Raw genomic sequence first — 71,879 nt, forward strand, 5'->3', positions numbered from 1 at the left:
TCTTCTTCTTCTTCTTCTTCTTCTTCTTCTTCTTCTTCTTCTTCTTCTCCTTCTTCTTCACATATATCCGTAGGACCATTTACAGAGCCTTTAAATGGTTCCTTATTATAATTTTTTATCAGTTTTGCTGGGAGGAGATCCACTGTTCTGCTAGAAACACCTCCTCACAATAAAATGTTAATAGGCATATTTTTAAAGGCTGCACAATATTCCATTTTATTAATACAATCATAATGATTCATGTATCACCAACTTTATAATATGATTTATTTTTCCCCATTAGCCAATACCTTATGTGAATATTTTTGTGCTTAAAGTTTTTCCAACATTTCATATCTGTTTTTAGTTGTAGTATTACTGGGTCAAAGAATACAAGCTGTTTGGGCGCCTGGGTGGCACAGCGGTTAAGCGTCTGCCTTCGGCTCAGGGCGTGATCCCAGCGTTATGGGATCGAGCCCCACATCAGGCTTTTCCGCTATGAGCCTGCTTCTTCCTCTCCCACTCCCCCTGCTTGTGTTCCCTCTCTCTCTGGCTGTCTCTATCTCTGTCGAATAAATAAATCAAATCTTTAAAAAAAAAAAAAAGAATATAAGCTGTTTTGTTTGTTTTATGCACTGTGTCAAAATACTTTAGAGAGATGTCTATAAACACCCCCCCCAAAAATATTTTCCCTTCAGAATACTGTCACAAAATTTGTTAAGCTAAGAATTCATTGTTGGAATGTTCATTGTTATTTCAAATGAGGCAGTATTATTTTATATATTTATTCGATAAACTTTTTAATATAGGTTTGGGGATTTTCTTATTATTTTGTGTTCTTAGGAAATTGAGAATATTAATTTTTCATGTGTTATATTTCACCCACTTCGTTATTTATCTTTTGTTTTCCTTTGCAGTATTTTATGTACAGAAGTCTTCATTTTATATGTAATCAAAATTTTCAATCTTTTTTCTCTGTTTTTTATTTATTGCCTTATTTTGGGTAAACTTAGAAATTTAATAACTCCTTTTAAATAACTGTTTAATAATGAGTTCTAGGTGTTCTTTTTAGACAATAAATTCATTAATGTACTTGGAATTTACTTGATTAAAATTTGGAAATTTAATTTCTGTTTCTCTTCTTGATATCTAACTTGTCTTATTATTTAATATATGAATGCATTTCCAATATTGATCTATTTCTGAACTCTTAGAATAAACTAAATAGTCATTGATATTGGACTTTTTTATTATTTGCTTGGATTTCATTTGTTTGAACTTTATTCAGAGATTCACATCTATTTTAATTACAGATTTGGTGGCATGTTTTTAAAACTAATTTTTAGTCTCATCTGTTACCTTTATAAAATAAATCCGATAAGCATACTGATTAAATTTTGTATGCTGTAGAAAAGAGAACACAGGAGGGTTATCTCTTTCTTAAAATAGTCTATAATGTCATCTGGCTGTAATGTGATTTATATAAGTAATTCTTGGAAAATGGTTTTCTTTTTCTTTGTAATCATTAATTTATTCAGATTTTCTATTTTTCTCTCGAGTTGTTTTTGTGATGAATAGTTTCCTAATGAAAATTTCATTTTATCAACTCAGTGACTTTCACACTTTAGCTCCTTTAAATCACCTTGAGTCTGTGGGATTAGAGATTATAATTTAAAAATCAGTTCCTATGTGTCATCCTCCAGAGATTCTGATTCATAAAGTCTGAAGAGAGGACCAGAAATCCATATGTGTAATAAGCACACTCAGGGGATTAATTTGGGCTTTCAAATTTATCAGAATAACTATATTAACTTTTTATCCTTGTGTCTGTTATTATATTCCCATTATCACTGTAATTTTTGTTTGCACTTTCTTGCTGTCTACATAATTAGATTTGCCAAAAATTTATCTTTTATTCGGTTACTTGCTGAACGAAAATCTTTTAAAGTCATTTAATAGTTATCTTGACATTTGGTTTTGAGGTGAAAGATGTTGGGTTGTATCTTTGTTACTCATTCATTTCAATATCATTAATATCTGTCTTCTTTTTTTTTAACTTGGGTCTTTTCACTTGCTTTGTATAAAATTGTAAGTATATGTATGATGTTTTTACCCTCATGGTTAATTATAAAGAGCTGTAGGGTTTTTATAAACTTTGCTTTATAAATTATTATTTTATATCTTAGTTGTTAGAAAATATGAATGATATGTTTTATATTTTGGAATTGATTAAAGATATTTTTATATTCTCACATGTGATCAGGTTGTGTCACTGTCTACGTATACCAGCATCAAAAACAGGCTTGTTAATGTACCAAATTTTTAACATCAATTTAAGCATCAGATTTTTTTTTAAGTTTACTTGTGTTTTGTTTTTAATATTTCCTGATACTATAATATTTAATGGCTTTAGCATACAAATTTATGATAACATGCAACCTGGGACATAGAATTTATTAATACTCATACTGAATTGAGGAGGAGAAAAGCCATTAAATTTTACCATTGGATTTCTAACTGGGAATTTTTCTTACTTTCTTTTTATCTTAACTAAGTTCCTCTTGATCTAAACTTGATATCTCTTTGACTCCTGTTTTCCTTTTACTAGGCACCCTGTCTTTCTCACTTCTGTCACCGACAGTACATTAGTTACAGATTTTTCTCCTTATTTGCCCTACGTGTCCAAAGAACTGTCTCCTTTCTCCCTCTAATTGCAGCTCTCCAGCTATGTTCTGCATTAGAAATTGCTATCTGCACAGGACTGTAGAAAAGAACATTGTTGGAGAAGAGAGTGTATGGGAAAGTGGCTAAGTCTGAGTCAGAAGGTGATGGAACTGGGGCCAGACAAAAGACTTACTCTTCTTCCTCATTCTTTCTTCGTCCTTATTATTATTATTTTTTTTAGAGGTCAATTCATGGTTAGGTCATGGTTTCCAGTCTCTCTTTTCTTTGTTTCAAATGATACCTATCTGTGTTCCTATTATTGGAAAATTTCCCCAGATTCTAAGATTTTTTGCAAGAATGATTTTATATCATTGGTTTCTGGTGTGATTACAAGTTTTTAACATCCTTATGGGCATTTTAATTAGGAGATATTGTGTAAGATGTGGCTAGTGTGCCACGACATCAATTCATAACCTCCCCAAATGGAAATGTGTTATTATAAAATGTACTTCTTCTTGGTCTTACTCCATATTGGTTTTGGACTTACACTTGTTACTTATACTTCCAGTCTTAACAATTTTGGACTTATTCCATATTTGTTTTGGTGGGGAACTTGTCAATTGTCTATGCCAGAATATATAGAAAACTTGCTATTAATATTTAGAGGGTAGCCTTGCTGAGCACATTACTAGATCACACACACACACACTATTCACTCAAAGAAAATGAAAAACACTTCATTAATTTCTTTCTTTAATAAAATGATAGTTTTGCACTGTGTTTAAGGTTGCATTTCACGTATCAGTGAATTAAGCACAATAAATGAAATTAAACTCACTATAAATGGTTGATCCATTTTGATGGAAATGGCATTGGAGGAGCCACGTGATATAAGTGAAGTTAGCTACCCTCTCTCAATTCGTAAATTTCTATTGTGAGATAAATAGGAATCTCAACCATTTCTCACTCTTCAGCAATTGTATAAAAATTTATTTCCTTCCTTTTTAAAATAATCATAAATAAAAACAGATACTGAATATAAAAGCAAATGCGTTTTCTTAAGCCAATAGTATTTGAAAACTCAATATTTATGCATGAAATTCTACCTTTGGGAATCATCTGGACTTTTAAACTGCAGATTTTTTTTTTTAAGATTTATTTATTTATTTGAGAGAAAGAGAGTGTGAGAGTGAGAGAGAGGGAGCACGAGCAGGGGGGATGGGCAGAGGGCAAGGGAGAGGGAGAAGCAGACTCCCCGCTGAATAGGGAGCCCAGTTGCAGGCCAGGCCTATCTCAGGACCTGAGCTGAAGGCAGCTGCTTAAGGGACTGAGCCACACAGGCGTCCTGAGATTTTAGTTTCTATTAACCTCAGTCCTTTACAGATCAGGCGATTTTCCCTAGTTGTACCAAGCCTCCAATACCATCTGTTTGCATGTGCATAAAACCTTGGGTCCCTTTAATTCTACCATGACTCTCATCCTAGTTATTCCCAATCACCATACATGTAAGGCCTCCCCTAGCTCCGCTCTTAAGCTCTGTACCTTCTGCGCTGCTCACACATTCAAACTGTGCAATGATTCCACCACAGTGCTTCTCCATGCACTCCTGACCTCTTCCTGAACCCTTCCTATTCTCTTCTGCAAAACCCTTCTTTAGAATGTTACTTACACTTCCTGTATTAACCAAAAGAAGATTCTTTCTTTCAGGAGAATTTGTATTTGTTTCTTCTGAAAACTCCATATGTAGCAAAATACCGGCTGTGTTAGTTGCCATATTGGTAATTAAGTTAGTGTCTCTGATTTTTCAAATAACCCAGCCATGCAGGTATTTATGGAAAGCTTTCCAATTTAAAATGTTGCAACTAACTTAACAGGAAAAAAAAACCAAATTTATTATCCAAAGCCTACCCACAAAGTCAGGTTTGAACTTCTTTGGTTCATTACTCCTGTTCTGCAAGACTTTTTCTCCTGTAGAAGTCCAAATAGGTCTTCTGTACTCATCCTTTATCATTAGTTATTCTCACAGTTATGCCTAAACATTCACTGAAATCTTTGGGAGCAAGAGAACTTTCTTTCCCTAACTCAAGTCTACTCCAATCTCAGGTCTTCAGTGATGAACCACTCACCAGCCCAGCCTCAAAGCTCTCATGCAGCCTCACATTCGCTGTATTCCAGAACCCCAACCTGAGGCCCTTCCTTAGAACCTGCCATCACCTTTACCTGCTCCATTTCTGAACTTTCAAACTTAAATACTCCATTCTGAATATAACCTCCTGTCTTTCAAATTTGTCACCCCGTTCTCCCACTCGACTTTCACTTCTACCTCAGTGAAATCTCCTGTCCATAATTCCCCCTCACTGTTTTCTCCTCCGTTTACCTTCTTCTCTATTCATCTTTGAACATATAGCTCCCATGTGTCTTCTTTCTATTGTGTTTGGATAGGTTTCTTGGTGCCTATTCCCATCATCCTCTGTTCCCTCAGCCTAATCTTTTTACAGCGTGCTCTCCCTTAACTATTCACAAATTTATCACAAAGAAAACTTTGACCGAAGGTCGAGTGTGCGAAACTCTCAGTAGACCAGCCTCCTCTCTTTCACAGACACCCACACTTCAGCCATTTCCAAGAGAGCTTTTTTATGAGTTGTGTCTCTACATCATTCCATAAGCATCCTTCACTTCCCCTTCTAAGCTCCTGCATTATAGATACGATGGAAGAATTGTATAAGATTTGAAAACCAGAGGGGCGCCTGGGTGGCAGAGCGGTTAAGCGTCTGCCTTCAGCTCAGGGCGTGATCCCGGCGTTCTGGGATCGAGCCCCACGTCAGGCTCTTCCGCTATGAGCCTGCTTCTTCCTCTCCCACTCCTCCTGCTTGTGTTCCCTCTCTCGCTAGCTGTCTCTATCTCTGTCAAATAAATAAATAAAATCTTTAAAAAAAAAAAAGATTTGAAAACCAGAGATTTTGGCTTCAGATTCTAGACTCATGACTATGGGTGACAGTGTCATCTTCTGTTAAAATGGTATAAAAACTCCTACCTCACAGCTTTCTGTAAGATTCTCTTGTAAGAATTAAATGAGATAATGTGTGCAAAGCATCTTACACAATATCAGAACCATGGTAGGCTTTCAGAAAGAGGTAAATTTCTATCATTCCCATTCTTACCAGCACAACTCAATTATCTTCTGTTCTGGGAAGCTCTCCCTAATCCAGCTTAACTGCACTGATTTCTCCTTGCTCTGTGATATTGCTGTGTCTAATACATTATTATTGTTGAACTTGAAATAGTAATTTGAAATCTGTTAATGTAACCTTCTCCGGCCCACATTCACATAAACACTGGCCTGTAAACTGTGTATGGACAGAGACTAAATCCCTACCATAGTACATAGGAACATAGAAGGAACTAAATCTATTTTTGAAATAAATTGAATTAATTGTATCTTTAAATAATGCTCCAACATTTTTGTTTTCTCACTTTCATTCAGGTCCAATAATTAGTATTAATGTTATTCTTAATAAAGTAATTTGCTTAATGAGCATAATTACACAACACACATTGAGTCATTTCTTTTAGTTAACAGACCGAGGTCTTAGATCTTACATGCAATACTGTGAATAGCTCAAACTATCTGTCCATATTCTCCCAATTCCAGGGCTGTGTTTCTAGGACTACACTCTTTGGTTCCCAATCACACATTCAGCTCTGTGTCATAGTTACCATCCAGTTACAGAGAGGGGCTACACCACAGCACACTGAGAGTGGGTTTCTAGGTCAAGGTTAAGAGCTAGGTATAGACCAGACAAGCTCAATTTCTTATGAGCAAAATTCCTGTGGGTAAAGAGAAGGCTCTCACACCTTCCAAAATTCTCTAATACATGTATTATGCAAAGGTATTTCTTTTAAAGACCAGGCAAAGATTTTCATTTCAAAATTAGATTGCAAGATGCAAACTTTTGGGATTTCATAACCAATGTATAATAAACATAATGATATCTTAGTTGCAGAAAACATGTGATATTTTTACCTTATCTTTAATCTAACATTTAATAACCGTGGGCCTTGTACCATCCTGATCCCCATTCTTAGGGGGGCATGATTACTATATTTGGAAGATTGCATCAGTCAGCCATGGGTTGCAATTCACAATTTAGCTCCGTAAATTTTATATTTAACAGATAGTCTTCTAAATGAAATAATCTGGATGCCATTAGTATATTTCAGTCTTCCTAGGAATTTTTTTATTTCTGATTTTTCATAAATACTTTATGGGAAATCAATAAAGGCTAACACAGAGACTACTATCTTGATCTTACTTAAAATCACAGATTTGTCCTGACAATTAATACAAAGAAGAATAGCGTATTGGACATAGTTATGTGGGATAAATCTAGAGAAGAGGTAAGAAGGATGGAATATTTCCCTATTGTGCCAAGATGATACATCTTCATGGTTTTGAATAAGAAGAAAGGAGAAATGGATCATTATATTAATGAAAATCTTACAGAAATCTTATCAAATATTTCAGGGCATAAAATAATTCTGGTACCATTTAATTCCACTTATTGTAGATTCCTATATGATACTAATTGCTTAGGTCCTGCCTTTACACCTAATAAACTGATTTAAGTTATGTTCAGAGTAGATTATGCATCATGAAGAAAAATCAAATTAAGACACTTAATTTTGAATCCTGCCCTTGAGATTGACCTCTGAATCAAGGTGAATGCCCCATATTGGTCAGCAGATGGCACCATTGGGACATCGACAAGCTAGATTCATTTCTGCACACTGAGAGGCAGCAAAAAAGATCCTGGGACTGAATGGAGAGGATAAAGAATGGCTGAAATGATGATTACAACCATGTAAGAGAGGTTTGGGAAGCTTATGGTTTTCTGATGATACTATCACATATAAATCTCTTTCTAGAGAAAAGGCTTCAAATTACTATCATTTTTACCTTCAGGTGCCACTATATGCATCGTTCTGCGTGCCACAGAAGTAATTTAGGTAAGAAGAGAGAAAGTCTTGATGGGAATACAGCTGCAAAGGTTACAGGACCCCACATTGCATTTACAGAATGCAAAAGCACTATTCTGATGCTAGTGCACGTACCTGTACTAGCCCATACCTTCATTATCACCCCCCACCTTAGCTACTAAAGGAGGAAGAGAATTGGACATTTTCTTTATCATAGAAAAAGCCTTCATTTCCTTTATCAAGAAGCCCCAGGAACTGAGTTTAGCCTAGAAACTGTGTGATGATAACATGTTACCAAGTTTTCGTTTCAACGAAAGGAAAAAATAGAGGGGATTTCTTAGCTATAGGGTATTATCACCATTCCTTGATAGTAACTGTAGCAATCTACACCATTGGGTATTGTCAAGTCCCTTTCGATAAAATGATAAATGATAAAGGAAAACTTTCACAAAACTCCAGGTCTTGAGAAAATGTATAGTGCCATATTTCTGTCTTTGATTTTTATAAAATTGCCCCTGTAAGTGTTACTTTAACAATGGGAACTTTTAGGACACCCGTTTATAGTGGGGAAATTGTTCTATGTCTTCTGAAATGAAACTTCTGCTGCCTAAAATGTCTGTTTCCTATTTGGTCCCTTGGGTTGATAATTTGTTGCATTAATTTTAGTACTTAAACATGCTTGTGTTTTTCTGAAAGTATCACTACTTGAAAATTTTTTTCAGGCAGAATTGTTTTCCTCTTCTTAGTTCAAAACCTCGGGATCTTTCCAGTATAATCTGAAACTGGGCCCCATACCACATCATTATCTCAAGGCTATGTACCTTGAGGCAGCTTCTGGGAGTGGGGAAGGCAAGGCGGATGCACTTTCCAAGGACAGGGGAGGGGTGAGGAGCCTCAGATTGCCAGGTTCAGCTCAAGGTCAACCTATGGTCACATCCTCTAGATGGTCTCTCCAACACCTCTCTCCACGTATTCATAAAGGTATAATATAAACCTATTAGCCCAATATGTTTCTAATTTAAGGAAAGTCTTTGAAAGCCTTTGTCTCTTTGTAGTTAACACAAATCGTAATAGGTGGCTAGGGGCCCTATATCCCTTTCCTTTAGCTCTTGGGAGACCGTGAGTAACTGTGTAAGCAATGAAGGAGGGGTGAAACTCTGCCTTTCTCCCCACATCTTCTTAAGTGCATACCCCTGTGGGAAAGGATATCTATAATTTTCTTCCTTTCAGGCTGTCCTTCTAAATAGCTTCTATTTGAATTGCTTCATTTTTAAATGTGAGTTTCCTTTCTTTGCATTTTAGAATGCTCACTCCCAAATTTTATAACCCAAAGAAAATTTTGTAAAAGTAATAAAATTAGAGATTTCCCTTTTAACCGACTGAGTCACCCAGGCGCTCCAAGAGATTTCCCTTTTAAGATAATGCAAAACTATTCTGGAAAAAGATGTGCGACTATAGCTATGCTACATTGCCTTCCTAAACCAGGGAAGAAACTTAGGTTATACATGTGTGGATAAAATAGTCTTATGAAATAAGTGTCTCAATTGGGAGGATTAAACATGATGGTTTATGATAGTGAACAGTTAAGAAACAATATTTCCGTTAGTGGATTAAGTACATTCTGAGGCCATAACATGGATTTTTTTGGTATCTACTTTAAGAGATGGTTATCTAAATTTATTGATGTGGAAAATGTTTAGGGAATAAGAATATTAGAGTATAGAACAATAATCATCTCATTTGTTTGAATTTGTATATACGTGGGCATGCATATGTGTGTTTTGGGGGAAGATGTCCACCAAATTATCAGTGGTCCTTTTTTTTTTTTTACAATTTGTTTATTTGAGAGATAGTTCACGTGTGCACATGCACACCTGTGAGTGGGGGGAGGAGCAGAGGGAGAGAATCTTCAAGCAGACTCCTTGCTGAGCATAGGGTCTGAGGAGCTCCCATGACCCATGAGATCATGACCTGAGCAAAAATCAAGAGTCTGACACTTAACCACTGAGCCACCCAGGCACCTCTATTATCAATGATTTTTAATGGGTAGTGAGATTTTCAGTGGATAAAAAATATTTTTTCTTCGGGTTTTTCTTTATATATGGCATCATTAGCATCTTATTATTAAAAATTAGGTAGATCTTAAAAGAAAAAAACCCCACAACAATCCTCTTGAATGAATCTTCTAGTAATTTTTCTGCCTTAACATGATTGGAATCTACTGGGCCCACTGTATAAAGCTAGATGAAAGGAAAGGAAGCTCCTTGAGCTCTGAACATACTCTCAAAAATAAAAATGATAAAAGAAAAAGAAATTATCGATTTTATGTTTTCTGTTTTAAATGTGTGTGTGTGTGTGTGTGTGTGTGTGTTACATTCTGGGTGATTTTCAGAGTTAAATCTTCTGGTTCAGCAATTTATTCTCTTTCATCTGCTCTTCAGTCATATATCATACTGTTTTTTAAAATTTAATAATATTATTTTTATAATATTTCTATTGACTTCTTTTCATAACTTTTCTTGTCCTTATCTCAGAATTTCTTGTTCTTGTTTCATAATTATATTATTGCTTTAATTGCCTCTTTTATACTTCTATTTTAAATTCTTTTAGGTGCCCCATTTTAAAATTTACTATAACTTCTGATTTCTTATTTTTATTTTTTGTGTATCTCTTCGGAATACTGGTTTCCTTGAATAGTGGATGAAAACTCCAAAAACAGTTCTCAGTTGTGAGTCCCCACTGGGTGCTGATTATTTTGTGAGTGTAGCTCTGGCCTGCAGCTGGCTTGGGTTGTGCAGTTCCGGTCTGAGCCTAATTTGGACAGGGCAGCTCTGGTCCCCAGCCTCGGATGGGTGCTATGGGTGTCCTGGCTGAGCATTTTCAATTTCTTCTTCGTAGAGAATTCTTTTTACTTGTTTTCATCTGCAGTTATATATTTATTGTATTTTTCTATAATTTCTCTGTGTTTAGAAAAAGAAATCGAAGTTCTGATACATACTTACTCTTTCTTCTAGAATCAGATGCCCAAAGATTTAATTATTTACATTATAACTTCATAAGCTTTTTATATTTCTGCTTTTCCAACACCCTGTAATGATCTGTGGTAAAACCAATTAAAATGAATTAAAAGGGAGTAGTGGGTTTGGCTCACTGCAGCATAAATACACAGGAAGTTTGTGTCTTTTCATTCTTTGCCTAAAGAGAATAAAACTCAGAAGGGAAAAAGTGAAAAGTGGGAGTTGGAAATAAAAGTGGACATCAGGTTGATTCTATAGGGCTTTTAAATAATCTAAAGTAGGTGTAGAGTAAGCAATATCAGTATCCAGCAGTGGGCATGGGACAGTACTAATGAGCCAGGGGCCAGTGTGGGCCCCCGAGGGCATACTCTGGAAAACATCACAAACTGCGTTGCATCACATCACTGTGAAAATCATCTGGTGTGTGTCTCAAAGAGATAGGGGGAAACTGACCGCATGTCAAAGCAACATTCACTATTTGATGAGATTATTTCACTTTCCATCAGATTATCATTTATCTCTGAGAACTTTTTGTGCCCTGCGTGTCACTTATGATTAGGTAAATATTCATTTCTGACCATCTCTCTGGTTATTTTGTTTCTATATAGATTTTGCTACGATTATTAAGAATTCTTTGGTGATTGGCTCCTGTTGACACAGTAACCGTCCTTGACAGCATCTAATTTTTCACTCTTCCTTCAGTGGAGGCAACCTTGTTTCTTCTGAGAAGCATCGTTGAGTCTTTTGACTGGGTGGTAAGAAGAGAAAAAAGGGATGGGTAAGGGCATAGAAAGTGTAATCTTGAAGTTCTTTTGCTATATTGTAGCTCTGAGATCCTTGGGCCACGCCAGCCTGTGCATCGGCCTTCACTCTGTCTTGTTGGGTTATGTACCTAGCAAGGCAAGACTGACTCGTCCCAGTATCTTACCTCAGTTATCCCTCTGGAAGTTGTCCCCCAAGGACCTTCCACTGCTTCTAAGCTCTGTGATGGCCTCTGATCATTTCAACACCTGCAACTCTTGGGCAGAGTCCCTAGAGAGACTGTTTCTCTTTCAACTTGGATATCCGCAGAGGAGAGAGTGTAAACGAGTTGCTACCCACAGAGCTTTAAGGACTTTTTGGTTTGATGACCTCGCAGGACCAAGTTCATCTGGCTTTAAACACGGATGCAGGAGAGGAAGCATGGCCTTCCTAGTGAGAATTCACAAAATAGCCAGGCACAGCTTCCAGGCCCCACCACAGCAGGGGCCGTGCATGTACAAAACAGGCAAGGCAACGTGTGTGAACATTTCTTAGCACGAGGAAGATGGCATCTCTTGTTAGTCGTATGGACACTTGCTCTCAGTTTTCCTGCAGCTGGACCACATGAATTTTTTTTTACAATAGAGAGTCTCAATAACCAGGTTCTGGTTGCTCTGAGAAACACTGCAAAGAAGCAGGCAACCTTAGAAATATGCTTCACTTATGATCAGCTGACGTTCATTCCTTTTGTAAGTAGTGTGATCCATTTTCATCTCTGGGCCGGAAGGGGAGTTTGAAAGTCCAGCTGGGAAGCCCCCTCCTTCCAGTGGGGCAGGCCACACTTCCTCCTGTTTCTTTTCCTTATTCTTTATGATATTCCCCCACAAAGTTGAGAGCTATGCCAGACGTTTAAAGGATTTCCAAGATAGAAACCTACACTTCAATATTAGTGTTCTCATAGGACAGGGTTAATTCACTGAAGAAGGTAAGCCTTTAGGAGTCCCCTCCTTTTGGATGTTCCCAGTTCACAATATTCTTTCTGAAAATTCTTCTAACTCTGTCATCTAACTGCTCATCAAATGTCTAAAAGCCTAATTCCTACCCCACCTCCCTCACCGCACCTCCAGGAGCCCTGTCTCCCTCCAGTTTCACATATTCCTCTTTGCTTATCTTTATGTCTATAAACTACTGTGGAATCCGTGCCTGACAAGCCTCCCTTGTGAAAACATTAATTCTCAGGCTCAATGTAGTCTATTTCAATGAGAAGGAAGAAATATATGTTTTAAACTGTGACAATTTGCAAGATTGTCTCTTCCACAGTGAAGTTAGTATTTTGCATTATTAGGCAGAACACTAGCCATTTTTTTCCTTCATTCTTCCTTTCTGTTCTGCCTCATCATTTTTATAAAAATAAGCAACAGCCTTAATAGTGAGTCATACAATTTTCAATTGCTTTGTACTGGCTGCTTTGAAAGTACATGATTAAATCCTCAGGCATCAGTGGCTAAATCATTTCAGTAATAGTCAGCATGCGTGAAAAATATAATTTTCTTTAAACAATCAAGAGTCCTTGAATTTTTCTCTTTTTAATAGAAAAGAACTGGGTAGAAGATAATATTAATTCTCACCCACATGAACATAATGAGATTCTATCCTATTGTGTCAATTGAGGTGAGATTTTCTTTAGATAAGTGCGGCTTTATAAAAAAAAAACAAAATAGAATTATCTTATCTATTTTTGTTTCACATATAAGCACTGGAAAAGATTTAATTTTTAGTAATGTCTTCTAAAAAACGTTTGAAAACCAATGTTCTAAGATAAAGGAGATATGCAATTTAGTGAATGTTTTGCAGTGACATAGTCTCCCTTCCTTTGCTTTCTCCACAGAAATGAGAAAAGAATAAAAAATTGTTTTAGTTTTGGGGAGGGAACATCAAATGATGAATAACAGTTGAATATCTGACATTCTCATAATGAGCTATATTCACTTGTAAAGCATGAGTTCCCATAAACATCCACAGCATAAAATAGGACTTAGGAAAGAAGTTAAAGACAGTACTAGTTAAAGTACAGTTCCTTGAGAGTGGCTAAGAAAAGAATAAAGATTCCTCTAGAAGAGTAAAGATTCCTCTGAGTGGGGGCGCCTGGGTGGTGCAGTCCTTGAGTGTCTGCCTTGGGCTCAGGGCGTGATCCCGGCATTCTGGGATCGAGCCCCACATCAGGCTCCTCTGCTGGAAGCCTGCTTCTTCCTCTCCCACTCCCCCTGCTTGTTCCCTCTCTTGCTGGCTGTCTCTCTCTCTGTCAAATAAATAAATAAAATCTTAAAAAAAAAAAAAAGATTCCTCTGAGTGTTCTCATTTACTTTATGAATAAAGTTTGTCTTTTAACGATTTTATTTGGAACTTGCTTCATAGTTTTGTTTCTCAAGCTAGAGATCAGGGAGTTCAATGAGACGGTCCTATAAATTCAGTATCCGAATCACAGAATAAAGGAAGGCTCTGGTTCTGGGCTTTTTTGTCCATGGCCACAAAGAATTGCAGGTTGGGGGGTGATACAGGCTGAGAAACTCCATGCGTTGCCCTCTGCTGAGAGAATTTTTGGGATTACCATTCCTTTGCAAGTATAAGAATAACGGAAACAGGAGAGAGAGGGAAAAAAGATCAACATTAGGAAAGCGTACCCTCTCTGCTTGTTTGCATGGGTCACAGGTTAGCTTCAGGAATGTTCCAGCAATAATAGCCCATCTCTTTGGCACTGTAAGGTGAAGAGTGAGGAGATTTACATATAACCAGCCTTCCAGCCAGGTCTCTCTGATTAGTAGCATATAGAGCTCGTATCTCCTGGTGAGCCTAGGTTGCTGTGGGTAACCAATGGCAGCAAACTGGTGGGACTGCATCACTGTGGACGGGAAAATCTGTGTGTGAGAAAAGAAAACATGGGCCGCAGAACCCCTAAAATGGATGACTTGTCTCTGCTTGCAAGGCAGGCCAATCACTGAAAACAAACTCACGTCAAACCTGAAAGACATTCGTCAAAGCCAAGAAAAGGGGGTGGTGTGAAGCCCAGAGGAACAAACGGTAACAGAGAATATAACATTTCCCAAGAGGATACATAATTAAAAATGTAAGAGCAGAATAATAAAATACAGTTACCAGCTCTTAGTGATTCCCAGTAGGATAAACTCAGACTTTACTCTGATTTTTCATTTTAGAGAAGAGTCAACAGAAGAATATCAATGAAAGAAAAGTTTTGCTTAATATAAATATATTAACATAGAATAGAATAGAATGGAATAGAATAGAATAGAATAGAATAGAATAGAATAGAATAGAATAGAATAAAGATCCTGTTAAAGAAACCACTTTTAGGTATAAGAGAGAGAAAAGCCATACAAAGCACTGTTAATGTATAGTTTGGATCGGTAGGCCATTCTTTTTTACAGTATCTATCTTTAAGTTGAGGTCTCTAATTTCAGGAAATCCTCACTAGCATTTTCCTAGAGAGGAAACTCTGAATAGTCTTGGATTAATTTTTTCCATATGTTTTCATCTTATAAATCTTCATAGAACCAACATATAGCATTCTTCCTGTTCTCCCTCCTTTTACCGCCCTGGACCAACAAAGTCGGTGCCCATTAGCTCCTGCCCCCACTCCAGCATTGCTCTCATCTCTGTGCCTATCTGATTTCATTAAAGCTATATGATAGTCCTCTAAGAATAATTAAAAAGGACACAAGGAGAGGATGCTTACTTTATCCTATCTCAAAACTCATCTCATTACATGGGAGTATCAAAAATGATGGGAGACAGGAGCACTGTCTGTAATAAAATACAGAGTGGCCAGAAAGTGTCATTTTTAGGATATCCACAAAGAAGAAAGTCTCTCATAAAGCATTTATCCAGATTTTGATAGATATACCAGTTTCTACTTATTTTTGCTTTGAGAACAAATCTCTCCTAGTCTATGAAAGTTTAAATAAACTTGGTCTTCATCTTCCTTTGAGATTTTTTTTCTGTATAGTTATAGTTCTTATTATGGAAAGATTGATAAGTAGTTTTTATTTTAGATTTTGGTAATAATAAAACACTTAATTTTAGCATAAAAACCTATAATAATTCCCTTGTAGAACGAGTTTTAATTAAAAATCATGACTGTTGTTTCAGAATAATTTATTTGGTGTGTGTCATAATATGACGTGTGTAATCATTTTACATGATTCTTTCCTGTTTTTCTGAGGCTAATTTTAAATTGCTTTGTATCTCCAAAAGCACACAGATTAATTCCTTGATTATCATAGTTAATCAATGTTTGCTCATTGACTCTGGTTTATAGATGTATTTATTGATGACATAGTTCGCTCCTGAACACTTACGGAACATTCGTATGGAAAAGTATAGTGCGAGTGCTTAAGATTTACGATTGCTTCAAGGAACTTTTACAACTTAGGTGGGCAGGAGAGGAAAGGGGAAAAATAATTAAAAATTGCCATGCTAGCTCTATGAACCAGGATCATGACAGGTGCCTAGAATATTATTTAATCCTGCCAATGTCCGCATGAGGGATGTGTTATTATTCAGAACTGAAGGGGAGGAAACTAAGGCCTGGAAAGTTTAATAAACCCAATGTCACACAGCAAGTGTGAGAAGTCAACCCAAGTCTGTATTTCTCACTCCCACTAACGCATGATGATGAAGGAAGCTGGCCAGTAGGATTGCATACATGTTAGACAAACGGAGGAGAAATCAGCTTCTCCAGGTTGGAATCATGGAAGGGATACTATTTGAGAGAAGTATAGATTGAAGATGTTAGTAGTGGTTCATTAAATGTTCTTGGGCCCACGGCATAATGTGTTCGAGAAAACACAACTCCGTTTCATACATGGTCATGTGACTAGAAAGTTCTGCGGGAGTCAGGCTGTGAAGGGTTTTATGTGATGTGCTAGAAGGTTTGTACTTCCTACTGTAGCCTACAGAGCGCTGTCGGCGAGCAGTGTGATCTGACGGAGTTCTAGAAGGGGTCAGTAGGAATCAGCGTGGACAGGAGGCTGGACTCAGGTTAGGGTGGTGTTTAGGATTCCATTTGGGAAGTCGTCCGTGTGTGATGGGGGTGTGAAAAGGGGTGGTGGCAATTAGGAAGGACAGTGGATGATAATTAGTGGGAAATAGTTAAGAAATTGAGTAGTGGAACTTCGTGGGTGATTCTGAGTGAGGGTGTGAGAATGTAGGGTGTGTTCTCTGTGGCTTGGGGATTTGGGCACGCTGTAATACCATTACTCACAAGACTGGAAGGGAAGAGGGATGCTGCTAATGTCTCGTGTAGTATTTTAATCACTTAAACAGGTGCTGATGATTGATAAAGAATTACTTTCTTTGTCTTGTACTCCGTATGAAGCCTACTTGGCATCCCCTTGGAAAGCATTTGTGTTGCTTCTTTATATGTATTAGGCCGAGGTCAGGACATTGAACCACACTGCACAAATTCACGAATTCTTCTATAAGCAAGTCGGGCTGTGTGAAGTCCGCAACAACCTGAGGATAGAATAATGTCGTCACGTATATCGAGGGAGCCTATCAATCATCTTTCTGCTAACTTCCTCATGTCTGAGTGCTTAAATCGATGAACCAATCTAAGGATCCATTTGACGGTCAAAATAAAATATTGATTTTATTACTAACAAAGTTGGATTGATCATGCAAGAGAATAGTCTCTCTCCAACACCGTGGGACCAGCGGGTTCTTGATTTGCCCTCCCCCTTTTGCTGGGAGCAGGCAGCACACCTGCTTCAGCCTGCTGGTTGCCTGGCAACCTAGAGAGGTCTGCCTGGATCAGCCAGCAGACCAGCCTGCTGGTCTCTTCATAACAGAACATAAATTGATTTAATATCAAGGACACACTGCACCCTCAGCCAAAAATGCATTCTCTAGTCTATTTCTCATCACAAATTATGTCTAGCCACGTTTTTCAATATAGCCCAACAGAAGACGCTGTAAAATGAGCACTCATCAGTGTGAAAATATGCCAAATAATATAATGCCAACAAAATTAAACTGCATATAGATATCAGTTCTGAATATGAATCTTCTTATTAAAATTTCAGGAAGAAATTAAAATATAACTACAAAATACCCTTTGGTTGTATATTAAAGTGCAAAGAATTAAGGGTACAAAATTCTTCCCTCCACAATTTCATATTCATCTTATTCTAAGGTTGAGGGGCCTCATTTAGGGTCATGGTTCCTTCTTCTGTGGCTCATTTCTGGGCTCTTCTCTGATGGAATGGGGTGAGCCTCCTTTCATACTTCCCAATTTGAATTGCCCTACTGTGGAGGCTTTCAATTAATTTCTATTTTCCCATGTGGAAATCTTTCATTTTCACAAAACCAGGCAGGTACCTAAAATATTAAAAACAAAAGCAAATTCCTAGCCATATAGTAATATGCCAAGGAAAATAATATTCGCAGGACCCAGGACATGATATAACTTCAGCTCACCTGCTATTCTAATGAAAACTACATAAGAGACATAGTGGTTCTAGGGGGTAGGAGTGTAGGCAGAGAAGTGTGATAGAAGAGAATAAATTTTCATGTTAGCCCTCAGAATGCCCATCAGCCTGTGTCGGTTGCCTGGAGCCCATGAACCATGGATTTGGACTTAATATCCAATTGTGAGAAATATCTTACTGAAAAGTTCATTATTGTATTAGGCTGCCATATTCTGGGGAAGGATTCACCTAGAGATACTTCTTCTTTAATAGAAGATTTTTAGATATTCTTGTTTCTTGCAATATTCAAAAATGTACAGTGGTGATTTCCTACTTTCCAGGTTCTGCTTAAGGTTCCCTTCCTTTGACACAAGTTTTCCAAAGACAGGGCCCACATTCATTTTATTCACTTCCTAATGATTGTAGAGATCCTAACTATTGTACATAATAAATAATCAATAAATATGTGTTGACTAACACATCCTCCAGTACAAGCTTCACTTACTAATTTCCATTTCTTTTGAGGCCTGTGTTTTTGTCAGGAACGAATGAAGTACAGTCATTCTAACTCACTTTATAATTAGGGTACCCCACATTTGTAAGTCTGGAAGCAAAAATGGCCTTGTAGTCCCCCCAGCCCAAATCTCCTTCCTGCTATAGAGGTGATTTGCTCTAAGTTTGACTGCACAACACCGTATCCCATGTTACTCAGTGCCCACCCACTACAGTTGTTTCAAAATGTTAGGAATTTGCCATTTCATTGTTTCTTGCCCCAGAGAAGTGAGTTTTAGAAGAGTTCTTTCATAACATTGCTCAAAGATGACCAATTAAAGCAAAATATGAAGATTTAATGTTAATATAGTAATGGGCAAAAACACCATGTTTTAGAAGTCTTCTGGACCAAGCCATTTGACATCAGGGCTTCATTCCTATGTTATCATGCACAACCCTGTGTTTAATGGTGATATTTAGGTCCAAGAACCTTGCCTTCTCTGTCTTGAAAAATGTTGCCGTTATCTCCAGAATGTATCCTGATTATGCCACTTGTCTTCCCCATCCTTAAAATAAATAAATCTAGTTATTTCATTGACTGGTGTCCTTGACTTATGTTTCATGTCTAATATTTCAACTAGCTGGCACCAAGCAAATGAAGGAGGAATTTTTTTTTATTTGTTGGATAGTTCAATAAGGATTTCATACCAAGAAAGAAATATTTCTTTCTGTCCCATTTTCATCTCCCATTTGCATTCCTTTCTCTATCCATACTCCCATTTCCCCAACCAGAGAAGTCGGTCGATAGCTATATGAAATCACAGAATTAGTATTTCAAAGTTGGAAGGGAACTTAGAAATCATTTAGTCCAGCGGAAGAATATTATATTGATCTCTTTTACTATTCTCTCTTAAAAAGGGATGCTCTTCCTCAGTAAGATATGGTCCTAATATAATTATCTTAACCCATCATTCTAGCTGACAGCCTTTGTCATATTCTCAAGATAGGAATCATATGCTTTGTTCAGTTTGTTATAAGGTCATTTTTACATAAATAAATAAGGGATATGAGAAAGCTCTCCCTTTCAGTAGAAAACCAATTAGTAAGTATTATAGGAATGATTAAATTGGAAAGCCATTATTTGGCAACCATCATAATAATTGATTCAGGCAAGAACCATACATGGATGCTAAAACTAGCAGGTAAAAGTTCAAGTAATGGAATATTTACATAATCTCAAAGTACCCCTCCTCCCCATTAAAGATCACTGTTAATTAAGAAAGTAAAATAATAACTTTGCACTTGAGTAATCTGGCAGATATCACCTTAACCAAATGTTCAAAGTTAACCTCACTAGTAATAGGAAAAAGAGCCTAAGCTACAGCAAGAACCTCCTGGTATGATATACTGGGAAGAACAAAACATCATTTCTGAGTTAGTCCTTCCCAAAATGCATAACCTGAACTTAATGAGGAGGGAACATCAGGCAAATTCAAACTGATGGATGTCCTACAAAATACCAGGCCTAAAATCTTCAAAAACATTAGTATCTTGGCATACAAACCATGACTCAGGAGCTATTCCTGGTGAAAGGAAACCAGAGACAAATAACTTCATGCAATGCATAACTCCTGGAAATTTCTTTTATTATAAAAGGCCATTATTGGAATAGTAAGTAAAATCTAAAGAATGTAGGTTAGATCATAGTACTGTATTTATGATCATTTCCTAGTTTTGATAACTGCATTATAGTTATGTAAGGGGGTGTCCTTAGTTCCAGAAAACACTCTAAGTAAGGTATGTAGGGAAAAGAGGTTATGTCTGCAACTCATCTTATCTATGATTAACTAGCACAGAAAAAAAATGAGTGCACACATGTGTGAGTGTATGTATACATATGTGTATATATGTATTTATATATAAAAAGAGAGAATAGAGCAAATATAATGAAAATAGTTTTGGGACTCTGACGGAGGGGTATACATGGATTCTTTATTCTACTTCAACTTTTCGGTAAATTCCAAATTTAAATTTAAAAAGTCAATTTAATGGAGTTTCTATGGGTGCTTCATCATAACAGAAAAGTTAGATATCTTTGGTATTAGAATTTTTTAAGTGTAAAAGCTTTATTTGTTTTATGTTAGGAGAAACAAAAGTTCAGATTTAATAGAAATGCCCTCTTACAATGAAATGATAAATTATTTTGTATTTTAGTATTTTTATTGTCGTGATGACTTGCCTAGAAATGAATCAAAGTTCTGCAGCATCAAGACCATCCATAGGTTTCTCAGTAGCTATTTATAAGTTTGTGAGACAGAAAAAGAACTGACCTGCAAATCAGAGGACCTGGATTCTACCTTTGGTTCTGCCAGAGAAAAGTCTCAATCCAGGCTCTTAGCCTATAAACCTGGCCGTTCCACAGAAGGTGAAGAAATTAGAAAAGAGAAGAGATACAGGATTGGCTGGCATTACATTTTAATACATATTGTAGGAAAACTGTTAGGGTAAAACTCAACCATCGTAACTTTACAACTATTTATTATCTTTAAGTATTTAGTATGTGTTTCTTTGCAGTGACAAGTAGTAAAATGCTTAAAACACTGTGTGTGTGTGTGTGTGTGTGTGTGTGTGTGTGTGTGTGTGTGTGTGTGTGTTTAAAGAACATAAGAATGGAGGTTTTAAAACATATGCCTATTTCAGCACTTTCCTGCCAGTGGGGGAGTTCAGGGATGAAAATGGGGGTGCTTCCTTTTAGGAAGATGGCAAGCAAGGAGCATGAATCCTTGGAGTCTGAAGTAAGAAAGAGGTGAATGGGTGTGAATGCAGCTGACAGCCTCAAGGCAGGGCTTAAAGAATTGGGTTAGCTCTTGCGTTTCCCAGTTAATGGAATATTTAAAATAATAGCAACTTTGCTATAATGGAAGTCATTAATGTTGGTTATATTTATATTAAAGAGATAAGGGAAAATCAAGCCATTGTTTACATTTTATCCTTTAACATTTGACAAGTTTATTATTTCAATTCAGTTGTTACTTATCTGGAAAGGCCTGCAGCGTAACCAAGGTTGTTTGAAATTGAATTCGTGTCCTTTTGATTTTTAGCCAGAGTGATTACCTCAGTGCTTGTAAGGTACAATTAGAGTATCTTACATTAGAGATTTTTATATAGCAAACCATAAAGCAGTGGTGGTTGGCATCTCTGTCACTGGAGCCCATTTAATATTTTCTAATAGCTCACTCCACACTCAGTGTGATGGTTATAGCATCTACCTGTAGAACTTACGTTCAATCATTTGCTAATAGACAGGAACTAAAGGTAAGAAAAGGAAAATAATCATTCCATTATGAAAAATGCTGTTTTACTCCTAAAATACAGCTTGCTTTCCCTCCCTCCTTTCCTTCTTTCCTTCCTTCCCTCCCTCCTTCCTCCCTCTTTCTCCCTTTCTTTTTCTCTCCCTTCCTTTTTCTCTCCCTTCCTTTCTCTCCCTTTCTCTCTCCCTTTCCTTCCTTTTCTTTTTCTTCCTTCCTTCCTTCCCTTTTTTCCTTTGTTTTTGTTTTAGTGCATTAGTTATTCTCTGCTCCCTTCCAAAAAGGATTTAAAGTGGCTTACAAGAAAAGCCATAAACAACTGGTAGGTGAAATATACAAAGAAAAAAAAAATCAAGAAGATTTTTAATTTCAAATTTAAATACAAAATTTAACATTGTTTCTATAAATAAAATTTATCAATTTTTTTCCTTAACATTATGGAACCTAGAAATAAAGGAATCAAAATAAATAACATTGATCATACTATGAGAAAAGAAAGAAATATGTTCTTTCAACAGAGAGGGAAATTTGTTTTTAAAATTTTTTTTATCTATTTATTTGAGAGAGAGAGAGCATGAGCAGGGGGAGGGACAGAGGGAGAAGGAGAGAGAACCTTAAGTAGGCACCATGCCCAGCACAGAACCCAACACTTGTCGATCCCAGGACCCTGAGATCATGACCTGAGCCGAAGTCAAGAGCCTGTGGCTTAACTGACTGAGCCACCGAGGTGCCCTGGAGAGGGAAATTTATTACTGCTACTTGAATTTGAGTGAAAAGTCTAACATGGGCTTTCTATTACAGACAAAGATAAATCAGTGTTCCTTGTTTCGGAAAAACATGTAGTAATATATTTAACTTGATTGGGTTGTTTGTTTTTTTTACTATTTTTTACAAAACTAAAGCTGATTCTTTTAGGAGCTAAAAAAAAAAAGATTCAAGTTCATAGCCTTCCAGGCAGCTAATAATGCAAGAATAATATTCAGATCCTGGTGGAATGGGCACACTAGAAAAATCTTTAAGCCACACTTGACTATGCATGAGAAAGATCTTACTTTAAATGTTACTTAATTTAGTTTGAGTTTTGGTGGGAGGTTATCCTCTACAAAAATGAAGGATATTGAGTTCTGGTATTCTATATTGATCTGGGCTTTCTTGAAATTTTTTCCATCCTCCTTTCTCTCTGGATTTTTGAGAATGTGCTTTTGACTGAGATTAGAAGATAAGATAAGAAAGATAAGAGATAAGATAAAGGTAAGGTAAGATATAAGATAAGATAAGAAAATATGTCCTCTTAACTTTCAGATATTTAAACAACTAAGAAACACTTCAGGAAGGATTGTGGTTCTGGGAGAGAATTCCATGCAGCATAACAATCATTCCACTGTCTGCTAAGTGAGTCTATTAATCATCTTTCATTATAAAACAAAGGGAAACATGGGTATTAAGGAGGGCACATATTGCATGGTGCACTGGGTGTTATATGCAAGTAATGAATCATGGAACATTGCATCAAGAACTGGGGATGTACTGTATGGTGACTAATATAACAAAATAAATATTAAAAAAAACAGAGGGAAACAGGAAGACAGACATATATTTTTAAACTTGGTGAGGTTAAGTGGTAGATTTATTAAGCGTACATTTAATTTTAATATCTTGGAAGCTGCAAATGAAAATTTGTCCTAAGAAATGGAGACTCAGACTTTGCCCAGCAAAGCTTTAGGTTTTTCTCTTATTCTCCACAGCAAAGCCTTTCATATGAAATGCACTTCTCAGGGCTGATTTTACATCCTTATTCCTTAGGCTGTAGATTAGTGGGTTCAGCATGGGGGTGACAAGATTATTCAATATCTGAATTATCGCACGGAGCAAGGCACTGGGATTGGGTTGGAGATAGATGATGATTACAGGCCCATAAGCACAAAGAATTGCAGTGATGTGAGCACTGCAGGTGGAGAAGGCTCGCTGCCTGCCCTCTGCTGAGTGAATTTTTGATATGGAGATCCCAATGCGAGTATAGGAAACAAGGATGAGAGAAAAGCAAATGAGAGACAAAAGACCAACATTTGTAAAACCTACCCTCTGGGCTAGAGATGTGTCACCACAGGCTAGAGGTAAGACGGCAGGTATGTCACAGAAGTAGTAATCCACCTCATTAGAGGCACAGTAGGACAACTGGAAGGTGAGGGAGGTTAGAATAATGGCATGAACACAGCCACCCATCCAGGTCCCTGTGGCCAAGATGGCACAGACCCTGTGGTTCATGATGACCATGTATCTCAAAGGATAACAGATGGCGACAAAGCGGTCGTAGGCCATCACTGTGTACAGGAAGCACTCCGTGCAGCCCAGGAAATGGTAGAAGAGGAGCTGGGACACGCAGCCCTGAAAAGAGATACCTTGACTCTGCCCTGAAAGGTAGAACAGCATCTTGGGAACAGTTGTTGAAGAGAAACCCAGGTCAAACATGGAGAGGTTTCCCAAGAAAAAATACATAGGGGTGTGCAGCCGAGAGGAGGAGATGATAGCTGTGAGGATGAGCACATTTCCCAAGAGAGTACATAAATAGAATGAGGAGAACAGGAAGAAGAAGACAGTCTCCAGGCCCTCTGTCTCAGGGATTCCCAGCAGGATGAATTCAGTCACCATTGTGTGATTTCTCATTTTTAGGGAAGAATCAACTCTTGGGTGTCTGTGGAAAGAAATCTGTGGTTAAATTTAATATGTATGTAAATTAACTGCGTTTAAGCCAGTGAAATGGAAAAGGAGCCAGATGACCTAGAGGTTTACAGAGTAGTGCTTCCTGATAGAAGTGCCTTCATCTGCTTGCTTCTCTCCATTCTGGGTATCTCTCTGCAGGTGCAGTTTCTACTTACAGATGCCCCTTATTACCATCTCACGAAGAAGCCCTACCTGACCAGTCTCCTGTCTTCCATTCTTCATGTGCTCTACTAAATCGCAGCGACTCCTGGTGCTGCTTTGTGATTCTAAAAGGATAAATATGAAGACTCAATGTCTTTGTTACAAACAAGGTCCCATCCCAGTTTCTTGTATTTGTCTAAGACAATTTGGTCACATTAACTCTCCAAAAACCACTTATGATCCTATAAGCCATACGTACAAAAGATACAGAATCTTTCCTAGATTGTCTCCCTAGGTATGAGGTCAACAATGGGAAACTATCCAGAAGAAGGGTCTCAGATAGCTCTTCATGAACACAAGATTACATTAACAGGGTCCATATGCTCTGGATTTAGTGCATGTGAGTAACAAGTAGCCTCCATTTTCCTGAATTTAGTACAATGAGTAACAGGTAGTCTCCACTTCAGTCTCTGGAGTCTATAATTGTCTAACCAGACCCAAGCTAAGTACTGGCCTGATCTTATGGCATCAGAAGGCACAGGGGCAGTAGAGGCTCCTGTCCAATTTCCATATTTTAAAAAATTCTGATATCTTTTTCAACTTGTTTCAACTTTTCCAATACAGTGAGATCCTTAAATTATAGATCAACTCATGAATGCTATTGCCTAAGCCCTTTATATATCGATCTACCAATCAATCTATCCATCTACTTTTTATTTATTTATTTTTTTGGTGATTGTAAGGGGAGTGAGAGCCAAAATAAGAGAAGCAAAGGGCAAGCTTTGGGCACTTACATGGCAAAGAGGGGATGTAACTGGCTGGCACTACTGAATGCTGCTTCCCTTTCCTTCTCCAGTGAAGGAAGGAGCCCTCCTCTGCTAAATCCCCATCTGCTTATAGTCTGCAGGTGGGTATCCTGAATTCTTCTCTTTTCAGTCACTTTCAAATAGAATGTCACAAATCTAAATGAGCTTTAACTCCCTCACAGACTCCTCTCTGACTCCAGGAATTGCAATCATTACCAAATGTAGATGATTTTAAATAACTTTCTCTTCCTTTGGGTATTAATCCCCCAAGTCAGGGACCCTATTGAGCAAGAGAGCAATTAGAGACTTAGACTAATTGGACCTTAGAAATGAGAGAGAGAGAGAAAGAGAGCTGGGAAGAAAAGTGAATAAAGATTGAATCTTTTATGATTTCCATTGTAAAATATACTTCAGTGGAATAATAATTTTAAAAAATTCATTTGGTGCATATATCATACATTTTATATGTAGATTTATGTATTTACTACTCTCTTATGTATATGTGTTATCTTAATAAACAAATTATGTTGTTGTATTGCACTGTATGAAAGGATCGACTTATTGCAAGCAACAGGAACTGAGATAAGCCAGAGAATTACATAAATGAGTGGAAATGAGTAGGGCAGCTCTAGGGCCCTCAGCAGTAAGAATTTAGGGAGTAGCCCCAAGCACCCCCACCAGATGATTCAGCCTCAGCTGCCTTTTTCTTACATGTGCCTCAGCTCCAGATTCAAATCTGATTTCCTTGGCTGGGTCACATGCCTACCTCTGTGGCCAGGGTACAGGATACAGTGGAAGGGAGATGGGCAGCTCTCCAAAGGATAGTGGAAAGGTTTATTGCCAGGAAAAAGAGAGAAGCAGCATGCTAAGAGGCCAAGAGAAAGTTCAGCTATCACTCAAAGCATCTGTCTTATATCACTTGGCATCTGCTCAAGCTTCCAAGTTAAATGTCTTGTATATTCTAGAAATAATTTTTTTGGCAAGGGATGGCTTAGCAAATTCCTCATTAAACACATTCATTCATTTGCTTATTTATGCATACGTGGATTCATTTGTCTCAACAAATACCAGTTATGACAGGCGGGGCATCGATTACTTGCCAGAAGAACTAGAACGATCAGGGAAGGGGTGGTCAGACATAGTTCCTCTGTTCAAGAATAAGTTTTCTGAGTCTGAGAGGCAAAGAGTTTTTTACAGTCTTATTTTAACCTCATAAAACTCTGATGAAGTCTTCTACAAATGAGGAAAGTTTGAATCAAAGAACAAATCATGGAGCTCACTCTGAAAGTATTTTGGGGATTTGGCCTATCCTTTAGGACTTTTGGCCATACAGTTTCTGATCTGCAGGATGCAGTGTTTAAGGAGTGTTTAGGGGGTGCTTGGGTGGCTCAGTCAGTTAAGCGTCTGACTCTTGATTTCAGCTCAGGGTTGTGGGATGGAGCCCTGAGTCAGGCTCCATGTTCAGCCTGGAGTCTGCTTGGGATTCTCTCTCTCCCTCTCCCTCTGCCACTCTCCTCACCCCTCCCACTGCTCATGCGCACACTCTCTAAATAAATAAATGAATAAATAAATAAATACATACATACATACGTACATACATAAAATCTTTGGGACTCCTCCATGGCTCTGTCACTTAAGTGTCTGCCTTAGGCTCAAGTCATGATCTCAGGGTCCTGGGATGGAGCCCTGACTCAGGCTCCTTGCTCAGCAGGAAGTCTGCTTCTCCCTTTCCCTCTGTTCCTTCCCCTGCTTGTGCTCTCTCTCTCTCTCAAATAAACAAATTATATATATATATATATATATATATATTTTTTTTTTTTCTTTTTAAAGGAGTGTTTCGGTAGGTACACTATTCCAAATACCTCTGGAATTTTAATGTGGAAAGTAAACAATGCTTTTGTTGCACATCTAACTAATGATAAAAGGATATAAAAGTTAATCATTCCAACATCCTATATATTTCTGATTGTCTTTAATGTTTTGAGGCAGGATGACTGACTTGAAAAAGCTGTACAAATATAAAAGATGGTAAATACCCTTTTGAGTAAGAAGTGAAATACCATTAAATTTACCTTGGCCTGGTAACGATTTATTCAGGGAAGACATATGTCATGGACTGTCTTAGATGTCCAACCTGAACATTTAGAATCGAGGTGATTGTGTGCTAAATTAATATCATGGGCACGTGAAAATACAAATGGTCTACATTCCCAAAAGGTCAGCTGCTTTCAGTGATGATACCTATTACAGAATAGTGATCAAATCTCAACAGGGCAGACTTCAATAGAATAATTCAGGAAGTTTTCTTATTTTTGTTTACACTTTCCTCCAGAAAGTGTAAAATATTCCAGAATTATCATAAGCAACAAAAGTATAATTGCAAGTTGTATTTTTTCTGCACTGTTAATCGAGGTTTCAAGTTTGGTTTTTATAATAATATATTGCTATTTAAGCCACTCAGTTTGGTGGTTGTATTTTGTGTAGGAATAAATAACTGAAAAGTTAATCCTTGGCCTTGAGGCTGAACCTGTAAAGGCAGGTTTCATTCATTCATTCTTTGTTTGTTTTGTTTTTTGTTTTTCAAATTTTTATTTGAATTCCAGTTAGTTAACATACAATGTGGTGTTAATTTCAGGCCTACAACATAGTAATTCAACACTTCCACACAACACCATTCCCATCACCTTTGTTTTTTTTTTTTTTTTTAAGATTTTATTTATTTATTTGAGGAGAGAGACAGTGAGAGAGGGAACACAAGCAGGGGGAGTGGGAGAGGGAGAAGCTGGCTTCCCACGGAGCAGGGAGCCTGATGAGGGGCTGGATCCCAGGACCCTGAGATCACACCCTGAGCCGAAGGCAGAGGCTTAACACTTAACTGCTGAGCCACCCAGGTGCCCCTCCCATCACATTTTTAATTCATCCCCTCACCCACCTCCTTTCTGGTCACATTATTTTCTATAATTAATGTTCTCTGCTTCTTTGTCTCTTTTCCTCTCTCTTTTATTTTTTGCCTTTGCTTGCTTGTTTGGTTTCTTAAATTGCACATATGAGAGAAATCATATGGTATTTGTCTTTCTCTGATTGACTTTTTTCACTTAGTGTTAAACTCTCTAGCTCCATTCATGTCTTTGCAAATGGCAAGATTTCATTCTTTTTTATGGTTGAATAATATTCATATATACACCAATATTATATATATATAATCTTTATCCATTCATCAATGGATGGACACTTGGTCTGCTTCCGTATCTTGGCTAATGTAAATAATGCTGCTATGAACATAGGGGTTATTCATTTTTTTTTAAATCTTTACTGAGCTGTAATTGACAAAAATAGTATATGTTTAATTTATGCAACTGGATGTTTTGATGTATGTATACACTGTAAAATGTTCAACACAATCAAGCTAATTAGCATATCCATATTGCCTCACAAAATAACCTCTTCTCTTCTCTTCTCTTCTTTTCTTTTTTCCCATGTGTATGGTAAAAGCATTTAAGACCTACATCTTAGTAAATCTCAAGTATTCAATGTAACATTGTTAATTATAGTCACCATGCTGTACAATACACTTCTAGAACTTACTCATCTTGCATAACTAAAACTTTGTCCCCCAAGTTCTGTGTTAAATGTAGATTCTTTGTGTATATCAAATATTTATGTTTAATGACATTGACCTTTTAAATAATGATTGATTTATGCTTTACTCAGCAAAGCTATGTACCCAGGTTTTTTATTTGCTTCAACAGATGAAGAGCACATTAAAGAAATGATCATACAAAAAAGCATTTCACCCTTTAGGAAATTTAATTTATTAAAGACTAACATTTATTCAGAAAGTCTTGCAGTATACACAGCACTGTGTTTGATAGTGAAGGTCCTACAGAAAACTGAATGATAGGATGACACCCTTGTTCCAGGTTCTCAATATGGGACAGAGAAAGGGTGAAGAGTAAGGAGGCCTATTGGAGCCATTCTCCCTTTCTCTCCTTGTTTCAGCATTCTCTCCTGTGACTGGTGGATAAATCAGGCAGCTCCTGTATTACAGGTCCTACCGTCTCCAATTCAATCAGGGAAGAGGAAGAGTCTCCACTTGGACTCAGTTTAAACCACATTTTCCAGTCAACTTAGCAGCGAACACTGTGACAGGGAATATTGAGATCTTCCTGATCTTTTAGTCCTCAGTTTGATGGTGAATGCTGTTTTCATTTTTTATGAGTTAGCACCCAAGAGTTGGGTAGAAGTTGAGGTACTAAGCCTGTAACAAGTCATTCCAACGGGCATGGGAGCAATCCCAATAAAGAAAAGTCATGGGACTGCCAGCAAACACTCGAGGTAGGTAACCATGAACTTATAGTATTGCTAAACTGCCTGGTTTGTGATTTTTCTCTACGAAAGCCTCATGGGATGGGTTCAGGAATGGAGCAAGCAGGTGGGATCCCTGAAGACTGCGTGGGAAGTACATGATGGAGGAAAGGATCTGAGTACTTTGGAACTAGTTATAATAATAGTAAAAAAATCTAAACTAAATAAGAAGCTAAGATGAGAAAGGGTTGACAAGAGGAAAGAATGTGATATAAACAAGTTAGAGGTTTCATTTATTCATTCCTGAAAAATTTAGTAGAAGCTGTAGTGACGTGCTAAAACTGCTCTGTTCTGGGGTGCCTTCATGGCTCAATTGGTTAAGTGTCTGACTTCGGCTCAGGTCATATCTGAAGGTCCTGGGATGGAGTGGCACATCAGGCTCCCTGCTCAGCAGGGAGTTTGCTTCCCTCTTTCCCTCTGCCTTTCTCCCTGCTCATGCTCTCTCTTTCTCTCAAATAAATGAAAAAATAAATAAAAAATAAAACAACTATGTTCTGGTGAACAGGGATTGTCTTTGGTCTCTGCTCTCAAAGAGGTGACAGTCTACTAAAAGAAGAAGGACATTAATCAAATAATCATACATATAACATAATTATTTAAGGTGGCAAATGTTAGGAAGAAAAATTCAATGGCTTGAAAAGGTATAATGGGAGAGTATCTGTGTTTGCTCATGTCCCTCCTTCCCGTCAGTACACATATGTACACATTATAATTTGTAGCTAGGTGGTGCTCCCTGAAGGTCAGGGAGGACTTCCCTGGGAAAATGTTATCCCACCTGAGACCTGAAGAGTGAGTAAGATGCAGGAAGGGGAAAGCACAGCACATTTGAGGTGGGGCAAAGCGTGTGCAAACACATTGAAAGGGAGCACAGCTTGAATGACCCAAGGAAAGAGAGGAAAAGAATTGTGAGATCAGGCTTGAGAGGCCGAACGGGAAATGATTATTCAGGGCCTGGTGGATGCCTGTAAAGGGATGGATGGTGTCTTTGTGAAGAGCTTTAAGAAGTGCTAAGAAGGATTTCAGCAGCCTTGCATTTGAGTGTACTATGGGAGTGAAGGAATACAGAAAGATAATCCTAGCTGTTAGAGGGAGCTAGAATACACTGAGGGTGATAAATAAGGAAGATCTTTGCACTACAGAATTTGAGATACTTGGCCAGGAAAAAAGGAGAAAAGACAGTCACTAGGTCAGAGAGATGCTACTGAGAATGTATGAGGATTAATGCCCTGCTTTAGCTTAATCTGATGACACCAGGACAGAAAGAACTTCATTTTGTGCTCTTTGAGTTTCCGTACCTGAACATACACTGAGAAACAGACTTTGATTCTGATAATCGGTAAAGCCCCTACGCAGATATCTTCTGGGAACACTCAGAAGACTAGAGCCAACTGAGGATAGAAACTAGTGAAGATGAGAAAAACAGAACCACTCTCTAGGAGATTAAGACATTTTATTACAAATTAGTTCAGACACAATTTATAAACCACATAATACATACTATACCTTTGGTTTTAGAAATTATTGTCCAGTCTTTCCTCCAAAGTAATTGTTCTTTTTTTCCCTTAAAACTTTCTGGTTTGCATAATTATCCTCTTTTGGTCCCATAATGAGATATCTATTTTCTTTTTCTCTTAAAAATAGCTCTTTTAACCTTAGGACCTAGCAATTCCACTACTAGGTATTTACCCTGAAGATATAGATGTAATGAAAAGAAGGAGCACCTGCACCCCAATGTCCATAGCAGCAAAGTCCATAATAGCCACACTGTGGAAGGAGCTGAGATGTCCTTCAACAGAGGAATGGGAAAAGAAGTTGTGGTTCATGTATATCATGGAATATTACTCAGCCATCAGAAAGGATGAATACCTACTATTAACATCGAAGTGGATTATGCTAAGTGAAATAAGTCAATCAGAAGAAGACAATTATAATATGGTTTTACTTATATGTGGAATATAAGAAATAGTGCAGAGGATCACAGGGGAAGGGAGGGAAAACTGAATGGGAAGAAATCAGAGAGGGAGACAAACCATGAGAGACTCTTGACTCTGGGAAACAAATTGAGGGTTGCGGAAGGGGAGGTGGGTGAAAGGATGGGGTAAATGGGTGATGGACATTAAGGAGGGCACATCATGTGATGAGCACTGGGTGTTATACACAACTAATGAATCAATGAACACTACATCAAAAACTAATGATGTACTATATGTTGGCTAATTGAATTTAAATCAAAAAAAGAAAGAAAATAGTTCTTTTAAAAAATAAGTATTGCAATCTCATTGCAAAATTGTAAGTGTAATGCAGAACCATACAGAAGAAAGTAGAAATCACCCCAGATTGGATTACCCATTTTAAATATTTGGGTGAACACTCTTTCAACCATTCATTATATACAGATACATTAATATGGAGATAAAAAATAAGGTGTAAGTATTCACAATCGTTTTGTTGCTTCCACCTGCTATATTTTGTCTTTGTCCTAGTCCCTGGGCTTTTGTTTTACAAAATCGGTGTATTGGGTAAGGAGAAGGAAAGATTCATGAGTAATAGAAAAGGCCAGAGTAACTTGTGGAAAATAAAAGGAAGAGTTACAGTTGGTTAAGAGAAGGGATTTTTGAAGGGCTTGAAGACATGGTATTTTTACATTTTTTGAGGAAGCACCATACTATTTTCCACAGCAGCCACACCATTTTTCATTCCCACCTACAGTGCACAAAGTTTCCAATTTTTGCACATCCTTGCCAACACTTAATTATGTTCCTTTTTAAGTAAGCCATCTAAAGGGTAGGAGGTGATGACTCATTTTGAGTTTGACTTACATTTCCATAATGATTAGCGATATTGAACACATTTTCATATGCTTGTTGGCCATTTGTATGTCTTCTTTGGAGAAGTAGCTATTTAAAAGTGCAGCTGCGCATTTCTAGATCAAGTTACTTGGTTTTTTGTTGTTGATCATGTATGTGTGCATATGTTTTAAATAAAATGTCGTGTTGAGTGCTGTCCTAAAGTTCTGGATATAAGAAAGGTTTAAACTGAAAGGTTTTGTTTCTTTTTCTCCAATGCCAAACAGTCATTGCAACACTGATCTATAAGTGGTCAAAAAAGTGGTCAGAGTCCATTTACATTTCAGCTTTTATGTAGCTTTAATTTTACTTAAATGTGGATCTATATTTAAATTAGTGCCTGTTGTTGTCATGCATTCTAATTATTTCACTCATGTTCTTTTTGTGTGAATAAATATGTAATATATCATAATTTGAATGGGTAAGTGGTATTCATTCATTCATTCATTCAACAAACTTACATGGGATGCTTATTATGTCACTGTGTGATGTCCTAAGCACACGATGGTGGATGAGACAGAACAGAAATCTACTGAACAATAATCACTATTACTGTGATGAATATTTGCCCATAACCACCATCTAGGCTTTACCAGATATCATAGTATAATCCTCAAAGCTGTTTTTTTTTTGTTTGTTTGCTTTGTTGCTTAACAAAATGAAAACTCTACTATGAAGGTGATGTGAAGGTTAGATAATATCTGTGAAACGTTCATGATAGTGCCTGGAGAACAGATCATGCTCTATAAATGTTAATTAATATTTAATTAATTAACAGGGAGGAACTAAAATGTTTATAGGCAGAAAAGAAGAATATTCCAAGTGCAGCAAGACAAATGAAATGAAGGGTGATCTGGCACAGAGATGGACTATTGAGGGGTGCTTCTTGGACCACCACAGTCCTCACCATCCTCAACCAGACAAAATTGGGCTGCCCATTAGAGGAATAAGAAATCTGTCTCCAGCTGCTTGCTATGCCACATGGATTCCTTATCCAGGAATAAGGCACTGAGGAGAATATCAGTTGTAGAGTTGGTTACAGAGCCCCAGGGGTTACAGAGACAACAAACATAGAAAATCTCAGTAGGCAAACAAAATAGAGAGCTTTCAAGGAAGCATTTTCTATCATTTAAAAGGAGGAAATAGTTGGATGATGTTGAGAAATAAATTTCCATAATCCATTTTTAAAAACCCATAATTTATTCCAGAGAAATAAATACTACATTGTGGAACACTCTTTTCAGGGAGCTTTTCACTTCTCTGTTTCTTAAGGAGTAGATTAATGAGTTCAGCATGGGTGAGACAATATTATTTAATATCTGCACCACGGCACCAAGCAAGGGGTCAGGTGCGGGCTGCAGATAGATGATGAGGACAGGGCCATAGGCACAGAGGATTGCGGTGAGGTGGGCACTGCAGGTGGAGAAAGCTTTCTGCCTGCCCTCTGCTGATTGGATTCTCAGAATGGCAATCCCAATGCGCGTGTAGGAGACACAAACACTGAACCAAAGCATTAAAGCCAGAAAGCCAACAGCAGAGGAGCCCACTCTCTGGGCCAGGGAGCTGTCCGCACAGGCCAGGGGTAAGACGGCAGGGATGTCGCAGAAGAAGTAGTCCACCTGGTTGGAGCCACAGTAGGTTAACTGAAAAGTGAAGGAGGTCAAGATGGTAGCTTGAAGACAACCCACCACCCAGGCTGCCACGACCAAGCCGACACAGACCCCAGGTCTCATGATAAGCATGTACCTCAGTGGGTGACAGATGGCCACGAAGCGGTCATATGCCATCACAGAATAGAGGCAGCCCTCGGTAGCCCCCAGGAAATGGTAGAAGAAGAGCTGAGCAGCACAGCCCTCATAAGAAATGGCTTGGCTTTGGCCAGAGAGGTAGAATAGCATCTTGGGACAGGTTACAGACGGGAACAACATGTCAAAAATAGATAGGAGTCCCAGGAAGAAATACATAGGGGTGTGAAGGGTAGAGGAAGAAACAATCGCTGTAAGGATGAGTGAATTGCCAAGCAAGGTGAAGAGGTAAATACATGAGAAGATGACAAATAGCACAGGCTCCAGTCCCTCTGTCTGAGGTATTCCCAGTAGAATAAGCTCATGGAGCTCTGTGTGATTCCTCATGTTCCTGGAGCAGACGAGATGGTGAAAGCATGAATGTAGAGGCTGACTTGTGGCAGACACAATACCGACACATTCATCACCACCAATATTTTTTAAAAATTTTTTAAACATTTTACTTTTAAGTAATCTCTACACCCAACATGGGGCTTGAACTTACCACCCGGAGATCAAGAGTCCCATGCTTGCCAACTGAGCCAGCCATGTGCCCCAATCTTTGTATAAATATAAATATGATGTTGAAATGAAGAATTAGAGTTTCTGCCAAAGATATTTAGGGGATGGTAATGCAAATCCATGCTTTTATATCTCAAGATATCATCTTCCTTCATGAATACAGATACAAAGCAATATGAAACACCACGATAGTAAAATACTGGAGGGGCTAAGACCTCGATATTGAACAGATGAACATAATTTAATTAACATCCACAACCGATTATACAGCAATAAATGCCCTAGACTAGACTAGCTTGGAAGCCTCATCCTCCTGATTCCTTTTCAGAATATGCCCAGGGTTACTCAATAACATCGTCAAATGCCCTAAATATTCATCAAAGGTTAATGTGGGCACCCACACATTGAACGTCTTCATAATTGCTGGTAACTCATCATTGTCTTTTGCTGGGGGAAAAAAACATGTAAATGATAGGTGGAAGTAGAGAGGTAAGGAAGCGAAGGTACTGGAGTAGGTCATGATAGGTGCAAAGTTTATTGAGTAATAGTACAAAGCTCCTAAAGAGGGAGGGGACCCTAGAGGGTTGCCATTTTGGCATTCAAATCTAGGGGTTTTTATTAGCTGTTTTGGGGAACTATCTTGAGTATCCTGAGTGTGGGTCTCCTGTGGATTGGCCGCTAAAGTGTGCCAATCAGAGTTTTGATCATGCACCTATCGGGTTACTGTTCCTGTGTTGATGGTCTTTTGGGCTGACATCAGGAGATTAACTGCCTCAGCTTGTGGCAGTGACCACTGTTTTATGGTTAATTGTTTTGTTTCAGGATGTTTCGCAAAAGTCACTTCTGCAGAGGCTACTAGACAGGATACTATTGTGATCTTGCCTAAGCCGTAAAACAGGTTGGTAATGTGGTTTCATCTTAGCTGTCGTGGCTCCCTGTTTCCTTGTTGGGGACCCTGGCCCTGACTACCTAATTGTCCAACTAACTCTTAACAATATGACAAATTAAAAGAACTTGGATTAGAGATCTAAAGACCCATGTTCAAGTTCTGATTTTTGGTGGTATGACTATGGATAAGTAGTTTAATATTTCTGAACCTCATCTTCTCATCGATAAAGAAGCAGAAAACTGTACCAGTAACCTCTGTACCAGTAATCTCTGCACCAGTAACCTCAACCTAATTCTCTGTACCAGTAACCTCAACCTAAATTTATCATTCCAACTAGGATATTTTAGAGTGAAAGAGGGCATTATTGGTAATTAAGACAGGACAGTAGGGGTAACATAGGAAACTTCCGGCCACATCACTGAATAATCTCCTTAGCATTATGCCCCTCATTTGTGTCCCACAAATCTGTATTTTGATATGCACCACTATAATTGTGCTCCTTGAAACATGGGGTATTTTTCTTTTTTAAGTAGGCTTCATATTCAGCGTGGCGCCCAATGTGGGGCTTAAACTCACAACCCTGAGATCAAGACCTGAGCTGAGATCAAGAGTCAGATGCTTAAAAAACTGAGCCACCCAGGTACCCCAAAATGTGGGATAGTCTTATAATCGTGCTCGGTATATAGTGGGTACCCACTAAATGTTTCTGATTAACTGAGATAAAATTTATTTCACACAATTGTTATAAAGATTAAATATGATGATGTTTATGAAAGATCTTAACACCTAATAAAGTGCTATATAATCATCCATTATTATTATATTTACTATAGACAGTCTCATGTTAAAGAATTTGGGAAGTTTTTACCTGTATGAAGATGACTGTCAATGTCTTAAGCCTGAATGAGGTCACTATGGGAAACACGATAAAGGAGGCCAAAATAGGTATGGAGGCCAAACCTTGAGAAATACTACATTTTTAAGAGGAGATGGAAAGGGAATGTATATGAAGAAATATATACATTCTTCAAAGAATCTGAAAGAGAACCAGGAGAATGTCTTTTATGTATTTTTGTATCATACAGATTATTTTCTCTTTGCCATAGAAATATATTTTCTCGGAGTGCCTGGGTAGCTCAGTTGGTTAAGCATAAGACTCTTGATTTTGGCTCAGGTCATGATCTCAGGGTAATGAGATCAAGCCCCATGTTGGGCTCTTGCTCAGTGAGGAGTTTCCTTCTCTCCCCCATTACCTCCCACCCTCAAATAAATACATAAATGTTATAAAAAAAAAAGAAATATATTTTCTCCGTGTAAGGAATATATCTAATTATTTAATCCAAAGCAACACTGTGGTGCTTTGAACATGAAAGTTACTGAATTAAGGCTTCGTGAACAAAAAAGAATAAATGAATGCATTCCTGTGTGCTGTTTGATAGAGTGAATGGAGGAAAGGATTCTAGTCATTGCACAAAATGAGAAGGAAACCCTCGACTGTGATGTCTTCCAACAGTCCTTGCTACCCAAGACTCCACAGTGAGAGTCAAAGCAAAAAATTGAGAAAGATGGGGCGATGCTCTGAGACTTACGTGGTCAAATGGTCATGACTGGCTCAAGTAAGGACAACAAACTTTTCCCTCCTTTTATCTTCACCTTCTTCTATAGAGGTGTGGGGCTCATTACAAATGTCTCTCTTCCCTAGGTCCATGGAATTGGACTTGGGTGCTCTAGCTGTAGACCCCAAATGGTCTTTTGCATTCAGACTCACACAGAGGGAGGATGTTATACATTCAATGACTGTCCAATCACCTAGTGTGATTTCCTCAGAGTGAGCAGAAGCAAAATGATGTCCTACCTTTGTAGGACTTTAAATGATCTCATAGTCCCTCTGGAGCCCCATGCAGATGTAGTCCCAAGACTCAGGGAACAGGAGCCCTCTTAGCACAGGGAGCAATTAGATGCTGGGTGTCGAGAGAGTTTAAGAGTGAAAGAATAGTACATGGTAATCAAGATAATCTTGAAAGGAATTGGGAGTCAGAGAGTTTGTGGCTCCCCCAACCACCCTTTTCTGCTCCGAGTAGACTTCCCATGGAATCCTTTTGTTCTTTATAAACCTCAGAGATTTGGTTGCTTCTCTGTTGTCCCCCCCCCNNNCCCGCCCCCAGTTCCCATCTATTCCCTCAGCTCTTTTGGTTGTAGGAGAAATTCTAACATAGTGAAAAAGTATCCACCTTGGAGCCAGAATGTTCTGGGATGAAGAACCAGCTCATTTCTCATTAGCTTTAAGTCCTTGAGAAGGTCAGTAGTCCTTTCTGAACCTTAATATAGCCATTTATAAAATGGAGTCATAATAGTATTTCACAAGGTGACTGTGAGGAGTAAATGAAATAATGCTTACACAGTTCCGGACACAAACTACTTGCTCCTACGATTTTTTTTGAAAGTGGATGGGATATAGATTTCTCTTCATTATTAGAAACTTTGCTTTCTTCCGCCTCTTACGTCTGCCCTACCCAATCTTAGGATGAAGTTTTGTTTTCTTTGTCTGCTATCTTAATTTTATGTTTGTTTCGCTTTTTTTTAGTTTTGTTTAACTATTAGTAATTAAAGTGAAAGACAGTAACAGAAACAAAACAAACAAATATTTTTAGAGTTAGAAAAAATATAAGAAATCTAGGAATCCTTATCATAATAATAGCCTGTTGTCTAGAGAATCTAAGCGATATAAGATTTCAAGACTCTCAGCATTTAACCAGGACATTGTAAGAAAGGGAAAAAAGTCCCAAGAAAGGGGAAAAAGTCCCAAGAAAGGGAAAGTGGAAGTAGCATTTAAAGAGTANAGGAGGGGCAGAGGGAGAGGGACAAGCAGACTTCCCGCTCAGCCGGGAGCCGGACATGAGGTTCCATCCCAGAGGCCCTGAGATCACGACCTGAGCCAAAGTCAGACCGTTAACCAACTGAGANCATCGTATTTTATTTAATTCTCACCACATACATATAGAGTAAGTATATTAGTCTACCTCACCAGTGATGACGTGGATCACCAGAGAAGTTAAGTTTCTTCCTCAAGATTACACAGCTATTTTGTAGTAGAGGTAGGAGTTGAGCCTATACTCACAGCCTGAATTCAGTGGCAAAACCAAGTTGATATTAAAACANACACCCAGGTGCCCCTGTGCTAAGGATTTCTATGCAGAAACAGAAGCAGCTCTTCTTTCAGGAAGGGAAATGACAGCCGAAAGAACTGGATGAAAATAAGCAGCGTTCTCTGATCAACACACACGGGCATAAGCAGGGCATATGTGTTGTCTAGGTAGGTGCCGAAATGGATCAGAGACTATTCTCATAATTACAGACCTTTCTTTCCATTTTACGTAAATATGCTTTTCATATTCCAAAGAAGATTGTTGGCTTTAAAAGTTGCTCTTTGTCTTGATCATAGTCAGGTATCAGGGAGGATAAGGAGCGTGTGGCACAGGGCCCAAACAACTGNATCAGAACTTGATTCCGAGTTTTCTTTACAATATTCAAGCCTCTGGATGAGCAAGGTAGGCCTTCTATTGAGCCTCAGGGATTTAGACCCATAAGCTTCATCTTGCCTATCTCCTTTTGTACTTACTTGTGCTTATTTGCCCAAAGTATATTTGCTTGTAGTTGATGACAATTATTACTCTTAAATAATAGCGTCTTCTAAGGAGTTTCTGACAAGCGATTAAGTGGTTTTGTGATGACAGCCATTTTCCCTATCTGAAATGTAAGCCGTTCATCTTACTGTGTAAATTACTTAGCACTGGTTTCTAATAAGATTTCAATATGTAATAGCTAGATCTAATAAGTATTCAATATGTAGTATTTTTTTTTCAATCCATCCTATTGATTATCCATCTATCTATGATAAGTTCCTGTTGGGCTCGGTTTTCATGTGATCTCTCCAAGTATAGAATTTGCAAGTGACCAGTGATTACGTAAAAATGATGGTTATTAGTTGCAATTGTTATCACTGATAGGTCAGGTAATAAATGCTTATAAGACTTGTGTACATTTCTGAGCATTTATTCATTTGATCTGTTTGAAATCTATCTTACAATACTACGATGGATAGCAATCACAAGACCTGAGAGTATGCAGCCATCAGCACTGGTACATATTTATTCCTTCATCAGATAATTTCATGTATTTTAGGCATTTCTTTACTTAAAGGTTTAAAAGTTTTAAGCACACATAAAGGGCTCAAGTATGATAAGAACAAGAGGAACTCTTGGATGAATCACTGAGGAAACATCAAGAGAGAGAAAAACAACTGGAGACTTACATGAAATTCCGTGATGCTAAGAGACAGAAGAGAGAGAACAGCAGGAAATAAGGGGATGACCAGAACACCTTGTTCTGACCTTATTAAGGATCTCCCTTTTTTTTTTTTTAAGATTTTATTTATTTATTTGAGATAGAGAGAGACCACATGAGCAGGAGGAGGGGCAGAGGGAGAGGGACAAGCAGACTTCCCGCTCAGCCGGGAGCCGGACATGAGGTTCCATCCCAGAGGCCCTGAGATCACGACCTGAGCCAAAGTCAGACCGTTAACCAACTGAGACACCCAGGTGCCCCTGTGCTAAGGATTTCTATGCAGAAACAGAAGCAGCTCTTCTTTCAGGAAGGGAAATGACAGCCGAAAGAACTGGATGAAAATAAGCAGCGTTCTCTGATCAACACACACGGGCATAAGCAGGGCATATGTGTTGTCTAGGTAGGTGCCGAAATGGATCAGAGACTATTCTCATAATTACAGACCTTTCTTTCCATTTTACGTAAATATGCTTTTCATATTCCAAAGAAGATTGTTGGCTTTAAAAGTTGCTCTTTGTCTTGATCATAGTCAGGTATCAGGGAGGATAAGGAGCGTGTGGCACAGGGCCCAAACAACTGTAATGAATCAGAGAAATTCACTACTTTGTCCCGTGAAATCTGTGCGAATGCAGTGGTTCTGCTCCATGAAAGCCTCAGGGACTTGGGACCCCTCTGTCTTGTGGAGTCTCCATTCTTAGGGGTTTTCATCCTCGTCTTCATAGTCCCAAGTGGCTCAGAATATATCTGCATTCCCATCAGTGAACAGGAAGAGGGGAAAGTGAGGAGGAGGTCATAATCTTTACCCTGAAAGGGTGTGGCGTGATGTTGCACGCATCATTTTTTATTTCCCATTGGCCAGAACTCAGTCTTAAGATCACACTTAGCTTTAAGGGAGGCTGGGAAATGTCTTTATTCTGAATGGCCATAGACTTGGCTCAACTTGGGCTCATCTGGAGAATTGATATTGGAAGATACTTAGCATGATGCAGTCATGAGGACAGATTTTTGGGTAGAGACACCTAATCTAAAGTAGGCTGCATTTATCCTCTATTATATTATACATTTTGTTGTCTTTAAGCATTTATACTACCAGATGTTTTCTTGTTTATTTACTTGCTTATTTGTTTATTGAATATTTCCTCTCCCTGTAATGTAAACTCCAGCTAGGGAAGGGTCTTTGTGTCTTCTCATTGCCACAATGCCAATGTTTAGAACAATGCCTTGCTTACAGTAGAAGTCCAATAATTATATGTTGACTAAAAGAATGAATTCCATGTTCTCTTTCAAAATTTGATCACTGGATTCATTTAATAGTCTACATGCAAAGAGTGAAATTATTCATTGTGGTTACACAAAGTATGAATAAACAGATAAATAAAATGTATTCATATTTTTAATAGCTATAAAGGTCTGTTTAATTATGTATATTGTGCCAGGTTCAAAGGCTTTTCATGTAAGTGTCCTTCCAATAACCAGGATCATATGTATGTTTCCTGATTCAGTTCCTTCCAACCCCGCTGCCATGTATAGTCTGTGGCAGACTTCTAGTTTTCATATCTCTAGTCCACCTGGGTCAGATGATAAACTCTGTCCATTTTTCCAGCATTTCCCTGTTGTTGACCAGACACTGCAGCCAACAGAATTTACAGTCAGGAGAAACAATACCAGATGTGATTTCTACCAAGAGAAAAGGATCATTCCCTCTCACAATTAGTTTGGTACATGTAAAGAATGTAGTCCTGAAGCCTAATAATAATACAATAGAATCTGTGCTTATATTGNGATGTGATTTCTACCAAGAGAAAAGGATCATTCCCTCTCACTATTAGTTTGGTACATGTAAAGAATGTAGTCCTGAAGCCTAATAATAATACAATAGAATCTGTGCTTATATTGTGCTTTACTGTACGTGTGTGTATACACACGCATACACACACATCCATACATACACACACACGCACACAGATATCACCTCCATTAAGATCCATTAAAGCTTTAATAACAACCCAGGGAGGTAGGTATGCCATTATTCTCATTTTACAAATAAGACAACAAACTCAGAGAAAGTAAATATGAGTGACATTGCAGAGACCAAAATCAATCTGAGTTTTCATACACATATTCTCTTTATCCTGAACATATTCTCAATGGCAATATGATTGTTTCTTTAAGTGTCAGATTTAACATCATTTTGAAATAAAGAAGACATAAGAAACTTGATTGCTTTGAGTGTCCTTTAGCCAGGAAAATGAGCATTGATGTTCTCACTTACATTGTTACCCCCACCATCAAAAAATCCAAAAACCAAATAGCAACATAAAACCTCCCCCAAACCAAATCCAAACACCTTAATTTTATGATCCTAATGAAAAACCCATAAACCACTCAAGACTGGAAGACTTGGTCCCTGTGAACATTGCCCTGTCTCCTCGTCCCCTGTCCCCCCACCCCCCCATGCTGTTACGAAGGATGCAATCTTGGGACAAATGACTCAAATTCAAGAGGAAGAGTCAATGATACAATGCCCATGAAGTTCAGGGTCTAACACACAGCATTATTAGCAGGGCCCAGGGCACACTAAGCCCTTGATAATTAAGTCTGTTATAGAAATATGATGTGATTGTTGATGTTCAAGCATTTCACGGATTTAAAAAAAAAAAATCTCTTCCCTTTGCTTATCCTCTGATGGTTCCCTCACTGAGACTAGGCAAAGGAAAACAAGCAAACGTTCTAGGGTTGAGGAATTTCCCCTTGATCCCTTAATCAAGTAGTCGCTACTTTATAACCGGTCCCTAGAAGAGGGAGGTCTTCCCAGAAATTTTGACAGCGGCTGTTTTCCTGCGGGCTGAGACTCTTGAGTCCTCAGAGACCTCAGACTTCGGGAGAAGGTAGGTGACTGGCAGCCCTCACTGGGGCTGGCTCCCACCCCTTCACTCTGATGGCTGAGACCCGCTCTTTCCCCATCGCCACATCTGCAGGGGCTTGTTTTAACTGCAAGCCCAAGGGGTAGGGAATTGAGTCCTGGTGTTAGGTCCCTGGGGGTTTTCCTGCAGGTTTGGCAGTTTAGGGGGAGTCTTCTGGGGGCTGGATAGGGGATTTAGGCATCCCTGATCCTGTCAAGGTCCTTTTTTTTTTTCTTTTTACTTTCCTTCTCTTTTATTTTATTTTTCTTTTATTTTAGTTTAACACCTCTCCCACTCGCGACCCCAGCCGGATTTCAGGCCCTAACCGCTTTCATATAGAGATATTCAAGGGGCCGACTCTGATCCCTTCTGTTAATGCTTGAACACCGCAAATCTGGAGCAGAAACTTTAAAGATTAAATCACTTTCTCTTTCTATCTAAGCCCCACTCCGCATTCAAATGGCCTCTCGGGCTGGATCGCGAGTTTTCAGCCGGTTCCCAGCAACAGGCTGTAGGGATGTTGCTCGCTGCGCCCCTTGTTGGCCGGCCGGCTCCTCCCTCTCCCTGGCTGGTGGCTGAACCGCAGGGTGCCAAGACTCCTGGATTCCTGAGGGTCCACCTTAACATGCAGCCCCAGGCTCAGGGAGGCCCCCTCAATTCTCCCAGCTGCCTGGGATTCAACGCTTTGACGTTGGTCTGCTGCTGTGGTCAGCCTTTGCCTACCTGTTGCTAGGTGCATTTCTAAAGTGCCATCCTGAGGGGCAGAGGACTAATTGTGACCCAGCATAGTTTGTACTGGGAAGGGTGGGGCGGAAGCTGCAGAAAAGCACATTTTCCTCAATGGGGGATTTGTTCTGGGGACATAAGGCTGTGTTTTTCTGTTTGTTTGTTTTTTTGTTTTTGTTTTTGTTTTGTTTTTTGCAGGAGACACCTCTTTGCTCCGTCTCTTCACCTGAAAACCACCCTTGGTGAGAACTGCCAAGCCTTAGAGCTTTGCGTGCCGGACACTTTTCTTCAGCTGTTGTACCCCTGTGTCCTGGGTCCTTGACCTGTTTTAAGCTTCCTGCTGATGTTATTAGAANGTTTTTTGCAGGAGACACCTCTTTGCTCTGTCTCTTCACCTGAAAACCACCCTTGGTGAGAACTGCCAAGCCTTAGAGCTTTGCGTGCCTGACACGTTTCTTCAGCTGTTGTACCCCTGTGTCCTGGGTCCTTGACCTGTTTTAAGCTTCCTGCTGATGTTATTAGAAATTCTTCCCTCCTCCCAGTGCCAGCCTGTTGCACTAGAGATCTCACCCCAGTCAAGCATCTGCATGATACCCCTTTTCCTGAGCATTCTCTCCTCTCCCAACAGCTGTTACTGCCCTCTGTGTTTCTATCAAATGCGAGCCATTTACCCACGCTCAGCTCAGTTTTTATCCAGTTCTTTAAAATAACAAACACCAAACCAGACGCCTGATTTATTGGTGCTGATGTGTGGAGATGGGACACCATACACAAGAGACACTATTGCTATTCCATGAATGAGCCACATGGATATTGCTCCGGATGGGGATAGGGTGTGAGGTTTTACATGGTGATTGGATTGAGCATAAGAAGGCCTAGAAGTATTTCTGCCAAAAGCTTCAAGATCCTTGAGGGCGGTGTTGTTCTAGGAAGGAAAGTTGCCTTTCTCGAGGGCCTACATGTTTTTCTGGACTGTGGGTTCCTGAGTGAACTTTGGGCTTCCCCATGACTCATCTGCCCTGGGACTCTGGATAAACACATTAATATCACTTTCCTTCAGCATTCTCTGTGTACCAGGCAATTCTATTTTAGTTCCTTAAGTTGTATTTTTAGTGAAAAGTCCCCTAACTTGTGCTGGACATTGCAGCTCGTGTCACCCTTGACAGAGCAGGGAGACGCAAGGTCACAAGTGATTCTGTTCAGAGTGGTCGGAGGGCAGCTTCCAGGGCTACTAGGGCTTATGACTAGGACCAGACTTACCACCTGATTCTCCAGATAAAAGAATTATAATGTAAATCAAAATCTCAGTATGTAAATTTATCTCCTTGTTACCGTATCACATGAAGTGGTTGTCTAAGATTATAATACAATGTGGAAGATACAGTTAGGATGGCATGATTTAAAATAGAGGATGTGTTGCATATATGATATTTATATACGTATATTAGCATACCTTGGGCAGAGGAAACAAACAGCATTTCAGTTATGAGCCCCAAAAGAAAAGTCACAAGGTAAGTGATGTAAATTGCAGGGGACCATTTTGGATCAAGCAGTTTCTTATGAAGAAGGTCTCTTGGTAGCATGATTCAAAGTAACAGCCGAGGTCTGTTTAACAACTGTAATAATTATAACAGGAGCAATACTAGTCTATTGGCATTGACTAAATGCTTCCCATAGGCCAGGCACTATTCTAGGGACTTCCGTATATGAATTCACATATGCATATATGACAAAAAGGTATATGGTTTTCATTTTAGAAAGAGAATACTGAGGTTCAAGGGGTGCAGTTAATTACACTTATTCCATATACCTAAGGAATGGTATATTAAATATACTTGTGAAAAAGTGGAACTGATATTTGAACCAGCCTCGGGGTGTTTCAGAGACTTCCCAGTTAGTGGGGACTTGGAATCTTACAGCTTCCCCCATTTGGGTCTGGCATTTAGGAGGAGCCTTCCTACTGGTATCTTTGTCCCCTTCTTTATAGCTTCTTTCTCCTTCCAGCTCCATCATTAGTCCTCTGAATATATTCTTATGCCGGAGAGAAGCACATAAAGTCTGGTATTTGAATAGATAATCCCCAGCATATCACTGTATTCATAATGTGTCTTTTCCACAGTAGCCCTGCATCACCATGGTGCTCCCCGGTGGCCTACTAACCCGCAAAGAGGAACCAGGTAAGCCTGATTCATGCCCCTTACTTGCCACTCTATCTTTGGCATCCAGCCCCATGCCTGGCAGGCAGGAGGCCTTCTATTAAAGTTTGTTCACCTCTTGAACTCTGGTCTATCTCCAGTACCCCTGAAGAGCATCAGTGTGACCTTGTCCATTCGTGAGTTTGTGGCTGGTGTGTCTGCTACCTTAAACTATGAGAACAAGGAGGAAGTGCCTTTGGAGACCTTCTTTGTGTTCCCCATGGATGACGACTCAGCTGTCTACAGCTTTGAGGCCGTGGTGGATGGGAAGAAAATTAAAGCAGAATTACAGGAGAAGAAGAAGGTATTAGGGATGAGTAGATTACCTCCTCCCTTCTTATTTCCTTAACGCAGTGTCTTAGGATCTCTACAAAGACGCCTTCACAAAAAGTGCTGATGTGGATTGTTTCTTCTACTGCCCTCTAGCTGCTATTTTCCTAAAATCATCTGGGGTAGGGGGAATCAGTCAGAGGCAGTCAAAGTATAGCTGTGAGCTTCACAGGCCTTCTCCATCAGTTTTTGTTTCCTGTGCTACTTGTCTCTTCATTCAACCAAGCCACCTTTGATATTGCCTCTCTTTCCCTGCTCTCCTCAGGCCCACAGCATCTATGAGAGTGCCATCAGCAACCGCCGCCAAGCTTTCCTTCTGGAGGAGGACAAGTACTCCAGGGACGTCTTCTGTTGCAATGTGGGGAACCTGAACCCAGGGTCGAAGGTGGCGCTGACCCTGAAGTATGTTCAGGAACTGCCCTTGGAAGCAGATGGAGCCCTGCGCTATGTGCTCCCGGCTGTCTTGAATCCTCGATACCGTGGCTCTGGTGAGTATCCTTTCATTTCAAATCCCAGTGGTGGGCAATATAATCTGGGAAGCCCCTCAAGGTTGTAGGGGTGCTAAGGAGTGTGGGAAGGGGAAACAGAACTAAGGCAACTTTTTGTAGGATCGTTTGAGGACAGTTGCCTTGATATGAAGACTCCTATAGTTCCTTTGGAGGACCTGCCCTATACATTCAGCATGGTTGCCACCATCAGTTCCCAGCACGGCATTGAGAGGATCCAATCCAACTGCCCCTTCAGTCCTATTGAGTACCTTGGAGAAGATAAGACTTCTGCCCAGGTAATTCATAAGGAAGCACTGTTATTGCCAGCACCCCTGTTCTTTGGGTTCTGAACTTGTTCCTCATTCAGTCCTTCCAAAATGTTCCTTACTTTTCCCTATTAACTAGAGAGAATCCCACTTTGTTCCTTCTTTATCCCCATTTCTTCTCCAGAGCCTTCTCTCAATTCTTGTCCCTGTTCCCGACCATACTATAGGAAGAAGCCTGTAGCTCTCAGCCCTGACCTCAACTGCACGCAGCAAGTAGGGATAGTTCTAACAATGGATCTTTTGCTTGTTCTCAACTTAGGTTTCCTTGGCTGAAGGACACAAATTTGATCGAGATGTGGAACTCCTGATTTACTACAGTGAGGTGCATACCCCCACTGTATCTGTGGAGATGGGGCAGCCTAAAGACAACCAAGGTATTCTCTTTCTTCCTTTGTAGGTCACTACCGTCACTACCATCTAAAGAGGAACTCCTGTCTTTAGACGGTCACTGCTGTCTAAAGGGGAACTCCTGTCTTGGAATTACCCTCACTTTTCTTTCCTCCTATTCAGTAGTGGGTGAAACATTCAAATAGCTTACATTATGGTATGCAAAAATGGTTAGATACAAAGAGTATTTAGCTACATGCTTATGTCTTGCAGGCAGATTTAAGTGGATCAGTAGATAATTGGATCAAGGACATGGACAAATAATTCACAAGAGGAAACACAACTGGTTTACAAACATAAACGACAATGATCAGTCGGTACAAGTGCAAATTAAAATAAAATTAAAACAACTGGAAATTTGTATCTCTTAATCCCTTATATTATTTTTTTCCCATTCTATCCCCTTATCTATTATCTATTTTACTAAGAGGTATACACTTCCAGTTGCAAAATAAATAAGTCACAGAGAGGAAGAGGAGAGCACAAGGAATAGAGTCAATAAGATTGTAATAATGTTGTTTGATGGCAGATGGTGACTATACTTACTGTGAGGAGTGCTGAGTAATATATAGAGTTGTTGAATCATTATGTTGCATACCTGAAATTAATATGACACTGTATGTTAATTATACTTTTTTTTTTTAAGATTTTATTTATTTATTTGACAGAGATAGAGACAGCCAGCGAGAGAGGGGACACAAGCAGGGGGAGTGGGAGAGGAAGAAGCAGGCTCATAGTGGAGGAGCCTGATGTGGGGCTCGATCCCATAACGCCGGGATCACGCCCTGAGCCAAAGGCAGACGCTTAACTGCTGTGCCACCCAGGCGCCCCTAATTATACTTTAATAAAAAAGTAAACATTCATTTGTAGGAAAAAAACAAAATAAAAATAACGATTTGATATTTTCACTTTTCAAACTATCAAAGATTTCCAAATCTGATAATCCCTCATCATCCATCTCCAGAAATTTTTCATCTCGCCCTAGTCTCTGAATTTCTAAGACTAAGTTTAGTTTCTTAATACATTTAGTTTCTTAATTTCTTTAATTTCTCATATTTTCTAAATATTCCTGTCTATATGTGTACTTTTCCTTATGATAATAACTGGTATCACCCATGTCAGTCTGTTGCTCTCTTGGGGCCTTCCTGGGCAGCCATGCCCCTGGATTGCAGGGACCATGAAGCTTAACTAGAAAGATCCTGCCACATCTGAAGCATTTTCCACATTGGTTGAGTGGATGGATGTTTGGGAACAGTCATAGTCAAAGTGCTATAGCTTGGGTTAGGTTCTTACTTCTGTAACTACAACCACTGTGAAGACAATCTCCTGTAGTTAGTCCACCATAGGCCATCCTCTGGAGGCCTTTTTGGCCTCATTGTTAATGTTTGGTCAAGTCTTCTGAGAGCTCCTTAGTTTGTCCTCACTTGTTGGATCATTTTTCCTCCAGGCAAGCTGTCCATGCTAAAGCTGTTAGAGAGGCTCCCAATCTCAACCAGGTTTGCTCTAGCTCCTCTTCTGTGAAGCTCCATGCTCTGTCTGTACATTAGTTGTACTGGTTCTGTCCTTTCCCTTTGGTGGGTTCCCTCTTGGGTGTCCATGAAATACTCCCACAGTAGTGGGAGTCTGGTCTTCAGTCAGGATTATTTTAATCCAGCACAGAAGGTTTTATAAGTCTGAATCTTAAAAGGTATGAATTGAGATCTCAGTTCCTTTCCTTCCAAGCAGTTCCCTTGGCCCCTATATGGAATTCCTCATCTGTTCCTATGGTGGGCTCTGCAGGCCAGAGGGGGACATTAGGGGCAGTGTTTACGATCTTGTGAATCCCTTCTAGCAAAGCCACTCAAATCTGGCTTTCCAGATCATATATCTAGTCAAGACGACTTGCTGTTCCCATCCATATAAAGAAGCAAACAACAACTGGCAGCTTGGCTCACTAAAACCATTGAGAGTTCTGCCAAATGAAGCATTCCATTACATGATGAAAATACAAAATATGTATTTTTTAAACTTAGCATGTACTTAACCATATTAAGAACATGATTTTTTAAAAATTTTATGTATAATTTAATAAAAATAATATAAAAATTATTAAAACTTTCTAAAATTGTTATTAAGAGTTTAACCTGAGTTAAGACCTAGGTTGAGTTCCTTAAATGTATGATATCACTTAACTCTTAAAAAATCTTGAGGCAGGTATTACCACTTGGGTTCTTCAGATGAAGAAACTGAGGCTAGCAAGCTGAGGAGCTAGGGCTTGAAATGCTTATTTAAAAATGAGGAAGCAGAAACTCATGTAGGTGAAAATAACTTGAGCCACACCAAAGGAGTTATGTCTTAGTGCACACTGTGTATCTGGCATTGTTCTGAACACATTAGATATATGTACTTATTTCATTGTCATGGCAAACTTTCTGATTTACCAGTCTAGTGCTAATCCCACTAAAATCAGCTGTCTCTTAAAATGGAAGGGAATTTACCTTTCCTATTAAAAAAAGCTACTCTTGCACCATGTATCTAGACATCTGGATTTTTTTTAGAAGTTATCCTTGAACCAGTGTGTAAGCAAATATTTGCTGAGCTGCACCTATTTTATTTGGAAGCCAGTTTGGTCATTGGGATATCCCAGGATTAAGGGATTAAACCAAGCCATGTCCTGTAGGCATACTGAGTCTCAAGGCTAATGAGAATTTAAATGCATCATCCTGGAATCACTGTATAAAAATAGGATATTGGAATTCCACTCTTTGTCAATTTACATTTTCTGTACTGTAAAATAAATGGATATAACCCAGCCATTCTCATTTCATCTCTATCTCAATACTAACATTCTAATTCCTGCAACAGTTTTCACTTGTTCCTCAAAATAAAATCAAAGCTTTGACAACTTGGTAACAGAGGCCCTCTCCCATGGTTTCCTGCATGGTACTGTTTGGGTGATGCTCTTAGAGTCTAACACACATCCTAGTTCTGGAGATGTTTCATACCCAAAGCAGACGGACTTTCCTTGCTGTGTTTGACACTATACTCTCAGCTCTTGGAAATTGTCAGCATAAGCATTGCTCATGAGCATCATGTTTTCAAAAGTGTAATGAAAGACTTAAACAAGGACCCATGTGATAAATTTCCCATTGATTTGATTTGAAAGGAAGGTGTCTCTGAAAATAAATTAGCTTGATTCTTCTGGCAAATGCTGGAACATTTTAACTTCATGTATTTCATTCATTTACCTAGCTGCTAGGAATCTAGCATCCAATTATATATTTTCATTATTGCTTGTGGCTGGTAACCTCTACCTTCTTTTTTCTCTTTCATATCTTTTCTGCTTCTATATCTTTTATGTTTATAACTCACCTCAAACCCTTTGCCAGCAGACACAGGATAAAGATCAAACAGTGTTTTAGATTTGCATTTTCTCAGCTCCCTCTCTAACTCACTACAATTGATTCTTGAGGTCTTTCATATTCTTGAGTTCCTTTTCATGTTACAGTGTCCTTATCCTTTCTAAGTAGATGGTTTCATGAAAGATCCATCTGCGATGGTGTGTTTCTACCCAAATATCCCAGAAGCTCCATCACCAGTTATCTGTGGAGAATTCGTCTTCCTCATGGACCGCTCAGGAAGTATGCAATGCCCCATAAGTAAACAGGATCAATCTCAGCTTCGCATAGAGGCAGCCAAGGTAAAGCTAATTTCTTTCTCTTCCAGGTAACACGCACAAGTGGGGATGAATCTCAGGAGTTAAATTAGAGTCCATCTGGAACTTTGGGTGTGTTCCCCATCTGCGCTACATCTAACATGGCCACCCTGAGGCTAGCCCTGGGATATAAGGGCCTGGACTCATGAAGTGGGCGCAGGTCCACCCCCTCAACAGTTAGATTGGCAGCGTCTGTGGGTGTGAGAGGATCCTCTCTCACTGGCTTCCGTACTCTCTTCCTTCAGGAAACACTGATTTTGCTGCTGAAGAGTTTGCCATTAGGCTGTTATTTCAATGTCTATGGATTTGGAAGTTCCTATGAGGCGTTCTTTCCGTAAGTTTCTAGAAAGCCCATGGAGAGTCCAGAAAGATACTTTAAGGGACTAGATTTTTGAAGGAAGTTGACTTTGGCATTGGGTGTTTCAGGTGAGGGTGTTTACAGTGGGGGCCTCTCAGTTCGGGGACTTGGTACTGCATGATGTTGAACAGCACGATGTCATTGGGCATGTTTGTTTCTTTCTCAGGAATAGTGTGAAATACAGTCAGCAGACCATGGAGGAAGCACTGAAAAGAGTTAAGCTTATGCAGGCTGACCTGGGGGGCACAGAAATCCTGACGCCACTCCAGATCATTTACAGGGAACCTTCCATTGAGGGCCACCCCCTTCAGGTAGGAACTGGAAGAGAGCTGATAGAAGGCGAAAGAGGGAACGAAAAATCGCTGTTCAAGAATCCATCTCCCTGAGCTTTGTTGTAGGATTGTTAAAATATGATATATAATTTGGAGTCTTCAATCCTATAGTAAAGAGAAAAGGACAAGAGGCATGTCATAGAGTTCGTCTTCTTTAGCTCTGTGCTGTGGGCTGTGGGTGATGGACGTCCTTTTGCAGAGTGCCACAAAAGCCGTAGATGAGACGAGAAGGGGGAGGTGAGGAAAATCCCAGGTGCCCAAGAAACCTTGTGAGAACGTGGTACAAGTGACTGTGGCAAGGTAGGGACCTCGTGCCAGTCTGAGGAGACATCAGTCTCTGCAATGAAATGGTCGATTTTTCCCAAGGGCGAATTCCGGTATTTTAAAAATGATCTTCACAGAGATTTGATGAATGTCTTCTTTCTTTCGACAGCTTTTTGTCTTCACAGATGGAGAAGTTACTGACACATTTAATGTAATCAACGAAGTCAAGAGAAACAGGCTGAGGCACAGGTCGGTGGAGAATGTGATTTCTGGGTGACTGACCCAGGTAGGGCCGCCTGTGGTCTAACCCACGGGATACCAGTGGTGACAGTCCTTTCCGAGGATACAGTGATTCAAGAATTTTAGTTTTACTGGCTGACAAGTTTTTTTTCTCTCTATCATTTCCACCCCTCTCTACTAAAAGATAAAAGTAATTTTCTAAATAACATCAGTAACACCACAAAGTCATTGTCCTTTATTCTTTCCAAACCACAACGGAAACAAAAATTGAATAGTAAGACAGTTTTTTAAAATTATGAACATTTTTATCAAAGTAAAACATACACAAAGCTACACAAATTGTAAGTATACAGCTGATCACTGTATCACTTTGATCACTATCAACTTTTTCCTCTCAAAAGGAAATAGCTTTCCTAACTTATAACACCGTGGATTATTTTTTCTTGTTTTTAAGTAAAAATAAATGGGTTATACAATATGTTTTTGTTTTTGTGTATCTTCTTTCCCTCAGCAGTATGTTGATATTCATACATGTTTTGCATGGAGCTGTGGTTAATTTTTATTGGTGTATAGTATTCCGTAGGGTGATTAGGCCATAATTTATTGATTCTATTGCTGATGGACTTTGGTTTAGCTGCTAAAAATAATTCTTCTGTGAATATCCTAGCATACTTACATATGTATTTTTTTTGTACATGCACACATATGCATGTATACATACTTATTTCATATATATGTGTATGTGCCTATGTATATTTCCAAGTTACCACACTAATTTAATTCATACCAACATTGTATGAGGGTTCTAGTTGCCCAGCTTCCCATCCAAAATTTGGCGTTGTTTGTCTTTGTAAATCTTAACTAATTTTGTAGGTGTAAAGTGGTATCTCATTATAGTTTTAATTTGCATTTTCCTGGTAACTAATGAAGTTGAGTGCCTTTTCATGTTTATTAACCAGTTGCATGTCCTGTTTTGTGATGTACCTTCAAGTCTCTCCTATTTTTTTTCTGTTAGACTTTCTTTTTTTACTGATCTCTAGTTCAATCTGTGATCAAGATGCAAGGACTTCATTAATATGTTCTGGAAATATATTTTGTCCTATTCTATAGCTATCCTTTTCACTCTCAGAATGATATCTATTGATTAATTGTTGTTCTTCGTTTTAATATAGTTTAATTTTTTAGTCTTTACCTTTACAGTTAGTGTTTTTTGTGTCCTGTTAAAAGTCTTTCCCTACCCAAGGTCATGAAGCCACTTTTGTTTGTTATTTTCTAGAAGTTTTATCATTTTTTCTTTTATAGTTAGATCTATAGTTCTCCTGGATTTAATTTTTGTGCATTGTGGAAGGTAGGGGCCAATTTTCATGATCTCTTCATGTTGATACCAAATTGACCCTGTACCATTTATTGAAAAGTTTGTCTTTTCCTCCCTGATGTACAGTGTCACAAATAAGCATCTATACATGTATTGATTATTTCTGGATCCTTTGTTCCATTCCATTAGTGTATTTATCTAGACATGTGCTAGAACTATACCAAATAAATTTATGTAGCTTTCTGATAAATACTGATTTCCAATAGAGTGAGTACTCAACTTTTTTTCCAGGATTGTCTCAGCTATTCATGACTCTTTATATGTGTATTTTAGAATTAGCTTGTCAATTTTTATCTAAAAAGGAGACTGTTGTTGATTAGAATTGTATTGACTTTAGGGGTGCCTGGCTGGCTCAGTCAGTACAGCATATGACTCTTGATCTTGGGGTTGTGAGTTTGAGCCCCAAGGTGGGCATAGAGATCACTTAAAAAAAGAGAATTGCATTTATTTTATAGATCAGTTTTGGGAGAATTTAGTATTTACCAGACTGAGTATTTTAATCTGTTTATATGGTATGTCCATCTGTTTATTTAGGTCTTTTTTGATTCTTCTAAATATTTGCTTCCAATATTTTATTTAAAAAATTTAAATCTATAGAGAAGTTGCAAGAATAGAACAATATACTCTTGCCCCAGATGTCAACATTTTCCCACATTTGCTTCACCTGTTTTTTTTTGTCTGAAATATTTGAGAGCAAGCCACAGATATTGTGATTCTTCATATGCAAATAATAATGCACTCGTCTTCTAAAAGCAAGGACATCCTGTTGAATAACCACAATAAAACTACTAAATTCAGGGTATTTAATGTTGAGATGATACTATTATCTAAATACAGGCCATATTTGCCAACTTTTCTTTTTTTTTTTTTAAAGAAATTTTTGAAAAAGATTTACATCTTTATTTTAGGGGGGGCAAGGGAGAGTGCATGAGTGGTGAGAGGGGCAGAAGGAGTAGGAGAAAAGCAAACTCCCTGCAGAGTCTGGATAATGACACTGGGCTCAATCTCAAGACCCTGAGATCATGACATGAGCCGAAATCAAGAGCTGGATGTTTAATGGTCTGAGCCACCCAGCTGCCCCAACAAGTTTTCTAATAATGTCCCTTATAGATTTTTTTTTGTCTTTGCTTTTGTTCCAGGAGGAAATCCAAGACCAAATATTTTCATTGTTATATTTCTTTAATCTTCTTTACTCTAGAAGAGATCCTCAGCTTTTTGTTATTTTTTTTTTTAAAGATTTTATTTATTTATTTGACAGAGATAGAGACAGCCAGCGAGAGAGGGAACACAAGCAGGGGGAGTGGGAGAGGAAGACAGGCTCATAGCAGAGGAGCCCGATGTGGGGCTCGATCCCATAACGCTGGGATCACGCCCTGAGCCGAAGGCAGACGCCTAATCGCTGTGCCACCCAGGCGCCCCTTTGTTATCTTTTATGACACTGATATTTTGAAAGAATACTAGCTAGTTATTTTTGTAGAATCTCAATTTATGTTTTTTAACTATTTAAATTCATGTTTAGGGTAATATTAAATATTTCAGGGAGAAATATTCCAAAAGTAATGTTGGGTCTGGTGTTAAGTTTGACTGCTTAGTTAAAAGTGTATTTGACAATTAACTTTGAAATTTTGTAAACATCCTGTTCTCAACAAATATTAGTCACTAGATTCAGCATTCGTTGATGATTATTGTCCAAATGTTATTACTGTAGATGGTTACAAATAGTGATCTTTACATCAAAAACTTGGGATGTACTGTATGGTAACTAACATAACTTAATAAAAAATTATTATAAAGAAACCAAAAATAACAACAACAAAAACCAGTGATTTTTAAGTTCTGTCAAATTTTCCAGATTACTTGGCATCCTACTGTAGAGTTTCTCTTCCCCCTCCATCCCTCCCTTCCTTTTGTTGTATCAATATATACTTTTGGATTCTTTCATTATTTTTCAATTTTTAAAGATTTGTTACTTTCATTTTTCATTTAGATTCTCAAAATTCCAGATTTGGTCAGTTGGGAGCTGCTTTTCACTTGCTCCTGTATCTTTTTTGTGTGCCTCTTTGGTTTTGGAAAATTTCCTTTCTTTCTTATAAAAAGAGTTTCAGACTCACCTATACTTTCCCATTCCTGTAGCCAGCTATTTCTACAAGAAGCCTCATTTCTATTAGTGAAAATGAGAAATAGAAGTCGATATTTGAGTATTAGGTGTAACTCTTTGTTACTGGGCTGTGATTGATTGTAGGCATTTTTGGCAGACTGAACCAGCAAATGTTAATTTGTTTTTTTTAACTGATGTCCTTACTTCCAAGGTAATGACATAACATTCACTCTTTTTTCTTCTATTCCATATTTGTGTTTTCTTTCCTCCATGGTGAAAAATCTGGTTTCCCATAAAATTAGTAAATATATGCATTTCCTTAATGCAACAATACACACGAAATCTCTTTATAATGTTTTCTAATTCTCTGTGTAGACACCTTTTTTATTAGATTTTCCCTAGGTGATTTCCCCCATTTTAAATAGTATTTTTGAAACATTTTTATTTACTGGGCACTTATTTCTATGTAGAAATTGGTTCTAATAGCTTTTAAATTTTACATTGACTTTTTATTCATTGACTTTGCCTTATTTAAATATTAATTCTAATAGTATATTTGTAGATTCTTATAGATTTTCTGTGGGTAATCATATTTGCAAATAATGTCAGCCTTATTTTTTTCCTTTCCAGTTCTTACATCTTTATTTTTCTTCCCTTCTCTGTTGCCCTGGAAAAGGGTTTTAGTATAAACCTGAATAAATGTGGTCATAGCTGGCATTTTTATTTTACTTTGGCCTTCAGGGGAATGTGTTCAACACTGCATCAGTAAGTGTGATTGTTGGGCACTTGGGTGGTTCAGTTGGTTAAGCATCTGCCTTTGGTTCAGGTCATTATCCCAGGGTCCAGGGATCTAGTTCCCCATCGGGCTCCCTGCTCAGTGGGGAGGCTGCTTCTCCCTCTCCCTCTGCCTGCAGCTCCCCCTGCTTGTGCTCTCTCTCTCACTTCCTGTGTCTCTCTCAAAATAAATAAATAAAATCTTTAAAAAAAATAAGTGTGACTGTTGGCTATAGGTTTTTTAATAGATATCCTTTATCAGATTAAGGAAATTTTAATTCTGTTTTGAGAGTTATCAGATTAAGGAAGTTTTATTTCTGCTTTGAGAGTTCTTTGCTCTTTTCTTTTTTTTACTAAAATAATGAGTGATTGTGGAATTACATCAAATGCATTTTTTATATCTATTGAGATAAGTGTATGATTTTGTCCTTTTTTCTTTTAATATGTGAATTATAATGACTAGTGTTAGACCAACGTTGCCTTTCTAAAAAAAAAAAAAACCAAATTAGTTATGATCTATTAACCTTTTCTATGTATTTTTGGATTCGGTTGGTGAATACCTGTTTACGATTTTTAAATCAATTTTTGTGAGAAATATCGACATATATTTTCTTTCCTTGTAATATTCTTGGCAGGTTTTGAAATCAGTGTTATGCTGGCTGGCATAATAAAATGAGCTGAGAAGAGTTGTCTATTTTCTATTATCTGCAAGGTTTTCTTTATTAAATGTTTACTAGAAGTTGACAAGAGGCTTTTTTTGTGTGGGAAAGTTTTTAAATATCTTTCATTGAAAAGAACTAGTCATGCTTCTATATGTTTTTGCTTTTTATGGGCATTTGTATATTTTATCTAAATTTTCAAATTTCTTTGCCTAAAATTCTCTTATGTTGTATTGTCTTATGCTGTTGCGAAATTTTGTAGAATCTGTGATATATTACCTTTTCGTTCCTGCTGTGGGTTATTTGTGTCTTCTCTGTTGTTTTTTTTTTTCCTTGTCCTAAATGCTTGTCAATTTGAATAATCCTTTCAGAGCACCATTGCTTTTGAGGTTTTGAAATCCTGTCTATTATATAGTAGCTTTTAATATCAATAATGTTTCCCCTCTCTTTGTTATTTCCTTTTAAATTCACCCCCATATATATTCATTTCCCTTTAAATTCTTTGGGTTTATTGGCTGTTCATTTTCTAACATCTGGAGATGGGTGCTCAAGTGGTTTATTTTGAGACTTCTTTTTCTTTTCTAATATATGGATTTGGATCCTTAAATTTAAGCATATCTACATCTGAATCTTACATCTGGATCTGTGACTTTCTGTTGACATCCATTTAAGATTTTCCTAATTACCATTATGATTTTCTAAAGCCTATGTTACTCAGAAGTATAGTGTATAATTTCCCAATATTTGGGGATTTTTCTTTTCTGTTATTAGTTGTCAGATATTTTAAATGAAAAGTTGTAGAAATTATTTGAGCCTCTAGATGATGTTATCTTCCCTCTGCGAAGATGTAGTCTTTGCTTCTGATGGATTGCTAGACTAGAAGCAGATAATTTGAGTCCAATTAGAGTCAAATGAACTTCAGTCATTTATTGGCTGGTTTATTTCAGATTCACCTCTACCTCTGGGTTGTAGTTCTACAGGGTTGTATTAAAAAACCTGGGGTGTCTAAGGGCAACTTCTCTTTGGAAAGTCCAAGTCTGAAACCACTTGGCTTTTCAGGCTTTGAGCCATCCATTATACCTGGCAGCTTTAAGGGGTAACGGGATACCAGATGTCAGACTCATCTCTCTTGCCTCTCTCCTCCCCCACGTCCTGGAGCATAGATCCCTGTTGTTTTGGTAACCATCTGATGTTTTCAAAAAGATTATTAATAATATTGTATACAGCTTTTCCAGTTCTGTACTAGCTGAAACAACTTTGGCATTGCTGTGAGCAGAAGGTCCGATGGCATTCTACTTCCAGTCAAAATCACACGTTTAAGTTCTACTTCTGCTGCTTGCTGGCTGTTTGGATAAATCAACTGAACTCCCTAAGTCTTAGTTTCCTCATTTGAAAATGGGAGTAATAGCAGCACTTACCTTATGGGTTTACAGTGAGGGTTCACAGAGCATACAGAAGCAAAGCATTAGGAACTGTGCTTGACACAAAATATGTGCTATATAAATTTTTGCCATTATTATAATTATATTCCTTATTATTGTCAGCCACAAGAAGCACTTAAGTAAATTCTAAGCATATTGTTAGCCATCTATAAATATTGCTAGTTTTAGTTTTATACATAAAACCCTTAAACGTACACATAAATGCCCTTTGTAAGCCATAAGGAGTGTAGGCTTCAGTTGCAAGATTGTGTTGGAAATTTGAAGATGATGATATCAAGATGCTGGCAAGCTGTGGTCTCTAGGGGGCACGGTCAAAGGTAGGTTACCATAATTAGAAGTTCGGTTCTTAGCCCTACAAGTTTAGAATATTAATCCTGATGCTGACGTCACTAGAATTGGGGATGATGACTCACACTAACCTAATTCAAAAGAGATTGATACATAAGCCAAAAATTCCAGTGTATTAATTTACAATGAGAAGTCCCCTTGTCATGCCTTCTAAAAATGCTTGCATTCGTATTACCAACACATTCTGTTTATAGACAGTTCTATTTGGGAAGCCAAATTGTGATTAAAAACCTTGGTGCACATGGACTATGGCAGGGAGAGAACTCTCCAGTTAGAACTCTTTCCCACCCTAAGACTGGTCTTGCCAGTGCAGATATGGTTCCAGTACAATGTTAGTCAAGCACTGACGATAGTGTCTATTTTGCCCTAACTCACCACTATCTGATTAACCCATTCTTTGGATTTATTATTAAAATAATTGATGAAGACATAGTCCTGTGATTTTTGTTTTTTCCTGCTCCTAGATTCAGTATAATATATATATATACAGTATTATATATTTATACAGTATACTATATATATATATATATTTGTTGCCAGGGGATCTTATGGTCAGACAGACCAGTACTCAAATGTCATCTCTACCATTTAGTAGGTATGTGATCTGGGACATATTTCTTAAATTCTTTGGGCTTCGGTTTCATACCCGTAAAATGAAACATAAGCCTGCCTTTTAGGAGTCTTGTCATGATTAAACTACATCATCAGTTTAAGGCATTTGTCTCCTGAAATATAGAATGTGCTCAACAAATTGTAGCTATTATGCTTTTGGTCAAGGAAGTAGACTATCTCTTTATGTATTCTTGACTACCTTGTATTAATTTTATATTTCACTCCTTGGTGCCTGTCTCTAAGCTCTTACCCTTGTACAATTGCAGATGCTTTTCCTTTGGTATCGGAGAAGGAGCCTCTACAAGCCTAATAAAAGGCATTGCCCGGGTGACAGGCGGCACGTCAGAATTTATCACAGGCAAGGACAGGATGCAGTTCAAGGTGAGGCACAGGGCTTGTGTCCAGAGAGGGTGATCCAGAGGAAGTGTGGAGCAGGGGGGACGTTGCCATGAGGGCAGAGACATCAGCTTGACACCAGGATTCACATTCTTACATCCATAGCGCCTTGAGCTATAATACATACATACATGGTGGGGCTACTTTGGGCCTTATGTAGTTTCTGGAGAAATGGCATCCGGTCCTACCAGTTGGAAGCCCAGAGACAAGATGCTGGAAGAGGTTAGAGCTTTGTGTTTAAGACCAGAAATAGAGAAACAGAGAATTTTGACTGTCATGATTGAGAGTCTAGATGTGTGCTTGAGGAACTATTTTGGTTGGCTATATCCTGTCCTCCATGCACATGAGACAAAGAAAACAAGAAGGAACAATTGTAGTGCAGCTGGCAGATTGATACGCCATTTGGTTAGTATGCACAAGGGAAGGCATCTTCTAGCTCTGCTTATACTTGTAAGTTCCTCTTTCTCGGGCAGTGTCATCCTTTACCTTATTCCCCCCTTACCATGTCCTAGTATAGTTTAAGGAATAGACATAGCACATACCATGTTGCATAGAACATGGTGCGTAATAAATATTCAGCTAACAGTGGATATTATTGCTATTATTATTTTTTGTGCTGATTCTGTTCTCTTTCCTCCACCAGGCTCTTAGGGCCCTGAAACGTGCTTTACAGCCTGCGGTAGACGATGTTTCTGTGAGCTGGAACTTGCCTCGTGGCCTGTCTGCTAAAATGCTTTCACCAGAACAGACTGTCCTCTATAAGGGTCAGAGGTTAATCGTCTATGCCCTTTTGAGTGGGACCATGCCTGTGAGTTCCTCTTCTTTTTTGTTCCTCTTATCAGAATAGCTACTTCCCTAAACTCTGTTCTGGACAACTTTCTTAAAACTGGTGGAGTCTCATCAAGAGATCGTACTTGCCAGATGGAGCCAGCCTATCCCCCTCTCCATAATTTCCGGTTTCTGGTTTCCTGAGCTACTTGGTTCCTAGTCAGACATTTTAATGTGTTGGGCTAGGGAGCAGCCTCAGTTGTGACCTTTCTCTTGGTGACCTCTCCCTTCCATCATGTCTACTCTTCTCTATTTTGTAGCCAGCAGAAGCGACCGGAGAAGTCGACCTCAAGTACACACTCCAGGGCAAGAGTTTTGAGAACAAGGTGACATTTGCTCTACAACCCAAGCCTGATGACAAGTGAGAATTCAGTTTTGCTTTGCTGTTCCCTTCCCTTCCTTTCTTTCTCTTTCTTTCTTTCTTTCTTTCTTTCTTTCTTTCTTTCTTTCTTTCTTTCTTTCTTTCTTTCTTTCTCTTTCTTTCTTTTCTTTCTTTCTTTCTTTCTTTCTTTCTTTCTTTCTTTCTTTCTTTCTTTCCCATCATTGAGAGGGTCAGTTTCTTTCTCTTAATTTGGGGGGCTCAGTTGTGTCCCTACAATCACTTCATCTTTCTAACCCATTCAAATCTTATCTCTCCCTTTATCTGGCTTTTTCCTCTCCCTGCTAATGCTAACTTCTGAGGGCCCTGAGTAACTGGCACATGCGTGCTCTTCCTTAAGTCATGGGAATGATTCTCTTTTAGCTTCACCATTCACCGCCTTGCTGCTAAGTCCTTTCTCCAGACCAAGGACATGGGCTTCAGGGATACTCCAGCAAAAGATAAAAAAGATGTGCTAAAAATCAGCATTGATTGTGGAGTCATAAGCTCCCAGACAGCCTTCATTGCCGTCAATAAGAATCTCAACAAACCAGTTCAGGGGCCCCTGACTCGTAGAGATGTTCCAAGGCCAATGCTGTTTGGTGCAGCTTTAATGATGCCACAATACGAGGGATGTGGTAAGTTTTGCCCCCTTGGAACTCAGGCAAATTAAGGGTTTTTGGATATCTAAACACATCATTTGAAGTAAAAGCCTGTGATGATGATTTTTTTCCCTATCTCTCCACATCTAGGATTTCTGGCTGGTGTGGTGCCTTTCTAGGGAACCAGAAAATATGCCATAGGCAAGGAGATTTTAAATAATCCAAGCGAAAAAAATAAGGACAATTCAAACAGAAAGTGCACATAAACACTGAGTATTCAAACTATCTAAATCTGAAGCGGATCCTATTGATAATTCGATGGTTAATGATTATACAGAAGGCTGATGGTAGTGACCTGGGAGCTTTAGGGGATGGGTGTCCCAGGTGAAAGCCAAGCAAGTATATGCATATAGATATGAGGGGCTTGAAGGTTAGAATCAGGTGGAGAAATTCCCTAGGCAGGATTCTATGGCTGGAGGGGAATGTGTGATCTGAGTTGTAGGGGCAGGCTTCAAGGTGAGCCCAGAGTTTTGTTGAGACAACTGTGTGTATAATGGAATCAGTTATTTAAATAGAGCAACAAAAGAACAGGAGCAAGTTTAGAAGGTAGCATGTTGAATTATTTTTGAGTATTTTGAACTCGAGATCTGTATGGAATATGCACATGAAGTTGTCCAGTAGGAAAACAAATAGATGGGTTTGGTGTTCAGAGGAGAGCTCGGGGATAAAGATACACATCTGGCCATATTTAACATCTGGGTCATAACTAAAATCAGGAGAATAGATGAGATTTTTCATAGGGCAGAGGTAGAGTGAGATGAAAGGGGGATGAGATTGAAACACTGAAGAAAACCCAGTATCTAGGGATGGGTAGCAGAGCATTCCTCAAGCCAGAATAAAAAAGAATGAAGTAGGAAGAAAAGACATGAGTGCACATTCCAAACGAAGGAAACTATGATATAACAAAGGGAGTTATCAAAGTATCAGATACCGCAGGCAAGTCAAAGTCAAAACTTGAAAGGGGATAATGGGGTTACTATCAAAGACGTTCTTGCTAATGTAATCAAGAGCAAATTCATTGGCTTAGATCGGGAAAGAATCTATATTACAGAATGTTAAAGAGAAAGAGAGGTAGAAAATGGGCGTATAGATACTTTTGAAAAACATTTAGCCGAAAAGGGGAATAAATAGAGAGTGATATGTATAGACGTTGTAGAGTTGAGGTAGATTTTTGTGTGTTTATTATATCTCTTTACAATTTCAGAAAGGGAGAGATCTGAGGATGTTCTAACACCAGTAGGAGAGTGTCAGCAGAGAGGGCTGACATTTTTGGGCGGGGGGAAGGGGTAGTTAATTGAGACAGGTGTTTGAGGAAGAGAAGATGACTCATAGAGCAGCAGGGGAAGGATTAGCCTGTAACAGGACAAGTATTAGGACACTCTCCCACTGTTGCCAGGAAGAGGAGGAAAGGTGGTGGGATTCGATTCTAGTTCACAGAATGAGAGACAAGAGCTTGGAGTTTCTGTCTGATAGGTTTTCAATAGTTTTAATGCAAGAGACAGCAAAAGTGACTAGTGAGTATGCAACAAGAAGTGGTAGAATAGAGGGTCTGAGGAAAGGGTTTGAAGTAGGTCTGTGGGCAACTGGAGAGTGAAATTCCCAGGGAGAAATAAAGCATTGGCCAAGGGGTGTTGAGGGTCCAGTTTAATTTTGATACCTTAACTGTTTTAGTGGCGCTAAACTAGCAAAGGGAAGCACACCCCATGTGATTCATGTCAGTGGGACTCAGCAGCTTTGATGTAAAACAAAGGGGGCAGAGTGTTGGCTCACTTTCGAGGTTGGGGTTTTGCCAGATGGGTGTGATGAAAAGGAAATCAGATACTTGGAGTTGGAGAGACTGGTAAGAGGGTGGTGAAGTGTAGGACCGGGGATTGAAACTAAATAGAAAAGAGACTAAAGATAGAAGGAAGGGGATTGTAGGGAAAAAGCAGAGGAGACACAGATTGAGAGGTCCAGATGAAGTCAAAGACCAGGTAGAAGGCAGATCTCTGAGTTAGAAGGCTGAAAAAATTCAATATTGTATTTAAAAAGTAGGATTCTCGTGTTTTTGTTTTTGGTTTTTTCAGTTTGTTTTTTACAGGTGGAACAGTTCTGCTGGATAACATGATTCTGGCTTGGGAGGGAGAGGCTGAAATAGAATGGAGGCTGAAGCCATTTGATTTGAGCAAGTCAAGAAGCTTTGAATGAGGGTGCTGGATAGGGTATCTACAAGGGTACTGAAATCTCTCCAGATGATGGCAGGCCTTGCAATGAAGTACAAGTCTAGAAACTAGCACTCAGCTACTTTAGTGAATAATGGGGAGTGACAGAGAGATTGGAGGTTGACAGCACTAAGAATACGAGGAAGGCAATCCAGAGTGGAGCAGTATGAGCTGGATGCCACAACTGGGACTGAAGAGGTTGCCAATCCCACCTTCTGAACCTGGGTACTTGGGCTATTGTACCTCGAGGGAGCACCCTGCGAGAGGGATAGAGGGAGAACAGTTTTTGGAAGAAAAAATTAGTTTTTAAGTTAAGACAAGTAGTTGGAAAAAAGCCTCCTATAATGAAAGGAAAGATGCAGGAAAAATCATTGTCAGGTATCAAGGTTCCAGAGGACACAGTAGGAAGGGCTCAGGGGGTGAGGGTGTTTGTAGGAGATGGGGTCATGGGAGAAGAAAAAAATGTACAGTAAAGATGGTGGCTGAGGCAGACATGGATAGGAGGGCAGGTGTCCCACATTCTCAGGGCCCTTTTCCCATAGCAGAGAGCAGAGGGGCCTCAGTCTTAATGTCTGTACTGGTGTTTTTCAGCTCTTCCAAAAGCCATGTCCTCCTGCCCTCTTCCTACGACTCAGTCCACACGGACCAGTCATTACAAGGGTACGTCATATCAGCAGGATGTTTGCAGACCGTGTAGGCCCATGGTGAGCAAGGACCTGTGCGCTCTAGGTAAGCATCTTTCCAGGGACTTTTTCCTCACCCCTGTTTGTCTGTCACCTGTGTAGGACTAGACGGAACCGATGTTCTTGGTCATAGACTAAAGAAGAAATGCATGTTTCTCAAAAAGGCCTCTCCTCAGATGGAAAGGGCTCATTCTCCTACCAGTAGGATGAACTTGGAAACTCACTGTACAGGTGAGATGGGCCTCAGTTCTCTTCTCTGATCTGTGGGACTGAAGAACTAATCTTCCACACACTACTTCCTTTGGCTTCCACTGCCTGGGAGGGAATCTGTTTGAAACATGTCAGGCAGAGGGTGAGATTGTCCAGTCTCTGTGTTTGCCAGGGTCAGCCTTAGATTAGTCTATGGTATGGACCCGGAAACCTAGCCAATGGAGTCTGGGTTAAGCCCTGGTTAAATATACCCCTGTTGCCATCTCAGCTCATCCAGGTGGCCTGCAGGCCCGGGTCCTCCCCCTGCAGAACTCTGTTGGCAACCTGTTTGGGCCATCTGCTGCGCTAGTCAGCCTTTTACAGGTTGGGTTTGAAAAGAGATCTTCCTGATGCTGGCTAATGACTTCCGTTGTGTGACCAAAGGGTGTTCTTGGTCATTACCTTGTGTTCCGAACAGCCGGGCTTCTCATTTACGTGACAAATTGAGTCAAAGTACATTTCATCACCAAGAAGTACCTTTTCTACTAAAACTGGCTTAAAGGCAACTTCTTTTTAGTCTCCAATTTTTGTAGCAAGAGTTTGTGGTATACAGTTGTTTGATCCTTTAAACATCTTGTTTGCCATTTACCCTCTGGTTATTCATTCTCTCTAGGTTGCTAGTTAAAGAGAGGCCTTCAAGGTCTGAGGTGGAGTCAGGTCTCTTGTCTTCCCAGTTACTGTGGGGTTTTAGGTAAATTAAGTCACTTTTCAGAGCTTTAGCTCCCTCAGCTGCACAACTACTCATCTCACAGGGTTCTCATGCGAAAATTCTTAATTTTAGTCACAGAGTAGTTTCTCAGTTTGTGTTAGTTCCCTAGGCCTTCCTAACTTAGAATATTCCGCTTTGACCTTTTTCTCTTACGAGTCCTCTTACCAAAGTAGAGAGAAAAATTACCCAGGAGTGTTAGGCTTTTGGTTTTTGTGAACTAAATAGCAACTACTTCTTATAGGGAGCCAACAAAGGGCCTTCTAGGTATTTTGCATTCTTCCCCATGCATTAGGCATTATTGGCTCCAATTTAGAAAGAAGGCTGATATTCCCATGTTTACATAACTATTGCGTTTTGAGAGTTAGCTGAACTGAGATTCAGACGTCGACTGTTGAAATTCAGAGCCTTAAATTTTTTTTCCCCATAAGAGTAGAATTGTTTTTCTAGTTATGGTTTTTCTTGCCTGCTAATATCTAAGTTGCTCTAAGCACATCATCATCTATGATGGGGGATACTTTCTGTGTTGTCTTTAAGCAATTGTCAAACCACCAGGATTAGACACTAGACTACTCTGAGGTACATTGCTGAGTGCCTCCTTTATATCTGCTTTGTTTTAAAATTTTTTAAAATTAAAATTCAAGCTATATTTGTCTAGAATTTTTTTAATATATGTCAGGTTTTCAGGCCCATTAAATAGGACTGGATAAAGCGTTAAGCAGCATTATCATTACCTTGTTGCTAAATTTTTAAGTGCAGCTCTCCCTAGAGTTAGCATATCACTCAGATGACCTACATTGTCACAGAGAAAACACAGGGGAAGGACTAAACAGGCTTCACTCTGCACCCTTGCGATAGCCCATCTCTGAAGTCAGCTCTGTCTTTCTCAGGTATGCTAAGGGGTCAATAGCTCCATAATTTCTCACCCTCTCTTTTTTTCTTCCCCAAAGTCTTTGGAGATAATCATCTTGTGCAGCTGATTTCCCTCCAGAATGCAGATGGTTCCTGGTATCTGGATGAAAATCTGGCTGAGATTCTAGGTAAAAGTTTGGAAGACCTACTGGCTGCAGTCCCTGTCAAGGTAAGAGTCAGAGAAAAAAGGGAGGATGCATGTTTTTGAGGGGTTGGGGTCAGTAATGAGATTTGGAATGAATCATTGTTCATCTGAGAAAGGAGAATAGAGGAGGCCGTAAACTAAATTAATTTCTCATAAACAGAGGTCGAAGGTTTTTCTTGGTGTGTTAGAACAGAAAGAACAAGGAACTAATAACCTAGTTGGTGGGAGTTGATGGATGACAAAGGGAAAGCAAGCATCCTCTTTCACTTTATATTCCCTGCCAATCATCTAATATTTTTTGAGCAATTACTCTGTGCCAGACAGGGTGGCAAGCACTTAACATCCACGTATTTATTCATCATCATAATTAAATAAGGTAAATCCTATTCACATTGCTGTTTATAGAGAACTATAATGATGTGTCTGAGTTTAGCCAGCCAGTCAGGGGCAGAGCTGGATTCGATTCTAGAATTGTCTTCAGGACCCATGTTGCTTCTCTTCAAACTAAAGGACGTGGTCCACAAATGAGCAAAATTTTACTGAAGTCAGGATACGTGAAGTATTAATAGGGATGACCTAGTTATTTCAAATGTGTTTGAGTGTGCTGACGAGGGCAGATTACATTCCACAACTTTAAGGTCACTGACCAAATCTTCTTTTTTTTTTTTTTTTTTAAATTTTATTTTATTATATTGTGTTAATCACCATACAGTACATCCCCAGATTCCGATGTAAAGTTTGATGCTTCATTAGTTGCGTATAACACCCAGTGCACCATGCAATACGTGCCCTCCCTACTACCCATCACCAGGCTATCCCCTTCCCCCACCCCCTCCCCTCTGAAGTCCTCAGTTTGCCTCTCACAGTCCATAGTCTCTCATGTTTCATTCCCCCCTCTGATTACCCCCCTTTTCTTTATCCCTTTCTTCCCCTACCGATCCTCCTAGTTCTTATGTTCCATAGATGAGAGAAATCATATGATAATTGTCTTTCTCTGCTTGACTTATTTCACTTAGCATTATCTCCTCCAGTGCCGTCCATGTTGCAGCAAATGTTGAGAATTCGTTCTTTCTGATAGCTGAGTAATATTCCATTGTATATATGGACCACAGCTTCTTAATCCAGTCATCTGTTGAAGGGCATCTCGGCTCCTTCCATGATTTGGCTATTGTGGACAATGCAGCTATGAACATTGGGGTGCATATGGCCCTTCTCTTTACTACGTCTGTATCTTTGGGGTAAACACCCAGTAGTGCAATGGCTGGGTCATAGGGTAGTTCAATTTTTAACTTTTTAAGGGACCTCCACACTGTTTTCCAGAGTGGCTGTACCAACTTGCATTCCCACCAACAATGTAGGAGGGATCCCCTTTCTCCACATCCTCTCCAACAATTGTTGTTTCTTGCCTTGTCTATCTTTGCCATTCTAACTGGCGTAAGGTGGTATCTCAGTGTGGTTTTGATTTGAATTTCCCTGATGGCTAATGATTTTGAACATTTTTTCATGTGTCTGTTAGCCATTTGTATGTCTTCATTGGAAAAGTGTCTGTTCATATCTTCTGCCCATTTTATGATTTGTTTATTTGTTTCTCGTGTATTGAGTTTGAGAAGTTCTTTGTAGATCTTGGATACCAGTCCTTTATCTGTGGTGTCCTTTGCAAATATATTCTCCCATTCCGTGGGCTGTCTCTTAGTTTTTTTGACTGTTTCCTTGGCTGTGCAGAAGCTCTTTATCCTGATAAAGTCCCATAAGTTCATTTTATCTTTTATTTCTCTTGCCTTTGGAGATGTGTCGTGAAAAAGGTTGCTCTGGCCGATGTCATAGAAGTTGTTGCCTATGTTCTCCTCTAGAATTTTGATGGATTCCTGTCTCACATTGAGGTCTTTCATCCATTTGGAGTTTATTTTTGTGTATGGTGTGAGAGAGTGGTCAAGTTTCATTCTTTTGCATGTAGCTGTCCAATTTTCCCAGCACCATTTATTGAAGAGACTGTCTTTTTTCCACCGGATGTTTTTTCCTGCTTTATCAAAGATTAGTTGCCCAAAGAGCCGAGGGTCCATTTCTGGGTTCTCTATTCTGTTCCATTGGTCGATGTGTCTGTTTTTGTGCCAGTACCATGCTGTCTTTGTGATCACAGCTTTGTAGTACAGCTCGAAATCCGGCATTGTGATGCCCCCAGCTTTGTTTTTCCTTTTCAACAGTTCCTTGGAGATTCGGGGCCTTTTCTGGTTCCATACAAATTTAAGGACTATTTGTTCCAGTTCTTTGAAAAATGTCCTCGGTATTTTGATCGGGATAGCATTGAAAGTGTAGATTGCTCTGGGTAGTATGGACATTTTAACTATGTTAATTCTTCCAATCCATGAGCATGGAATATTTTTCCATCTTTTTATGTCTTCCTCAATATCTTTCAAAAGTGATCTATAGTTTCTAGCATATAGGTCCTTTACGTCTCTGGTTAAGTTAATTCCAAGGTAACGCATGGTTTTTGGTGTTATTGTAAATGGGATGGATTCCCTAATTTCTCTTTCTTCAGTCTCGTTATTCGTGTATAGAAATGCAACTGATTTCTGGGCATTGATTTTGTATCCTGCCACCTTACTGAATTGTTCTATAACTTCTAATAGTTTGGGAGTGGATTCCTTTGGGTTTTCCATATAGAGTATCATGTCATCTGCAAAGAGAGACAGTTTGACTTCTTCTTTGCCGATTTGGATACCTTTGATCCCTTTTTGTCTTCTGATTGCTGTTGCAAGGACTTCTAGTACTATGTTGAATAATAGTGGCGAGAGTGGGCATCCTTGTCGTGTTCCTGATCTTAAGGGAAAGGCTTCCAGCTTTTCCCCATTGAGAATAATGCTTGCAGTAGGCTTTTCATAGATGGCTTTTATGAGATTGAGAAATGTACCCTCTATTCCTACACTCTGAAGGGTTTTAATCAGGAAAGGATGCTGTATTTTGTCAAATGCTTTTTCTGCATCAATTGAGAGGATCATATGGTTCTTGAGTCTTTTCTTGTTGATATGATGTATCACATTGATTGATTTGCGAGTGTTGAACCATGCTTGCATCCCAGGTATGAATCCCACTTGGTCATGATGGATAATCCTTTTAATGTACTGTTGGATTCTATTAGCAAGGATCTTGTTGAGGATTTTGGCATCCATATTCATTAGAGAAATCGGTCTGTAATTCTCCTTTTTGAGGGGGTCTTTGCCTGGTTTGGGGATCAAGGTAATATTAGCCTCATAGAATGAGTTTGGTAGCTTTCCTTCTGTTTCTATTTTTTGAAATAGCTTTAGGAGAATAGGTATTATTTCTTCTTTGAATGTTTGGTAGAATTCCCCAGGAAAACCGTCTGGGCCTGGAGTTTTATTATTTGGAAGGTTGTTTATCACTGACTCAATTTCTTCATAGTTAATTGGCCTATTTAAGAAATCTATTTCTTCCTGTTTCAGTCTTGGTAGTTTATAGGTTTCCAGGAAGGCCTCCATCTCTTCCAGATTGTTTAGTTTTTTGGCATATAGCTGTTGATAAAAGTTTCTAATAATCCTTGCAATTTCAATGGTGCTGGTCGTGACCTCTCCCTTTTCAGTCATAATTTTAATAATCTCAGTCCTTTCTCTTTGTTTTTGGACAAGTTTTGCCAGTGGTCTATCAATTTTATGGATTCTCTCAAAGAACCAGCTTCTAGTCCTGTTGATCTGCTCTACTGTGGTTCTGGTCTCTAATTCATTGATTTCTGCTCTAATCTTGGTCAACTCCTTCCTTGTCAGTGGGTTAGGCCTGTCCCTCTGTTGCTGTTCCAGTTTCTTGAGGTGAGAATATAGAAACTGCATTTTAGATTTTTCTATTCTTTTGAGTGAGGCTTGGATGGCTATGTATTTCCCCCTTAGGACTGCCTTTGCAGTATCCCATAGGTTTTGGACCGTTGTGTATTCATTCTCGTTGGTCTCCATAAATTGTTTAATTTGTTTTTTGATTTCCTGGTTTATCGAGTCATTCTTGAGCAGGATGGTTCTTAGCCTCCAAGTGTTTGAGTTTCTTCCAGGTTTTTCCTTGTGGTTGAGTTCCAATTTCAGAGCGTTGTGGTCTGAGAATATGCAGGGGATAATTTCAATCTTTTGGTATTGGCTGAGACCTGTTTTGTGTCCCAGAGCATGATCTATTCTTGAGAATGTTCCATGGGCATTTGAATAGAATGAGTATTCTTTGGTTCTGGGGTGTAGTGTTCTATATATATCTATGAGGTCCAACTCGTCGAGTATGGCATTCAAAGCCTTTGATTCTTTGCTTAGTTTTTGCCAGGGTGTTCTGTCTATTTCTGATAGTGGGGTGTTGAGGTCCCCTACTATTACTGTGTTCTTATCTATATGTCTCTTTATTTTGGTTAAGAGTTGGCTTGTGTATCTTGCTGCTCCCCTGTTGGGGGCATATATATTAATAATTGTCATATCCACTTGTTGAATACTTCCTTTAAGAATAATATAGTGCCCTTCTGTATCTCTCTCTATGGCCTCTAGTTTAAAATCCAGTCTATCTGATATGAGAATTGCTACTCCAGCTTTCTTTTGAGGTCCATTTGCGTGGAAGATGGTACTCCATCCCCTTACTCTAAGTCTGAATGCATCTTTGGGTTCAAAATGAGTCTCTTGTAGACAGCAAATGGATGGGTCATGTCTTTTTATCCAATCTGCAACCCTGTGGCGTTTTATGGGAGAGTTTAAGCCATTTAGATTGATAGAGATTATTGACAGATATGATTTTAATGATGCCATTTCTCTTTAAAGTCTTTGTATCGGTTGTGACTTGCTGCTCTGTATCACTCTTGGGGCCTTTTTACCTTTATAGAGCCCCCCTTAATATCTCCTGTAGGGCTGGTTTCGTGGTTACGAAATTGGTTAATGATTGGCGATTTTGGAACGTCTTTATTTCTCCATCAATTCTGAATGACAGCTTTGCTGGATAAAGGATCCTTGGCTGCATGTTTTTCTCTGAAAGAGCTTTAAAAATGCCCCCCCAAGCCTTTCTCTCATTCCAGGTCTCTGTAGACAGGTCTGACGTAATCCTGATACCTTTGCCTTGGTACGTGAGAAATTTCTTTGCCCTG

At 38.9% G+C, this 71,879-nt stretch overlaps 3 protein-coding genes across 9 annotated transcripts in view; 1 reads left to right on the forward strand and 2 right to left on the reverse strand.

Moving 5' to 3' along the window:
• Nucleotides 1-23,379: 23,379 nt before the first annotated feature.
• Nucleotides 23,380-24,327, reverse strand: LOC100473146 (putative olfactory receptor 10D4). The gene has a single exon (XM_002928206.2). The coding sequence runs from the start codon at nt 24,322-24,324 to the stop codon at nt 23,380-23,382; it is 945 nt and encodes a 314-aa protein (XP_002928252.1). The 5' UTR covers nt 24,325-24,327.
• Nucleotides 24,328-33,738: 9,411 nt separating this feature from the next.
• On the reverse strand, nt 33,739-34,677 carry LOC100472893 (olfactory receptor 148). The gene has a single exon (XM_002928205.4). It carries the CDS (start codon nt 34,669-34,671, stop codon nt 33,739-33,741), a length of 933 nt encoding a protein of 310 aa, XP_002928251.2. The 5' UTR covers nt 34,672-34,677.
• An 8,158-nt stretch (nt 34,678-42,835) lies between these two features.
• VWA5A (von Willebrand factor A domain containing 5A) overlaps nt 42,836-71,879 on the forward strand; it is a 34,310-nt gene continuing 5,266 nt past the window's right edge. The window contains exons 1-18 of one of the 7 annotated variants that reach the window (XM_034666009.1): nt 42,836-42,966; nt 43,906-43,949; nt 45,827-45,884; nt 46,004-46,206; nt 46,498-46,720; nt 46,841-47,016; nt 47,306-47,420; nt 50,940-51,112; nt 51,373-51,461; nt 51,652-51,796; nt 52,251-52,330; nt 59,896-60,010; nt 60,669-60,833; nt 61,114-61,214; nt 61,596-61,849; nt 64,666-64,734; nt 64,860-64,988; nt 66,663-66,793. In XM_034666009.1, the coding sequence (XP_034521900.1) occupies nt 45,842-45,884; nt 46,004-46,206; nt 46,498-46,720; nt 46,841-47,016; nt 47,306-47,420; nt 50,940-51,112; nt 51,373-51,461; nt 51,652-51,796; nt 52,251-52,330; nt 59,896-60,010; nt 60,669-60,833; nt 61,114-61,214; nt 61,596-61,849; nt 64,666-64,734; nt 64,860-64,988; nt 66,663-66,793 (2,211 nt within the window). In that variant the 5' untranslated portion in view covers nt 42,836-42,966; nt 43,906-43,949; nt 45,827-45,841. Of the gene's footprint in view, nt 42,967-43,905; nt 43,950-45,826; nt 45,885-46,003; nt 46,207-46,497; nt 46,721-46,840; nt 47,017-47,305; nt 47,421-50,939; nt 51,113-51,372; nt 51,462-51,651; nt 51,797-52,250; nt 52,331-59,895; nt 60,011-60,668; nt 60,834-61,113; nt 61,215-61,595; nt 61,850-64,665; nt 64,804-64,859; nt 64,989-66,662; nt 66,794-71,879 lie in introns of those variants that run through there. The other 6 variants (XM_034666012.1, XM_034666010.1, XM_034666013.1 and 3 more) reach the window with 6 other exon arrangements.

The sequence above is a fragment of the Ailuropoda melanoleuca genome, chromosome 8 (assembly GCF_002007445.2).
Source record: "Ailuropoda melanoleuca isolate Jingjing chromosome 8, ASM200744v2, whole genome shotgun sequence".
NCBI classification, from domain to species: Eukaryota; Metazoa; Chordata; class Mammalia; order Carnivora; family Ursidae; genus Ailuropoda; species Ailuropoda melanoleuca.

What these genes read in the sequence shown, in the direction of transcription:
- LOC100472893 (XM_002928205.4), bottom strand. Translation starts at nt 34,671, where the DNA reads ATGAGGAATCACACAGAGCTCCATGAGCTTATTCTACTGGGAATACCT.
- LOC100473146 (XM_002928206.2), bottom strand. Translation starts at nt 24,324, where the DNA reads ATGAGAAATCACACAATGGTGACTGAATTCATCCTGCTGGGAATCCCT.